The following is a 72,089-nucleotide window of genomic DNA, read 5'->3' on the forward strand; positions in this document are numbered from 1 at the left end:
GAGCAACTGAACTGAACTGAGAGCATTTAATCTAAATTTCCATGACAAATGGTATACTGTGTCCGTATATATGTGAAACAGAAATAATGATCAATGATGGATTTATACATTTCATGACAGTGAATTTCATGAAAGTGAAATTCCATGAAAATGAAAGTGAAAGGCAGTCAGTTATGTCCAACTTTTTGTCACCCCATGGGCTATACAGTCCATGGAATTCTCCAGGCCAGATTACTGGAGTGGATAGCTTTTCCCTTTCCCAGAGGATCTTCCCAATCCAGGGATCGAACTCAGGTCTCCCACACTGCAGGGGAGTTCTTTACCAGCTGAGCCACAAGGAGAGCCTGTTGAATTCCATGGATCACAGTAAAGTCATGATGCTGTCCTGTTGTACTACAAGATGTCCATGATTGGTGTGTTCATGGGTTTATACTCACATTTATAATTGCCACTGGTCATCATTTAGTGTCGTCTACAATGTGATCACTGAAGCAAGATTTAACTTTGTCCTAAATACCTCTTTCTCTTTCCTTCTTTGTCTCTCTAAAACAGATTAACACCCACACACCAACATCCAAACATGCACACGTGGGGTTCACAAAGCAAGTTTTGAGGAGAAAAGTAAGACAAAAATTTTTATAACTTACCTGCACTGCACAATATAAATAACTAAGATCCATACTGGTAGGAAACAACTGGTAAGTCATTTCTTAGTATCATCATAGCAATTTTGAAAACATTCTTTTGCTTTGCCTTTATTAAAAATATTTACTCATGAAATTTTTGTCCAGTAAAATAGGGAGCTTTGTACACTTCTTCCCATCTATATAAAATACATTTTTTTTGTTCTGCTGATGAGAAATCAATTGAAAAACAGCTCTTTAACAAAAGACATTAAAAAAAAATCAAACTAGTAATGGGTCTCATCAGCTTCAGTATATTCAATTAACATAAGTCATGTTCTATGAGGCAAATACCTTTTCTAAGCAACAGGAATATGAAACTTCTGTAAGGGTTGAGGAGAAGGATCTTCACATTAGAATAATAAGGGTTTCATATGTAGAGCAAGAGGTTCTGAAGAGACAGTGATCAATGAAGAGACAGAGATAAAAAAGTCTTTGTGTGGCCACAGTGATCAGCTCAGACAGGGAAAGAAAGGGTTCAGAAAGGATTGTGCATTTAAGCAAATATTTAGAGAAGAGGTAATTTCTAGGTAGAAAAAAGAAACAAATGATGAGACAACAACAAAGCATTAAGAAACTAAAATCATAATATCTCCTTTCTTGTACCGAGATCACAGAATAACAGTCAAATAGCCAAAAAGGAGGTGGAGAGGGAAAAATATGTATATGTATATGTATATGTATATTTTTGACATGCCAAAATAGATGACATGTCATAGAACAGATAATGAAACATGAATATACATTAAATCAGCTATGCATTTTTCAGGAGAAAAAAAATATACCATAGAACTATTTATCCTTCTATTATGTAAATAGCAAAGCAACTTGATTAAGATAGACACTTAAACTGGAATCATCTCTGAATATCTCTTATTTGACCTATTGCCACTGCTTGTGCTGGTGGCTGCGAGGTGAGGGCACAGATTGCCCAGGTGCTGTGTGGGGCCCCCACGCCCCACTCTGATGCTGCTTTATGGAAGAGCACTCAGGTAGAGGGAAATAGCAGTGTGGTCAAAGCAGGCAAGTAGGATGCTGTGGGTGTAGCTTCAAGTGTCCCCATAATACAATAATACAAGTGACAATAAGTGTTAGTTGCTCAGTCATGTCTGACTCTTTGCAACTCCATAGACTGTGGAACACCAGACTCCTCTGTCCATGGAATTCTCCAGGCAAGAATACTGGAGTGGGTAGCCAGTCTGTCTTCCAAGGGATCTTCTCAACCCAGGGATCTAACCTAGGCCTCCTGCATTTCAGCAGGTTCTTTACCATCTGAGCCACCATGGAAGCCCATAAGCACAACATTATTTCTGACAAAGGTGATTTCACTGGAGTAGGTTTCTTCTTTCAGGATGGGGACAGGCAGGGAAACAAGGGATTCAACTTTTTCTTTTGGCTTTCTTTTTCTAAGGAATCACCCTTAAGAAATTAGGATTTCAGGATTGTGTTTTCCTGAGTAGATTATTTATGCTAAGGTGAGACTCTGGAAAGTGGGAGGGATTTGGAGAATCCTTTTAAGGCATTCTTTAATTTTTAATTACTTTAAAGTGAACATCTCTCCCTGAAATCTTTCATAAAATCCACATTATCTGACATAAGCACTGTGGTTGGATTGTTGGTTTTCTAACAAAGTTTGTGTGGCCACAGTGTGGAACAGGAGCTGAGAGTGCTCATGAACGGGAAAGCAACTGTGGATTCTAACTGTATTTTGTAAATTATAAAGTATTATATAATTTATTGAAAGGAATGTTAGCTGCCAATTAAATAAGAGCATTTGAATGTGAAGCTTTTGCTAGACATAGTAAAACATAGTATGAGAAATTGGGCTTCCCAGGTGGCACAGTTTGTAAAGAATCTGCTGCTAATGCAGGAGATACAAAAGACTCTGGTTCTATCTCTGGGTCGGGAAGATCCTCTGGAGAAGAAAATGGCAACTCACTCCAGTATTCTTGTCTGGAAAAATCACCTGGTCGAAGGAGCCTGGAAGACTACAGTTCATGAGGTCACAAAGAATCATACAGGACTGAATACACAACTCAATTCTTCATGGTCTAGAATAGCTCAGTCACGTCCTACTCTTTGCAACCCCATGAACTGTAGCCTACCAGGCTCCTCCATCCATGGGATTTTCAAGGCAAGAATACTGGAGTGGGTTGCCACTTCCTTCTCCAAGAATATGATGATTAAAGTAAAAATAAAGAATTCTAATGATAAGAAAAATATGTAAAATATATATGTAAAAATGTTTTTAAAAATCTGTTTAGCTATTTTTTGGTGGAATGGAGATATTTCTTACTTTTTTTTTTTTTTTGGTAGAGGTACTCCGACAATGCTACATGTAGCCAGAAAATCTTATTTAAAACATGTCCATATTTGTTTTGTATGGATTTGTATTAATTTCTTTTTGAGTACTTACGATATGCTTGTCACTCAATCCTGCAACTTTCCGGGTATATGGCCTTCAGGCTCCACTCAAGAGCTTAACATGTATTATCTCATTTTATCCTCACTCTCTTCCTGTGAGACAGGTTTTATTATCTGCATTTTAGAGGTGTGGAGTCCAAGTACAGAGTAAAGAAGCAGGCCTGAGGTCCCACCCAGATGAACCCACTGATCAGGACCCAAACTTAAGCAGTTGCCCTCTAGTCCTGGAGCTCCTTTCAACAGTGCTGCATCAGGACAGGAAGGGAACTATGGTGGGGGTTGGGGGGAGTGTGCACACAACAACACAACCAGCCTGGAAGATGAGAGGTGAGGCTGGCTGGCTATGAGGCCTTAGGAAAGCTGCTCAATATTTCTGTGATGCAGATGCAGCATTACTCTTCTACCAAGGTTTTGTTTAAATTGCAAATGTAAAATAAAATTTCTCCCCTAAGAATGCGACCCAAACTAATTTTGGCCTACTAGCCCATGTGCAGTAAAGGCCATCTACTGACAGTCGGTTGTGGTGAAGGAAAGTTGTGCCGGAAACCAAGGAAACCAAGTTGGAGCAGGCAGCTCATGCTCAGAAGACCCGAACTCCCTGATGGTTTTCAGAGAAGCGGTTTTATAGTGTGATGGAGGGGGCTCCCAGATGCACAATCAGCCAGTGGACAGTTCTCAGACTGGTTGGCATCAAGGTGCAGTTTCAAGCATCATCAACCTTCTGTGTTCAACCAGTCTCTGGCCTGTGTTCTTGTGGTCAGCAGTTTTCATCTGGAGGGGGTCTGCTTCCTATAGAAACAATTTAAGAATGTGTGGCAGGCCTTTATCTATATCTTTCAGGGAACTGGGAGTTCGGTGATTCTGCTGTGTGGTGGATTTACGGTCTTAAGTGACACCAGTTTCCCAGCCTGACAGCTGTTCTTTGTTTCTATATCTTCACATTTCCCAATCATTAACTCTCGAGTCAGCCTTTTGAGACTCAAGGGAGGCCTGGGAGACTAACGCAAATGCCTTTCACTTCAGAGGATACAGACACAGGGGCTTATATATGGTTTCAGTAGATCCTATTTATTCCCACACTACATAACTGGTACAGTTTCAGCCAAGATATCTACAAATAGAAAATTTTTCATTTTAAATTATATTTTCATAGTTTACAATAGTAAGCTTGAGTGACTTATTTTTCTGTTGTTTCTTACATACGTGTTTGTTTTATATTTGACCCTCTTTGTCAATTCCATGCTTGTTATGGCTAAACTGACCATCTTTTCTGAGAGAAATAGCTCTAGAAAGGTAATTCCTGAGTTTTTGTGTTTTTTTTTTTTAATAGATTTTTAAAATATGTGTCCTTTCTCTAATCTTCAAGAAACTTTGCTGCTATTATTTCTGTTCTACTGCTCTTTTTTTGGTCTTTATCACTTTGGTTTACATATTCATTTACTATATTGTAAAACAAAGTTATGGATGCCAGTCAGTAGCTCAGACAATAAAGCATCTGCCTGCAATGCAGGAGACCTGGTTCGATCTCAAGATGGGGAAGATCCCCTGGAGAAGGAAATGGCAACCCACTCCAGTATCCTTGCCTGGAAAATCCCATGGACTGAGGAGCCTGGCAGGCTACAGTCCGTGGGGTGGGAAAGAATTGGACGCGACTAAGCAACTAACACACACAAAACAAAGTTGTAGACTTTCCTCTCTGCTTATACAGAAACGCCATAATTCTCTCTTTATTCTGCCAGGTTCCCAGTGTAGCACTAAATTCTGGTTTTTGGCTGCCTCCATTCCTTTCTACAGGGTTTACTTTGGTTACCACCCCCCAGGACAGTACTATCCTCAGAGCTATCCCAGACTGATTCTCAGCTCTCAGTCCTCTCTCTCATTCCCTAAGTAGGCTGGGAAAAGGAACTTCTTTTGCCTGATTGTTTGGGTAGAGAAGATATATACCATGGGAAATGGCATCTTCATTTTTTGTGGCTTTTAGCAAACTTCTTTTCTGAAGATTCTTTGGGATCTAATGTTTTCTGAGCCACGCTGCTCAAGACCACAAGAACAGCTTCTCTCATATATCAAATTACCAGTGGCACTAGTGAGATATCATCTCTTGAACACTCTGACCCATATACCGAATTGTGTTTCTTTCTTCACGTTAGCTCTTTAGATGGGTTTTAGATAAATTTGTTCTACTTCCAGAACATGAACAGAATTTCATGACCTGTCCTTTGTGCATCTCATCCCACTTCATGTTATTTTCTGTCCCATCATAACCCCGTATTACATTTTCTCACCTATTTTACCTTTATTTTGTCCTGGAGATAATTTTGTCAGCTTCCAAAAAACTTTATAGAATACAATAATGTATATAAATAAAGAAACTCAACAAAGGATCTTCTGAGGAAAGCTTCTAGTTCAGTTCAGATCAGTCACTCTGACATCTCCAACTCTTTGCAACCCCATGAACCACAGCACACCAGGCCTCGCTGTCCATCACCAACTCCCAGAGTTCACTCAAACTCATGTCCATTGAGTCGGTGATGCCATCCAACCATCTCATCCTCTGTTCTCACCTTCTCCTCCTGCCCTCAATCTTTCCCAGCATCAGGGTCTTTTCAAATGAGTCAGCTCTTTGTATCAGGTGGCCAAAGTATTAGAGTTTCAGCTTCAGCATCAGTCCTTCCAATGAACACCCAGAACTGATCTCCTTTAGGATGGACTGGTTGGATCTCCTTGCAGACCAAGGGACTCTCAAGAGTCTTCTCCAACACCACAGTTCAAAAGCATCAATTCTTTGGCACTCAGCTTTCTTTATAGTCCAACTCTCACATCCTTACATGCATACTGGAAAAACCATAGCCTTGACTAGACTGACCTTTGTTGACAAAGTAATGTCTCTGCTTTTGAATATGCTCTCTAGGTTGGTCATAACTTTCCTTCCAAGGAGTAAGCATCTTTTAATTTCATGGCTGCATTCACCATCTGCAGTAATTTTGGAGCCCAAAAAAATAAAGTCATCCACTGTTTCCCCATCTATTTCCCATGAAGTGATGGAACCAGATGCCATGATCTTAGTTTTCTGAATGTTGAGCTTAAGCCAACATTTTCACTGTCCTCTTTCACTTTCATCAAAAAGCTCCTAGGTTCTTCCTCACTTTCTGCCATAAGGGTGGTGTCATCTGCATATCTGAGGTTATTGATATTTCTCCCGGCAATCTTATTCCAGCTTGTGCTTCTTCCAGCCCAACATTTCTCATGATGTACTCTGCATATAAGTTGAATAAGCAGGGTGACGATATATAGCCTTGACATACTCCTTTTCCTATTTGGAACGGGTCTACTCTTCCATGTCTAGTTCTAACTTGTTGCTTCCTGACCTGCATACATGTTGCTCAAGAGGCAGGTCAGGTGGTTTGGTATTCCCATCTCTTTCAGAGTTTTCCACAGTTTATTGTGATCCACACAGTCAAAGGCTTTCGCATAGTCAATAAAGCAGAAATAGATGTTTTTCTAGATATCTCTTGCTTTTTTGATGATCCAGCTGATGTTGGCAATTTGATCTCTGGTTCCTCTGCCTTTTCTAAAACCAGCTTGAACATCTGGAATTTCATGGTTCATGTATTGCTGAAGCCTGGCTTGGAGAATTTTGAGCATTACTTTAGCAGTGTGTGAGATGAGTGCAATTGTATGGTAGTTTGAGCATTCTTTGGCATTGCCTTTCTTAGGGATTGGAATGAAAACTGACCTTTTCCAGTCTTGTGGCCACTGGTGAGATTCCAAATTTGCTGGCATATTGAGTTCAGCACTTTCACAGCATCATCTTTCAGGATTTGAAATAGCTCAACTGGAATTCCATCACCTCCACTAGCTTTGTTTGTAGTGATGCTTTCTAAGGCCCACTTGACTTCACATTCCAGGATATCTGACTCTAGGTCAGTGATCACACCATTGTGATTATCTTGGTCGTGAAGATCTTTTTTGTACAGTTCTTCTGTGTATTCTTGCCATCTCTTCTTAATATATTCTGCTTCTGTTAGGTCCATACCATTTCTGTCCTTTATCGAGCCCATCTTTGCATGAAATGTTCCCTTGGTATCTCTAATTTTCTTGAAGAGATCTCTTGTCTTTCCCATTCTATTGTTTTCCTCTATTTCTTTGCATTGATCACTGAGGAAGGCTTTTTTATATCTCCTTGCTATTCTTTGGAACCGTGCATTCAAATGGGTATATCTTTCCTTTTTCCCTTTGCTTTTTGCTTCTCTTTTTTTTTGCAGCTATTTGTAAGGCTTCCTCAGAGAGCCATTTTTTTTTTTTTTTTTGCATCTCTTTTTCTTGGGGATGGTCTTGGTCCCTGTCTCCTGTACAACGTCATGAACCTGCATCATGATTGACAGGCACTCTGTCAATCAGCTGTAGTCCCTTAAGCTATTTCTCATTTCCGCTGTATAATCATAAGGGATTCAATTTAGGTCATACCTGAATGGTTCATTGGTTTTCCCCACTGTCTTCAATTTAAGTCTGAATTTGGCAGTAAGGAGTTCATGATCTGAGCCACAGTCAGCTCCCAGTCTTATCTTTGCTGACTATATAGAGCTTCTCCATCTTTGACGGCAAAGAATATAATCAATCTGATATTGGTGTTGGCCATCTGGTGATGTCGATGTTTAGAGTCTTCCCTTGTGTTGTTGGAAGAGAGTGTTTGCTATGACCAGTGTGTTCTCTTGGCAGAACTCTACTAGCCTTTTCCCTGCTTCATTCTGTACTGCAAGGCCAAGTTTGCCTGTTATTCCAGGTGTTTCTTGACTTCCTACTTTTGCATTCCAGTCCCATATAACGAAAAGGACATCTTTTTTGGATGTTAGTTCTAAAAGGTCTTATAGGTCTTCATAGAACTATTCAACTTCTGACAGAATGTGGTCCACTGGAGAAGGGAGTGGCAAACCACTTCAGTATTGTTGCCTGAGAACCCCATGAACAGTATAAAAAGGCAAAAAGATAAGACACTGAAAGATGAACTCCCCAGGTCGGTAGGTACCCAATATCAGTGGAGATCAGTGGAGATCAGTGGAGAAATAACTCCAGAAAGAATGAAGGGATGGAGCCAAAGCAAAAACAACACCCAGTTTTGGATGGGGCTTTTGACAGAAGCAAGATCCAAAGCTGTAAAGAGCAATATTGCATAGGAACCTGTAATATTAGGTCCATGAATCATGGCAAATTGGAAGTGGTCAAACAGGCGATGACAAGAGTGAACGTCAACATTCTAGGAATCAGCGAACCAAAATGGACTGGAATGGGTAAATTTAACTCAGATGACCATTATGTCTACTACTGTGGGCAGGAATCCCTTAGAAGAAATGGAGTAACCATCGTAGTCAACAGAAGATTCCAAAATGCAGTACTTGGATGCTATCTCCAAAATGACAGAATGATCTCTGCTCGTTTCCAAGGCAAACCATTCAATATCACAGTAATCCAAGTCTATGCCCCAACCAGTAATGCTTAAGCTGAAGGTTCTAGTTCAAGGAATACAAATAATATTTAAATGTCGTTACATCAACAGTTTAGATGTTTTTAAAAGATAACTAGAAAAATGTAAACCCAAAATCACACTCAGATTTGCGAACAATTTCATATGAAACTCCTTAATGTATTTTAGAAAACTTTGTGATGTCTAGATCAGGGATTGACAGACTGAATCTAAATAAAGTTTTATCCAAACTCAGCTGCTTCCATTCACTTACATATAGTCTGTGGATGCTTTCAGCCTATAATAGCAGAGAAAAGGAGTTGGAGCAGAGAGTATATGACTTATAAGTCCTAAAATTTTCTTTCTGGCCCATTAAAGGACACAATTTACTGACCCCTGCTCTAGAGGATTGTGTTAAACTTGCTCAGTTCTTTTCAGACAGGGAGTGTTGCACCTGTGTCGTGCCACCGATGGTGAGCCCGGAGGCCCAAGCTGGAAATGCATTATGGTGTATCTGCTAAGGAAATTCCTGTTTCTGGTTTCTCCATCAGTATTAATTACAACACAGGCCTCTGGGGTCAAACATCCCTACTCATCAGGGAGAGTTATTTATTTTAGAGAATGTGTGCAAACATAATTTACATATCTGTTTTTGTCTGGTGAATATCCAGACAATCTATAATAGATTTGTTCCATAAAACAATTCCCATGTACACTGAGAAAATATTCAATTTTCCTAATGGACCCACAAAGTATAGTTCCTATACTTAAGATATTCTTCTGTTTTTAAAAAGTGAATTAAATTTGTCAAGGGACCAAGAATTCCCTAGTAGAAACAAAATAGACAACCTCTGTTTTGATCAGCCTAATCCAACGACATATCTCAAAAAAGCAAAGCCATCTTTTTCCACCCGTATCACATGTGTCTGTCTGCCTGTTTGGGAAGGGGCTATGAAATCTAAGGGGAGTTATTATGTTACTGATGAAAAGCTCCAATCTGTAACACATATGTGCATTTCAGTATATAGTATCTGCTTATTTTCATTAAATTGCATTAAATGCTTCAATATGTAGCAGAGTCATCTTCCTTAGGAAGCATATACTTGTGGAATTCTTTGTAGTATCCTTGGGAATCCCTTTACCATATATCCATGGCATTTTGCCTCTACTAGACTCATTCCTTCCTGTACCCTGCTATATTTATTAAGACAGGGTAATGTTTCCTTTCTTACTCTAAGATTTTGTTCTTGTCCCTAAGCTACTGTTTTTGAATTAAAACAAGGAGGGGGACAAGGGGTAATATATTTGAGGAAAAAGATATAACACTAACAGAAATTACTTCATGATAACTGTTTTCTTACTTAAAGATAGAGACAGAATTTTTCTCTAATTTCCCCCCAAAATTACTATGCATTAGACCTAAGCTAAGGCTTGAACTAGTAGAACAAAGAAATCTGATATTTTCCAAGCTGAAGTAATTTCACCAGTTACACTTATTCACCATATTAGGCAAATGGAAGTGGATAATAACTTGTTTCTTTTACAAGCTTTTATTCTCTGTTACAAGGCACACAAGTCTATATATAAACTTTAAAAAAGTAGTTGATTTTAAAATTTCCTCTTTTAACATGCATTGTTTCTGTTATTAGTGGAAAAAATAAATGCAAATGTACCTTTACACTTAAATATTATTTTATTTTATAACTTTGCTTTTGTAAGCATCTGATAACATAGAGGTGTTTTCCTTTTAAGTTATTTTATGTTAATCATTCATTTTTATAATCAGACAGCCATGTCCCAACACATTGTAGATGCTAAATAAAGTTTTTGTTTAATCAAATTGAACTTTAAGTCCCTCAATCTATTTTATTTCCAAGTTTCCCACTTTGCTAGCTAAAGATCATCATCCTGTTAATTTTGAGGACAAGCAATTCATTTTTTTTTAAATATGAAAATCAAAGATAAAAGCTGTTATTTTTTTTGTACACCGAAAGCCAAGTGAGATGTCAGAAAAATTATTCTAGATGAAATTCGATTATTGCTTGTCAGTTTCAAATATAAACATCTGGAGGATATTTGCTACCTATACAGAACAACAACAGCCAAAACACTCCAGTAGGGTGGTGGGCACATGGCATACTGTGATACCTAGGTGTAATGAGTAAAGAATCTGAAACTCCGCAAATAAATAAGTGTAGAACTTGATGAGACTGTTTTTTTCTAATTTGGATGAGTCATTATGACAAGCAAACTCACACTTGGAGTTTAAAAACTTGTGTTTACACTCAGTCAAGGGTTGCAGCAGCTTTGTCACTCCCTACACCTAGTGGCGAATCTGAGGAAGGGGACAGTGATGACAGTCACAGAACTAACCTGGAGACACCCGTTAGTCACTACACACAGACCTGACCTTGTGTTTTCTTCCACCCTGCTTTTGGTATAGGAGGACCTGCAGGAGAGGGCAGGATTTCTTTCCAACTCTAGGTGCTTGTAGCTATTTTGAACCATATCAGCAATTCCTATCAAGTTACACAGAAGAAGTAAAATATGTATTAAAATAGCATTTGTTTTTATTTATAGGCAATGCATCTTAAAATAACTGACTTATGTAAAAAGATAATTCAGAATTTGTTGCCATCAGTAGTGCTAACAATAAAATTAGTAGCATAATAATAGTGTATATATCATAAACTATTCTAAGCAATTTATACATAATTAACTGGTTTAATCTTCAATTCTTCACCAGTCTGGCCTGTTGTTGTTCAGTCGCTAAGTCATATCCGACTCTTTGTGACCCCATAGACTGCAGCACGCCAGACTTCCCTGTCCTTCATGATCTTCTGGAGTTAGCTCAAACTCATATCCAGTCTGAGGCTAAGTAAGGTTAAATAATTTACCCAGGGTCATACAAAACGGATAAATAATCTTGTCTCCAGATCCAAGCCATCTCCCCAAACTCATGTTAAAATAAGCATATATGTAATTTGAGGTCTCAGATTTTTGTCAACATCCCACTAGCATTAGCAGGAAGCACTCCCTCTATTACAGGAGAGGAATTCAAAATGCATTTGCTTCATTGTATCAGTCTCATCATGTTTGAGAGGCTGTGGGCAATAGTGGTTCAAAGCACCAACTCTTCAGCTAGGATTTTGAACCTTGGATTAGAGGCCCTGAGAGTTACATACTCTCTCTCTCTCTCTGGTTTACATTCCTATTTTACTTTTTTTTTTTAATGGCAATAGTGATAGTACCTACCTTATAGAATCATCCCGATGACTAAATGAACTAATGTGCATAAAGTGTATAGATTATGAAGCACTGTAGATGCACTCTATAGATGTTACTGATTATTATGATTATGGCTTTTGTGAGTTGAATTGTTTTGCCCAAAAATATATTGAAGTTCTAATCCCCAGTGAATGTGACTGTATTTGGAAATGGCGTCTTTGCAGATATAAATTGATATAAGGTCACACTGGATATAGGTGACACCAGGATGGGTATCCTAAGGACGGATATCCTAATAAGAGAGAGAGATTTGAAGACACAGAGAGACACAGGGAACAAACCAGATGATAATAAAGACAGTGATTAGAGTTGTGTTGCCACAAGCCAAGAAATGTCAGGGACTGCAAACCAGAAAGCAGCAAGAAAGGAAGGATTTTTTCCCTTCAGAAGGAGCAGGGCCCTGCCAGCATTTTGGTTGTGAATTTCACTCTAGAACTGTGAAGATGATGATAAAGATAATTTCGTAGTCTTAGGTTGAAGTTTATTAATTCTATCAGAAATCTCTATTATCTTTTCTACATTAGACATCAAAGTAGTATATGATTCAAGTGGATTTATTAAATATGGCTTCCCAGGTGGCTTGGTGGCATCCACCTGCCAATGCAGTAGATGCAGGAGATGTGAGTTTGATCCCTGGGTTGGGAAGATCCTCTGGAGAAGGAAACAGCAACCCACTCCAGTAATCCCAGTATGCCTGGGAAATCCCATGGACAGAGGGGCCTGGTGGGCTACAGTCCATGGGATCACAAAAGACTCAGACACGGTTAGTGACTGCACACACACACACAAACTCATTACAAACCTTAAATATTTTAGAATCAGAATGTATTATCTGGAAGTGAAAGTGACGTATTAAAATTTGAAGTTGTTCACACAAGGTCACTAGAGATGTAGAGGTGAACAAGGGCATTATAGAAGTAGAGATGATGCAAGTATTTTGAACTGGTTCCCACATCATATGTCATAGATGGCAATTATCAGTCTATCACTCTGAGAAACCACCCGAAGAATTAAACTAATAGGAATTCAGCACCTATTTCTGGAGGTTAATGTCATTTTGAGATCTGGAAATTCATTTCATTACTTGATTTATTCTGGTTAAATTATTATAGAGATTTATTTTCTCATCCATGTATCAGGAATGTGTTTTCTGATGCTCATTCCCAGAGAAGAGGCAGTGAAAAGTCCTGGCAAAGCTTATGACTTGTGCAGAATTGTAATATTATAAATTAAATGTTGTGATTTAAATTTGACTATCTGATGATATGACTTCATGCATTCCAGACCTGAGAATGAGTTCATGTTCTCTTCTGGGCCATGAAAAAAGAGAAGTATTTTGTCTATGTGGAAGAATAGGGAGAAATAAACTATTTTTATGTTATGGAGCAGAGTCACTACTATATACTTCTATGATATCTAAGCCAGTGTATGCTGTGAGGTGTATTTGTATGTCATTTGGTCTGTCCTCAGAAAAACACATTGCAATTCTCAGTTGGTTATTTCATTAAGCAAAATGTATGGTATGAAAACAGCTAGAATGAAAAAAATAAAGATTACTACATTGATAGGAGTATTTTTTATCCCTGTTATGAGCTATATTTCTTTGAATTCAGCCTTCAAGGTCAAATGTTATTACATCAAAATTTTAAATTTTAAAAAGATGGAAATGACAAATACACATAGTATAGTGTGTACGTGTTTGTGTGAACATTATCAAATTATTCTAAAATCAATATTGTAAGTTGATCTGTGCTATTAGAGAAGAGCTATAATTCAATCTGGTAACAAAGCAATGTTTTCTTTTTAAATAAAAAGTAGAATATTACTCTCATTTTTTTTTCTCAGTGTCAATTCAGATTTTATAATAATGATAAGCCATTTGAAATTAAATCAGGCAGACTAAACTCTTCAGAAATTAATGTTGCAAGAAAATATCTAAAAATAAAAATATATGAAATCATGTAAATCTATGGACAAACATGCTCACTATTTTCTGATTTTTTAAAGAGACACAGTAAGGACTATAATAGCTACACTGTTAATTTGGATTTGCCAAGTACTACATTCCTTACATACTTGCCCTCTTCTTACTCTTTACAAATCTACTCTTCCACATGAATAGAGAAATGACAGCCATGGTTTATCCATTCCTTCATACTAAACCATTTGCCAAGTCCTGATACACACAAAACATTAGGGAAAATAAGTAAGACAACCGAGAGAACTGGTATTCATTCAAGAGGTTTTTATGGGGACATAAAGCAGGTCAGGAAGCAACAGTTAGAACTGGACATGGAACAACAGACTGGTTCCAAATAGGAAAAGGAGTACGTCAAGGCTGTATATTGTCACCCTGCTTATTTAACTTCTATGCAGAGTACATCATGAGAAATGCTGGGCTGGAAGAAGCACAGTTGGAATCAAGATTGCCGGGAGAAATATCAATAACCTCAGATGTGCAGGTGACACCACCCTTATGGCAGAAAGTGAAGAGGAACTCAAAAGCCTCTTGATGAAAGTGAAAGTGGAGAGTGAAAAAGTTGGCTTACAGCTCAACATTCAGAAAACGAAGATCATGGTATTCGATCCCATCACTTCATGGGAAATAGATGGGGAAACAGTGGAAACAGTGTCAGACTTTATTTTTTTGGGCTCCAAAATCACTGCAGATGGTGACTGCAGCCATGAAATTAAAAGACGCTTACTCCTTGGAAGGAAAGTTATGACTAACCTAGATAGCATATTCAAAAGCAGAGACATCACTTTGCCAACAAAGGTTCGTCTAGTCAAGGCTATGGTTTTTCCTGTGGTCATGTATGGATATGAGAGTTGGACTGTGAAGAAGGATGAGTGCCAAAGAATTGATGCTTTTGAACTGTGGTGTTGGAGAAGACTCTTGAGAGTCCCTTGGACTGCAAGGAGATCCAACCAGTCCATTCTGAAGGAGATCAGCCCTGGGATATCTTTGGAAGGAATGATGCTAAAGCTGAAACTCCAGTACTTTGGCCACCTTGTGCAAAGAGTTGACTCATTGGAAAAGACTCTGATGCTGGGAGGGATTGGGGGCAGGAGGAGAAGGGGACGACAGAGGATGAGATGGTTGGATGGCATCACTGACTCGATGGACGTGAGTCTGGGTGAACTCTGGGAGTTGGTGATGGACAGGGAGGCCTGGCGTGCTGCAGTTCATCGGGTCGCAAAGAGTCGGACACGACTGAGTGACTGAACTGAACTGATCAAGCAATCCTTCTAGATGTGTACAGATGATTCTGTTTCTTGGGTTGGTTTAGACAATGCAGGTGATCTTTTCCTGGCTACACGTGAATGCATGCTTAGTCGCCCAGTTGTGTCCAATTCTTTGTGACACCATGGACTGTAGCCCACCAGGCTCCTCTGTCCATGGAATTTTCCAGGCAAGAATACTGGAGTGGGTTGCCATTTCCTACTCCAGGGAATCTTTCCAAACCAAAGATCAAAACCCTTGTCTCCTATGTTGGCAGGCAGATTCTTTACCACTGAGTCACAAGGGAAGTCTTTCCCTGGCTATCTCTCCTTTCAAAGCTCTTATCTCTTTGGAGTTCATCAATCTGGGAAACAAGGGCAGAGACACATCCTCTCACTTCATGGAGAAGATATATGGACTACTGTGAGTTTTAAATCCCACACCAGTACTCTTGCCTGGAAAATCCCATGGACGGAGGAGCCTGGTAGGCTGCAGTCCATGGGGCCGCTAAGAGTCGGACACAACTGAGCGACTTCACTTTCACTTTTTACTTTCATGCATTGGAGAAGGAAATGGCAGCCCACTCCAGTGTTCTTGCCTGGAGAATCCCAGGGACGGGGGAGCCTGGTGGGCATCCGTCTATGGGGTCACACAGAGTTGGACACGACTGAAGCGACTTAGCAGCAGCAGCAGCAGTGAGCTTTAAGTACAATACATGCTACCCAGCATGCATGTTTAGTGGCTTGTTAGGAAAACCATAGTTAAGAGATTGGAGTAGTGTCAAGTTCCCTGGCCATCCAGTGGTTAGAACTCGTTGTTTTTACTACTTTGGTGGCCCGGGTTTAATCCCTGGTCAAAGAACTAAGATCCTACAACCTGTGGCCAAAAATTTAAAAGAAGGAATTGTATTGATCTCAAACCATCTCAAAATGGTCTCTAGAATTTGGGTCTTTGATCAAACTTATAATTTTGTCTTTTACTTTTTATATTTTATATGGTTTGATTCTTAGTGGATTTTTTAAAATCTGAAGCTGATATTATTAACCAATCTGAAAACTAGATCTCCAAGAATTAAATAGAGTGCTCTGTACTTTCATATGAAGATAAAAGTCAGAGTATACATTTTAAATTACTTTTAAACTAACCATTCTATTAGTTTTATGGTACTGCCTTAACAGAGTAATATAGGCTGGGTGGCTTAAACAAAATAAATTTGTGTGCTCCCAAGTTTGGAGACTTAATGTCTGAGATCAAGCTGTTGGCAAGTTTGGTATCTTCTGAGGCCTCTCTCCTTGACTTGCATATGACTGCCTTCTCACTGAGTCCTCACAGAGTCATCCTTCTGTCCTTGTGAACTGTGTCCTAAATACTTCTCAGAAGGACACTAGTCATATTGATTAAATAAAGGCCCATTAAAAAGACTTTTTTGACTTAGTTGCCTTCTTAAAGACCCAATCTCAAATACAGTTACATTCTGAGTTACTCGTGGGTCAGGGCTTCAGTAAAATAATTTTGAGGAGACACAAGTCATCCCATAACAAAGGTATGGGGAAAACGACTGTTTTCTTGAATGACTGCTAAAGTTAAAGAAAATTAACTTTAGCAGCTACGGTGCAAAACTAAATACACTTGTCTACTATGAAAGATGAAATCAAACTTTCTAAAACGTTAAATTTAATCAGATATAAAATCTGTAGCTAATTAGTTTAACTAGATTGAAATTTTTCCTGAAAACCTTCCAAAACTGTAAAGACAGAGGGGTAAAGACTCAGAGTTCAAGTCTCCTCCCAGTGCAGGTACCTACTAGGTGCTGGTGGTGAGAACCCCCACAAGATGAGCAGAAAATAACACAACACTGTAAAGTAACTATTTGTTGTCTAGTTGCTCAGTCGTGTCTGAATCTTTGTGACCCCATGGACTGTAGCCCACCTAGCGCCTCTGTCCATGGGATTTTGCAGTCAAGAATGCCGGAGTGGTTGTCATTTCTTTCTCCAGGGGATCTTCCCAAAGTAGGGATTTGAACCCATATCTCTTTCATTGGAAGGTAGGTTCTTTACTACTGAGCAACCTGGATAGTCACTATGCCCCAATAAAAAGAAATTAAACAAACAAAAAACTATAAAGGACCCACTTGAGAAAAAAATTAATTTCTCATCATATCTTATCTTTTCAAATTTCCAAAACCTACCACCTGAATAGCCCTTGTTTGCCTATAGAGAGAACCTTTAAAATGACATGTAATATTATTTAAGTAATTTACTCTTGCCTCATATTTTGAGAGCTACTCACTCTTCATGTAATCTGTAACCAGTCACAGTGATTACTTGAGCTGCTTTGTATCAATAATTATCCTTTTCAATATAAGATGCAAATAAAGCACTTGTTCTTTAAAGTTGAACTTTCTTCCTAAGAATGAGGGTCATTCTTAAGGACAGAAAAAGGAACAAAAGAATAATAGTATGTGGTAGGATACTCTTCTGTCTCCCAAATGCCTCTACTACCCACTGGGAGCAGTTTTAGGGCAGTACAATTATAGAATTTAATAATTATTGCTTTGATCTATATTAAATTGGGAAAAAAAACTCCTGGGTAGAAGAATTTAGGCTAATTTCTGTTATCTGATTTTTTTTTTTTTTTTAAATGATGCATTGTGTAAGAAAGAAGAGTCAGGCATTAACACCAAGTGCCTATGTTCATGTGTGTTTGGTGGTGGAGGTGGTTGTTGCAGTGGGTTTTGAGATGTCTGAGAGATTCCTGGGGAGTATTGGTGGTTGAATGAGAAGGAGGAAGATAGGACGAAGGAGTAAAATTGAGAAAAATTGAGAATGGGACACTGGATAAAATATCTACTCAAGTGCATTATTTCAGACCAGCTCTTTAGTCATGTTGACATAGGAGTGCCAGATACTTTACTGAACCCCCTTTTGTGTGTTTGAGAGTTTCAAAAATCTATTCTCCAATTCCTGAGAAGAGTAATAATCAGACACTGCTCTTCTCTTTATTTGAAATAAAGATATTAAACAAACCCAACACTATCATTTTGCTCTCAAAATTCTTAATAGCCTTTCATAAGCCTACTTTCTCGATCATATTTTGAAATGTTGTCATACTTTGTTGTGCTCTCATTTTGGCATTTTAGATCACATTACTGTTTTCTTACTGGAGAGAGTTTATTCTACATACATTATTTTAAATTATATTTTAATAATACATAAAGTCAGCCAAAGATGGAGAAGCTCTATACAGTCAGCAAAAACAAGACCAGGAGCTGATTGTGGCTCAGACCATGAACTCCTTATTGCCAAATTCAGACTGAAATTGAAGAAAGTAGGGAAAACCACTAGACCATTCAGGCATGACCTAAATCAAATCCCTTATGATTATACAGTGGAAGTGAGAAATAGATTTAAGGGCCTAGATCTGATAGATAGAGTGCCTAATGAACTATGGAATGAGGTTGGTGACATTGTACAGGAGACAGGGATCAAGAACATTCCCATAGAAAAGAAATGCAAAAAAGCAAAATGGCTGTCTGGGGAGGCCTTACAAATAGCTGTGAAAAGAAGAGAAGCGAAAAGCAAAGGAGAAAGGAAAGATATAAACATCTGAATGCAGAGTTCCAAAGAATAGCAAGAAGAGATAAGGAAGCCTTCTTCAGTGATCAATGCAAAGAAATAGAAGAAAACAACAGAATGGGAAAGACGAGGGATCTCTTCAAGAAAATTAGAGATACCAAAGGAACATTTCATGAAAAGATGAGCTCGATACAGGATAGAAATGGTATGGACCTAACAGAAGCAGAAGATATTAAGAAGAGATGGCAAGAATACACAGAAGAACTGTACAAAAAAGATCTTCACGACCCAGATAATCACGATGGTGTGATCACTCACCTAGAGCCAGACATCCTGGAATGTGAAGTCAAGTGGGCCTTAGAAAGCATCACTATGAACAAAGCTAGTGGAGGTGATGGAATTCCAGTTGAACTATTCCAAATCCTGAAAGATGATGCTGTGAAAGTGCTGAACTCAATATGCCAGCAAATTTGGAAAACTCAGCAGTGGCCACAGGACTGGAAAAGGTCAGTTTTCATTCCAATCCCAAAGAAAGGCAATGCCAAAGAATGCTCAAACTACCGCACAATTGCACTCATCTCACACGCTAGTAAAGTAATGCTCAAAATTCTCCAAGCCAGGCTTCAGCAATATGTGAACCATGAACTTCCTAATGTTCAAGCTGGTTTTAGAAAAGGCAGAGGAACCAGAGACCAAATTGCCAACATCTGCTGGATCATAGAAAAAGCAAGAGAGTTCCAGAAAAACATCTATTTCTGCTTTATTGACTATGCCAAAGCCTTTGACTATGTGGATCACAATAAACTGTGGAAAATTCTGAAAGAGATGGGAATACCAGACCACCTGACCTGCCTCTTGAGAAATCTGTATGCAGGTCAGGAAGCAACAGTTAGAACTGGACATGGAACAACAGACTGGTTCCAAATAGGAAAAGGAGTTCGTCAAGGCTGTGTATTGTCACCCTGTTTATTTAACTTCTATGCAGAATACATCATGAGAAATGCTGGACTGGAAGAAACACAAGCTGGAATCAAGATTGCTGGGAGAAATATTAATAACCTCAGACATGCAGATGACACCACCCTTATGGCAGAAAGTGAAGAGGAACTAAAAAGCCTCTTGATGAAAGTGAAAGTGGAGAGTGAAAAAGTTGGCTTAAAGCTCAACATTCAGAAAACGAAGATCATGGCATCCAGTCCCACCACTTCATGGGAAATAGATGGGGAAAGAGTGGAAACAGTGTCAGACTTTATTTTTTTGGGCTCCAAAATCACTGCAGATGGTGACTACAGCCATGAAATTAAAAGACACTTATTCCTTGGAAGGAAAATTATGACCAACCTAGATAGCATGTTCCAAAGCAGAGACATTACTTTGCCAACAAAGGTTCGTCTAGTCAAGGCTATGGTTTTTCCTGTGGTCATGTATGGATGTGAGAGTTGGACTGTGAAGAAGGCTGAGCACCGAAGAATTGATGGTTTTGAACTGTGATGTTGGAGAAGACTCTTGAGAGTCCCTTGGACTGCAAGGAGATCCAACCAGTCCATCCTGAAGGAGATCAGCCCTGGGATATCTTTGGAAGGAATGATGCTAAAGCTGAAACTCCAGTACTTTGGCCACCTCATGCGAAGAGTTGATTCATTGGAAAAGGCTCTGATGCTGGGAGGGATTGGGGGCAGGAGGAGAAGGGGACGACAGAGGATGAGATGGTTGGATGGCATCACTGACTCGATGGACGTGAGTCTCAGTGAATTCCGGGAGTTGGTGATGGACAGGGAGGCCTGGCGTGCTGTGATTCATGGGGTCGCAAAGAGTCGGACACGACTGAGTGACTGATCTGATCTGATCTGAAGGTAACAGGACTTTTTCCTCTATTAGTTTTGTTATCAGAGGGGCCATTCAGCTATCAAAGACTGCAATCAAATGTGCACTCGATATTGATCTAACTTGCTCTGTAATGATGAGATGCTCTGGTAACGACTTGGAGATTAGAAAGTGAACTCTGGGAAGGAGGGTCCTGATGGACTTTAAAAGCATGAAGGCTGTTATCTTTCTGTAACTAGTTAATGGAAGCCACTGTCGAAAATAAGCAGCAGTATGAAGAAGGATGGCTGTCCTCTGAAGCCTGAGCTCTTAGTGCCTAAGGGGTGAAGGTTGTGAGAATCAAGGTAATACACCTCCCTGATGGGGTCAGAGGTAAAGCAGTAGTAGGAGGTGTATGCAACCATGCCTAGGTTTGGGGAAGCAAACACTGCACAGTTCAGTCGCTGGGGTTACAGCAACTAATATAGAGTTTCTGGTTTCCAAGCCTTCAGTTTGGTCGGAAAGAAAACAGTAACATTCTAAAAGCAATGCAAGGGCACCAGAAGTTAGTATTAAAAAGAAAACAACTTTCTAAAACAGAGAATTAGTAATTTTAAAGTTGAATGTCTGCCAATGTTTGTTTTTAAAATTTCACCTTAAATATTATATGTTCCAAAACTGTATTCAGGAATAGAATTAGTATTCATACCAATTGTTTAATTAAAAAGAATTTTTTTTGTTGTTATGTTTTAAAAAGTCTATAATGGCATTCTTTGTTTCTCAGTTTTCAGTGCCAGGACAGAGAACTAATTTGCTTGGTGGGAAGACAAGCCATCTTACTCTCCAGTGAATGTTAATTATTTGAATGCAAAAAGCAGGAGTTTTTAATTTGGGCCTAGAACTTTCCTCTCCTGGGCCCTGTTGGCTCAGACGGTAAAGCGTCTGTCTACAATGTGGGAGACCTGGGTTTGATCCCTGGGTCGGGACAATTCCCTGGAGAAGGAAATGGCAACCCACTCCAGTACTCTTGCCTAGAAATCCCATGGATGGAGGAGCCTGATGCAGGCTACTGTCCATGGGGTCACAAAGAGTTGGACACTACTGAGCAACTTCACTAGAACTTTCCAGAAGTTATTAGCTGAATGATGTGTTGATGCAAGTATTTTAGGGAAGAGATTGTAACTCTTACTAGATTTTCAAAATAATGACCCCTAATTAATAAGTAACATTCACTTTGGAGGATAATTTAAAATAAGCTTTTAAATTCTATTTTAGTGATAAAAACATCACAGTGACTCATATTAGTTTTGCTAACCTTTTGTCCCTAAAATCAGTTTTACACTATCTTCAAATAAGTCCAACTTTCCCTCTCCTTTATTTCTGGAATTCCCTTTTCTTAACTAAAAAGGTTGCGTTTTCCATTATGTCTGCCTACTTCCCAGAATACCAAAGTTATTTTTCATTTCAACAGTCTTCTCTAAATTTAATTTCCACAACATTCTACTTTATAATACTCTGGCCATACTCACTAAATCTTTTAACAATACTATGTATTTCAAGATCAAACTACAACTGCTATTCATTACTTCAAAAAGAAGAGCTAAGAAGTAAAATTTTAGATGTTTTTATCTATTATAAATTTAATAATTAAATCCTGTAGAGTAATGCATTGAGTTATTAATGGCATTTTTCCTATTCTTCAGTTCAGTTCAGTTCAGTCGCTCAGTCATGTCCTACGCTTTGCGACCCCATGAATTGCAGCATGCCAGGTCTCCCTGTCCATCACCAACTCCCAGAGTTCACCCAAACTCATGTCCATCGAGTTGGCGATGCCATCCAGCCATCTTATCCTCTTTTGTCCCCTTGTCCTCCTGCCCCCAATCCCTTCCAGCATCAGGGTCTTTTCCAATGAGCCAGCTCTTCACATGAGGTGGCCAAAGTACTGGAGTTTCAGCTTCAGCATCAGTCCTTCCAATGAACACTCAGGACTGATCTCTTTTAGGATGAACTGGTTGGATCTTCTTGCAGTCCAAGGGACTCTCAAGAGTCTTCTCCAACACCCTGGAGCCTATTATACAGAGTGAAGTAAGCCAGAAGGAAAAACATAAATACAGTATACTAACGCATATATATGGAATTTAGAAAGAGGGTAACAATAACCCGGTGTACGAGACAGCAAAAGAGACACTGATGTATAGAACAGTCTTATGGACTCTGTGGGAGAGGGAGAGGGTGGGAAGATTTGGGAGAATGGCAATGAAACATGTAAAATATCATGTAGGAAACGAGTTGCCAGTCCAGGTTCGATGCACGATGCTGGATGCTTGGGGCTGGTGCACTAGGACGGCCCAGAGGGATGGTATGGGGAGGGAGGAGGGAGGAGGGTTCGGGATGGGGAACACATGTATACCTGTGGTGGATTCATTTTGATATTTGGCAAAACTAATACAAATATGTAAAGTTTAAAAATAAAAAAAAATAAAAAAAAAACAAAAGCATCAATTCTTCAGCACTCAGCTTTCTTCACAGTCCAACTCTCACATCCGTACATGACCACAGGAAAAACCATAGCCTTGACTAGATGAACCTTTGTTGACAAAGTAATGTCTCTGCTTTTCAATATGCTATCTAGGTTGGTCATAACTTTCCTTCCAAGAAGTAAGCGTCTTTTAACTTCATGGCTGCAATCAACATCTGCAGTGATTTTGGAGCCTAAAAAATAAAGTCTGACACTGTTTTCACTGTTTTCCCATCTATTTCCCATGAAGTGATGGGACCAGATGCCATGATCTTTGTTTTCTGAATGTTGAGCTTTAAGCCAATTTTTTCACTCTCCTCTTTCACTTTCATCAAGAGGCTTTTGAGTTCCTCTTCACTTTCTGCCATAAGGGTGGTGTCATCTGCATGTCTGAGGTTATTGATATTTCTCCTGGCAATCTTGATTCCAGCTTGTGCTTCTTCCTATTCTTAGGTTGTATTAATTAATGTATTTATGTTTTGACCTCTATCTTTGGCTTAAACCATTGTCATCTCTAGAGCCCATTTTTGAAATATAATGCATATTTTTAGTGTACCTTGTTTTAATTTTCTTCTAATATGTTTGGGATATGACAGCTTTAAAATCTAGGTGTTATAATTGTAAATTTTTTCTCAAACCATAAACAGCCATTTATATTTGTAAACTCCATCATCTTTGTGCTGCAGTGGCATTTAAAATGTTTATTAAAAGCTTCTTTACAATATTCGGTTTCAATATTCAGTTAACTATTGAAAATAATTACTACTTCTGTAGTGAATTTATTTTATTCTTTATTATGATTTCTTCAGCTGATCACTACAAATATCTAAATATGTATCAAATATGTATGTATTTAATATAGACTTACATAGATATATTCAGATACAAGACTTAGTGACTAAACAATGACAAGATATTTTAATATATTTATGTAAATAAAAGTAGGTATAAATATTTAGAAATTAACAACAGTATGAGCCATCTTAGGCTTGTGTGTCTCCCCGAATGGTACTTTATTTTTTTAAAAAAAGTAATTATAAGAACACTCAGCAACTTAAGAGATTTGTGAGGAATGAAAGAAGTAATTTCCCAAGTATAATTGTAGAAAAATGCAACTCAATTATTTTGTGATGTATTAATATGAAATATATTAAATCTGGCAATCACTTCATTTATAGTATAATACTTTACTGGTTACAGAAGAGTCTCCAATGAATGATTGTTTTTTAGTTTTCACACACACAACTGAATAATAATAGAAATCTATACATTTATAGAAACTGATGTACTCAATATCCCAGAATTGACTTGATTGATATTCAAGCACCTGTACAAATAACATTGGAGGAAAGTGAACTGTAGTGTACTTTTTAAATATTTTTAGCAGAGCTTCAGGTTTTAGTTCCCCAGCATGTCCTCCTCAGTGGAAGCTCCAAATTCTAACCCCAGACTACCAGGGAATCCCAGTGGACTTTTGAATATAACAAAATCAATCATAGTTTCTCTTTTTGTTTTTAATTTTTCCTCATGGTTTCACATAAAAATTTTTTTTCAATAAGGCTATTTAATGATGATAGACACTGGGTAAACCAGGACATATTTGATGTTAATACTAACCAATTAAATTGCATTTGCATAAGGCATGAATCAAGAAACAGATTTTCTACAAGTCCTTAACATTGCGTGTTGTTGTTCAATCGCTATGTCATTTCTGACTCTTTGTGACCCCATGGACTGCAACACACCAGGCTTCCCTGTCCTTCACTATCTCCCTGAGTAATTTCAGCCAATTCTTCCACATTTCTTAAAATTACAAAGTCGAATATGCCTTTACATAATATATCTTAATCTTTATTGCTGGTTATTCTCCGTGTTGCAGGATGGATCACATAGAAATGTATACGATCACAGTCATGGATGAGGTAATTTAGAAGCCATAATAAAACATTACATTCAGTAATGCCAATGAAGACACAGTAAGCTTTTCTTTCCATTTAAAAATGTCACCTAGTACAATTATTCTGAAATGCAGGAAACTTCCATGTTAGAATGCTTTCTAATTTTCCTTCAGGTCATGACTTCTATCATCAGAATAAGAGACCAAGAGTTGAGTCAGAGACAAGAGGAAATGAAGATAATTGTAGCCCAGTTTATATGTCAGATTTGTAATGCCAAATGCTTTACAAGCTTTTTACATGTGTTCTGGTTCTTTGCTAATGCAGCTACAATATCTCCAGGGCCTTTAACATCCTTTCTTTCATCTCTCAAGTGGCCCATAAATGATGGTTAAGAGAACACAGGGAAAAAAAAAATGACCAGAGGGGTTTTCTAGTCATTCTTTCCAGTTTGATCATTTAAAACAAATTCTTTTTCCTTTAAATTGGTTCTACGTAACTTAGAGAAACAGTTTAAATTTTTAAGGAATCCCACAAGCCAACCAAATATCTAAAAATGTTCCAATCACTCTTCAGGTACTGACAGTACCTGGACAAGGACATTCTTGTCTTGGGTATTTTATGGGCAAGTGGAATGTAAGCTTTCCTCTTTCTCCCCTATCAGCGATGATAATAAGCCTAAAAATGGACTCAGCTTCAATTAGGGATGGTTTAATTGACCTGCTGTTGAGTCACCCCTGATTTTCTTGTCACAGATTTTATCTACAACATTTAGAGTGTCTGAAAATGTTGCTTTTTACAATGTGTGTGAAAACTGGGTGAGCTCTAGCCCTCCACAGCTGCTGAAATCACACACATTGCACAGTAGGTTTACCCTCCTCAGAGAAATAACCTTTCTTTCAGTGCATGATTTACTTTTAAATATAAAATAGTTGAATTTGGTAGCTTTCTTTCTCTTATTTTGTTTGTTTGTTTGTTTCATTGTTTTGCCTTCATATGTTAAAGTTAAAATTCAGCAAAACAAATGAATGTTAAAATTCAAAGGCATTTGAAGACCTATAATTCAGTAATGAAAATCAGTATATAGATTATTTTTTTTCATATGAATGCAAGTTTCATGACCTAGAAACTGAACGCTAAACACTAGGTCTGGTTTTGTTGATGGGATTTCTTCACGCAACTATACTAGACTTCAAAAAATCCAGTCAAATATACACATACACATAGTAAAAGCTAAGTTATTTTTTCATTTTAAGAAACTAAATATATTTTTTATTATACACAGAATATGCAAATCTCATTATTGCTCACTATTATTTTTTTTAATTCTAAACATATTATCCATAAAACTACTTCAGTTGTTTGCTTATTTCCATGTAAGCCCTGCCCCTCCCCACCAAAATGCTAAGAGAAACAGATGAATAATGGAATGTTCTGTATCAGCTACCTATGACTATACAGAAATCATCTTGCAATTTTAGAGGCCTAAAAAGGAATTATGTGTTACTGCTCATGAGTATACAGATCAGCAAGGTAATCGTTCCAGTCTAGGACCAGCTCCTTTCTCCTCTGTGGTTTGCTGTCAGTCACCTTGGTAACTGCTTCTAAAAGTCTGCTGGATATTGGTTGGGGTGCCCTGTTTCTCTCTTCCGCTAGGTTTATTCATCTGCTAACTGGATTCAAGAAAATGAAGCTCTTTTGAAAATACAGCTGGAGAAAGTTGTAGGCTCCCTGTGAATCAGACTCAAATTCATTCTACTAGCCAAATCCACAATTATTTAGGAGACAGGTCTTGCCCTCTGGATTTACTCATGGCAGCCTTGGCCATGTCAGAAGGCTATGGGACAAGAATCTTAAGTTTCTTAGAAACCCTTTTATCTAGCTGAGAGGGATGCCTTGGCACTGAGTTAAGTCTTAATAAAGGGTTTTATAATAATACACCCGATTTGATCTTGTTCTCAGAACTTGTTTTATGTTGGAGTCCATGCTAGTTGGGAAGACAGAATATAAGAAGCAATTTTATTTTTATTTATTTTTTAGATCCTTCTAAATTTTTCTTGAAAACTGATCAGATCTTTCTCTAGTTTAAAGATTAATAAACTAAGAGCTTCAGGCCATATTTAGCCAAACTCCTATTTTTGTATGAACTCTGAGCTAAGACTTTAAATTTTCTTTTTTTTTTATGGTTAAAAACAATCAAAGGAAGGATAACACTTTGTGATACATGCATATTTTGTTATATTCACATTTCAGTGTTCATAAATAGAGTTTTTTGCAGCACAGCCACACTCATTTATTTACATATTAGCTCTGTTTTTGCACTGCAACAGCAGAATAGAATAGTTGAGACAGACTGAATAGTCGCAAAGTTACTATCTTTACAGAAGTTTGCTGACCTCTGCTCTAATTCTTATCATTCTTGTACTACCTGATGGTATGCCGCTAAAAGGAGTCAACTAACACTTTTTCAACACTTTGTCTGAAAATTATTTTTGTCAACGTCTATCAGTTTATTAGGAACATATCTATCAGTATGTGTTTTGGTATCAGATCAGATCAGTCACTCAGTCGTGTCCGACTCTTTGCGACCCCATAAACCGCAGCATGCCAGGCCTCCCTGTCCATCACCAACTCCCAGAGTTCACTGAGATTCACATCCACCGAGTCAGTGATGCCATCCAGCCATCTCATCCTCTGTCATCCCCTTCTCTTCCTGCCCCCAATCCCTCCCAGCCTCAGAGTAGTCTTGTCAAATATTTTGTTAGTTTATAACATGAGGCTCTGCTTTTCTAGCCTCCAATAGCGGTCTCCCACCAATCTTCCAACCTACATGAAATTGCTCACTGTGTTTCCATTGTCTGCTCCCTGCTTTGCTCTTAAACCAGAGTCTTACATTTTAAGTCAATAGCATCCACTTCTACATACCAATTTCTATATCAATCACTTCTTACAGTTTAAGAAATAAACACAAAATTCTGCAGCTTAAAACAAAAAGGACTTCTTATTGATACTGAGTCTATGAGTCAATTGGGCAGTTGCACTGATCTTGCCTGGGCTTGTTTGTGTATCTGAAATCAACTTGTAGGCTGGTTGGTCTAAAATGATCTTTATTACAGATCTCTTATGGCTGGCTGTTGGCTGGTCCAGCAGGAAAGAGTGGGCCATCGTCCTCTTGTCCTTAATCAGATGACCCTAGGCCTGTCCACATAATTATGGTAGGGACATAAAAGAATAAGTGGAAGCATGCAAGGTTTCTTGAGATATGGACTAGGAATTAACACCCCATAGCTTCTTTCTCAAAAGTTAACAAAAGAAACCCAGCTCAAATTTAATAAATGGGGAAATAAATAGGCATCTTGATGAAATAATTGTACTACCTACAATGCTCTTTTAAGAACCTTTTGATACACAGAGTATACAGGCGTACAGAGCATGCAAGCAAATTTGTGTTAGCTGCTGCTGCTGCTGCTGCTAAGTTGCTCCACTCATGTCCAACTCAGTGCAACCCCATAGAGAGTCTTCAATTCTGAATATATTATGCATAAAAGAAGAATCACTCATTCTATCTTTTCCAGTCCTAACATTGTAATGATGACAAATGAATAATGAAATACTCTCCACAGGTTATTTGCAATGATGAAGATCATATTCAGCTAAAGAATTGGGGAAAGTGCATGTAAAATAACCAAAGAAATGTAAATCCAGGTAACTCAGAGTACTTTTTCATCCTTCTTAAGTGGTCAGCCTAGAAGCTTTTCCTCTCTATTTTAGGATTCCCCACTCTACTCTTAGTTCCGCTACGCAGGTGTGCTAAGTCACTTCAGTCATGTCCAACTCTTTGTGACCCCATGGACGGTAGCCCACCAAGCTCCTCTCTCCATGGGATTTTCCAGGCAAGAATACTAGAATGGGTTGCCTTGCCCTCCTCTAGGGAATCTTCCCAACCCAGGGATCGAACCCATGTTTTTTACGTCTCCTGCATCAGCAGGTGGATTCTTTACCACTAGCACCACCTGGGAAGATGCTCCTTATTCTGTTGCTAGTTATGCCTTGAATGCATTTGTTATATTCCTTTTCCTCAGGATTGTTTTCTTTTGGTAGGTATCATTGGCATACAAAATAATAGGTAAGATAGCTTTACCAACTATATTTATTTTCCACAATTTTGTGTCCAAGTACTAATCCAAGGGGCTTTATCTTTACTAATTGATGTAACTCATTGCTCAGAGTAGGGTCTGACGGTTTGAACATTGACTGCCGGCTTCCTGGCTCAGAAACTAGTGCTCTGTAAGACTCTTCCTTATGCATTTCTACTGTTTTCATACTATTAAAATAGAAGAGGAAGAGGGATGTGTCTTGACTTGAATCATTTGGGGTTACCAGATAAAGACACACACACACACACACACACACACACATGCATTTTATGTCTGCCTTGTAAAACTCAGGACAAATTTCCTACTGTGAATGTTAGGATACTCCTTGTCTAAAAAAATAGAGAATCAGAGACCTAGGATCAAACACTAAGTGAATCCAATGGGCTTTTACAGGTGGTTTTCTTGAAAGGTCACAGTGTTTATTTTATTAGCTTCTGATGGTATTGTTTCCTTGAAGCATAGAATTGTCACCAAGCTGGAAGAATTATTTTCCTTTCCTAGAGACTCTTATGGGGAGCTTTGTCTGGGGTTTGTATGGTGGCTGCAAAGCCACCTGAGACTAAGAGAGAATTTTTCCTCCAAACATAAGATGAGAGAGAGGCAAAAGTTTTTACAATTTGCTTTGTAGCACTGCCAACACAAGGGAAAGTATCCAAAGAGTTAGACTTTTTAAAAGAGGTTGTTTTTATAGGTTGCCTTATTAAAAACTTATTTTTTTGTAGTCAGAGATTTACCCTCTTTAGAAGAGGAGTGTGCTCTGGGGTCATCTTCACCTCCTACTTATAAGAGTGAAATGTGGTTCCCTTTTTATTCAAGTGCTGAGTCCTATTCATTTCCATTGATATCCAAAATGTCACTTCCTCAGACAGTCCTGCTCTCTGATTTTTTTTTTTAATTATGTATTTACTTAAATTTAAGACTACTTTTTCAAGTATATTTAGTGAGACTTTGCGTGTCAGTGTGGACCAGCCTCCAACTTCTGGACGGAGCCATACTTTCTCCAGAGTCTGGTATTCATTGGTTACTTTAAAAAGACCCAGCAGATATGTTTATAGTTTCCAATATCTGAGGCCAGATCACCTCTCTGTGTTGGGTGTTTCCAGACTAGTCTTTACAAATGAAGTGGAAACAGTGAGAGGATTTATAATTCTCCTCTGTGAGTTACCTCAGACATAGGAAGTGGGCATATGAATTGACCTTTCTATCCTATTCCATATGCACTTTCCCTCTAGTCTAATTCAGTAGCATATGCATTCAGTTAGCTGCTTCATCTCAATTCCCTCATTTCCCTACCCATCCCTGCACAAACCTTAATCTGCAAGGTCATCAGAGTCTTGGAAAAACAACTGTGAATAATTAATTTATCAATTCTAGGTGCAATTTGTGAAGTTCAATGGATTCTGAAGAACTTTAATGTGATTTATGAGCCTATTTATTCATAAGTTTTATCAGTTTCTTCGAATACGTACTAGTAGGTATAGAGCCACATTCATTTCTCCTACTCTTCATTCAGTTCAGGTCAGTTCAGTCACTCAGTTGTGTCCAACTCTTTGTGACTCTGTGGACCACAGCATGCCAGGCTTCCCTGTCCTTCACCAACTCCCAGAGCTTGCTCAAACTCATGCCCATCAAGTAAGTGATGCCATCCAACCGTCTCATCCACTGTCATCCACTTCTCCTGCTTTCAGTCTTTCCCAGCATCAGGATCTTTTCAAATGAATCAGCACCTCACATCAGGTGGCCATAGTATTGGAGCTTCAGCGTCAGCGTCAGTCCTTCCAATGAATACTCAGAGCTGATTTCCTTTAGGATTGACTGGTTGGATCTCCTTGCTGTCCAAGGGACTCTCAAGAGTCTTCTCCAAAACCACAGTTCAAAAGCATCAATTCTTCAGTGCTGAGCTTCCTTTATGGTCCAACTCTCACATCCATACATGACTACTGGAAAAAAAATAATTTTGACTAGAAGGACCTTTGTTGGCAAAGTAATGTCTCTGCTTATTAATATGCTGTCTAGGTTGGTCATTGCTTTTCTTCCAAGGAGCAAGTGTCTTAATTTCATGGCTGCAGTCACCATCTGCAGTGATTTTGGAGCCCAAGAAAATAAAGTCTCTGACTGTGTCCATTGTTTCCCCATCTATTTGCCATGAAGTGATGGGCCCAGATGCCATGATCTTCAATTTTTGAATCTTCAGTTTTAAGCCAACTTTTTCACTCTCCTCTTTCATGTTCATCAAGAGGCTCTTTAGTTCTTCTTTACTTTCTGCCATAAGGGCAGTGTCATCTGCATATCTGAGGTTATTGATATTTCTCCCAACAATATTGATTCCAGTCTGTGCTTCATCCAGCCCAGCATTTCGCATGATGTACTCTACATATAAGTTAAATAAGCACAGTGACGATATACAGCCTTGACGTACTTCTTTCCCAATTTGGAACCAGTTCCTTGTTCCATGTCTGGTTCTGTTTCTTCTTGACCTACAGATTTCTCAGGAAGCAGGTAAGGTGTTCTGGTATTTCCATCTCTTTAAAAAATTTCCACGGATTGTTGTGATTCACACAGTCAAAGGTTTTAGCATGGTCAGTAAAGCAGAAGTAGATTTTTTTCTGGAACTCTCTTGCTTTTTCTATGATCCAATGGATGTTGGCAATTTGAATTCTGGTTCCTCTGCCTTTTCTAAAACCAGCTTAAACATCTGGAAGTTCACGGTTCACATATTGCTGGAGCCTGGCTTGGAGAATTTTGAGCATTACTTTACTAGCGTGTGAGATGAGTGCAATTGTGTGGTAGTTTGAGCATTCTTTGGCATTGCCTTTCTCTGGGATTGGAATGAAAACTGACCTTTTCCAGTCCTGTGGCCACTGCTGAGTTTTCCAAATTTGCTGGCATATTGAGTGCAGCACTTTCAAAGGATCATCTCTTAGGACTTGAAATAGCTCAACTGGAATTCCATCATCTCCAGTAGTTTTGTTTGCAGTGATGCTTTCTAAGGCCCACTTGACTTTGGACTCCAGAATCTGGCTCTAGGTGAGTGATCACACCATCGTGGTTATCTGAGTCATGCAGATCTTTTTCTGTATAGTTTTTCTGTGTTTCATTGCCACCTTTTCTTAATATCTTCTGCTTCTGTTAGGTCCATACTGTTTCTGTCCTTTATTGTGCCCATCTTTGCCTAAAATTTTCCCTTGGTATCTCTAATTATCTTGAAGAGATCTCTCAGTTCATTTCAGTCACTCAGTCATGTCTGACTCTTTGCAACCCCATGAATTGCAGCATGCCAGGCCTCCCTGTCCATCACCAACTCCCGGAGTTCACTCAAACTTACGTCCATCGAGTCAGTGATGCCATCCAGCCATCTCATCCTCTGTCGTCCCCTTCTCCTGCCTCCGAGTCCCTCCCAGCATCAGAATCTTTTCCAATGAGTCAACTCTTCACATGAGGTGGCCAAAGTATTGGAATTTCAGCTTTAGCATCAGTCCTTCCAAAGAACACCCAGGACTGATCTCCTTCAGAATGGACTGGTTGGATCTCCTTGCAGTCCAAGGGACTCTCAAGAGTCTTCTCCAACACCACAGTTCAAAAGCATCAATTCTTCGGCGCTCAGCCTTCTTCACAGTCCAGCTCTCACGTTCATACATGACCACTGGGAAAACCATAGCATTGACTAGACAGACCATTGTTGGCAAAGTAATGTCTCTGCTTTTCAATATGCTGTCTAGATTGGTCATAACTTTCCTTCCAAGGAGTATGCGTCTTTTAATTTCATGGCTGCAGTCACCATCTGCAGTGAATTTGGAGCCCCCAAAAATAAAGTCTGACACTGTTTCCACTGTTTCCCCATCTATTTGCCATGAAGTGATGGGACCAGATGCCATGATCTTCGTTTTCTGAATGTTGAGCTTTAAGCCAACTTTTTCACCCTCCTCTTTCACTTTCGTCAACAGGCTTTTTAGTTCCTCTTCACTTTCTGCCACAAAGGTGGTTCCATCTGCATATCTGAGGTTATGGATATTTCTCCCTGCAGTCTTGATTCCAGCTTGTGCTTCTTCCAGCCCAGCGTTTCTCATGATGTACTCTGCTTATAAGTTAAATAAGCAGGGTGACAATATACAGCCTTAACATACTCCTTTCCCTATTTGGAACCAATCTGTTGTTCCATGTCCAGTTCTAACTGTTGCTTCCTGACCTGCATACAGGTTTCTCAGGCGGCAGATCAGGTGGTCTGGTATCTCTGCTGCTGCTGCTAAGTCGCTTCAGTCATGTCTGACTCTGTGCGACCCCATAGATGGCAGCCTGCCAGGCTCCGCCATCCCTGGGATTCTCCAGGCAAGAACACTGGAGTGGGCTGCCATTTCCTTCTCCAATGCATGAAAGTGAAAGGTGAAAGTGAAGTCGCTCAGTTGTGTCCGACTCCTAGGGACCCCATGGACTGCAGCCTACCAGGCTCCTCCATCCATGGGATTTTCCAGGCAAGAGTACTGGAGTGGGGTGCCATCGTATCTCTAGTCATTCCCATATTATTGTTTTCCTCTATTTATTTACATTGATCACTGAGGAAGCCTTTCTTATCTCTTCTTGCTATTCTTTGGAACTCTGCATTCGGATGGGTATGGGTATAGCTTTCCGTTTCTCCTTTGCCTTTTGTTTCTCTTCTTTTCTTAGCTATTTGTAAGACCTCCTCAGACAACCATTTTGCCTTTTTGCATTTCTTTTTCTTGGGGATGGACTTGATCACTTCCTCTGTACAATGTCACAAACCACTGTCTATAGTTCTTCAGGCACTCTGTCTATGAGATCTAATCCCTGAATCTATTTGTCACTTCCACTGTATAATTGTAAGCAATTTGATTTAGGTCATACCTGAAAAGTCTAGTGGTTTTAAATAGCCAAGAGTTTGTAATTTTGTGGCACCACTGTATATAAAAATTTAAAGTTACTTAGAAGAAAGGGATTAATTACTATATCAGATTAAATTTTGCTAAAAGTTTGCTGGCAAGCTTATTGACAATCCTAAGCTCAAGAACTTTTTTTAAAAGTTAGATAAAACAACAATAGAAGCATTAGTGGTTTTCTCTTGTAGCCATTTTATTTAAACATTAGCTTTTTTGAAGTATAATTGTCTAATAAGAATGTACATTTCACAAGTATATATATTGATGAATTTTCACCTATTGAACACACCTATGTAATCAGCATCCCTGTCAATAAACAGAACAGTCCTAACATCAGGAACACCTTCTTCTCACACTTCCTTCCAAAGGGTAGTATTTTTGGAGGAAAAAATTCTAACATGGGAGGAAATGTAAGGGCATTGATACCCATCCGAGTTTTATTTTCTTCGTCTGTAAAATGAGTGGAACAATAAATATGCTGAAAAACTTGCTTCATTGAATGTGAGCATCTGTATGAAAACACCTTTTAAACCACAGCAAGCTGCACAAATGAATGGTATTATTTTAATTTTCTGTTACTACAAAGTGCCCAATGCAGAGTTCACCTTGGAAAAATGATCAGACTTGGCCCAAACCGAGGGAGTGTTGCTGGGGCATGCCCGCGGGCTGCCTTCCAACAGACCTCTTAGAGTCTCATTACCTTGGTAGATTTGCCTGGCTCCAAGTCTGGCCCTCAGCCCTTCCAAGTTTTGAAACCTAGTTGTCTATTTCTAAAGGGCCTAGTGATATTAAATAACCTCGAGAGACTGATTTTAAAAGTCAAAGCCCTGATTTATTAATTTACAATGAGGGGACCAGGCACTTGAATCCTCAGACCAGAACATTCTCTCCCTGCTGCTCTTCCTTTGGGGGAGCTATGCTGTATCCACTAACTTGCTCAGTGAGTGTGGTTTCCAAATAAGAATGAGGTGACCGGAAGCTTCTCCTCTGCTTTGTGATCTTGGTTCACTCCTCTTTTGTACTGAGGCAACTCTGAACTTTTACTATTCTCTTCACACCAACTCAGCTGCCAACCCAATGAGAAAGCAGTCTGAAGCCTCCAGCTTCCGAAATAAATCCTATAAACGTTTTCCTCTTGGGAAAATCCTGTGTACTTAGTGTTATTATCACAGAGGTTGATGAGAATGAGACAAAGGATTTAGGGCTCTCAATTTAAAAAAAAATTAATCATAAGTCCTATGGCTCACCTACCTTGGAAGCTCTTGGACCTAGTTCCCCTCCCTCTCTTCTGGCAGAGATATGCGTGCCCGGCTGGAGCATCCAGAGATGGTTGAATTTCCCCTGCCTTCTTGTTTTCTATGTGGTAATTCTGAATGTTTGCTTCTGAAGTTCACCTTCTTTCTTTTGTATAAGTAGCAGAGGAAGGTAGAAGTTCCCCCACCAGAGACGTGGGTAACTGAGATGGAAGTTTACACTCCTGAAGGTCAATCTGACCATCAGTACTAGTAGAAGTTATGACCACTTCTCCTGCTGCTGCTGCTGTTTATCCGCTTAGTCATTTCTGACTCATTGTGATGCCACGGACTGTAACCCACCAGGCTCCTCTGTCCATGGGATTTCCCAGGCAAGAATACTGGAGTGGGTTGCCATTTCCTTCTCTCCAGAGGATCTTCCCAGCTCAGGGATCCAACCAAGAGTCTCCTGCTTGGCAGGCAGATTCTTTACCACTGAGCCACCTGGGAAGCCCAATTACTTCTCATATCCAGCATTTATTTTTTTTTTCTTTTTTTATGTCTGGATTGATCGATTCTAAGCTCTTGAGCTCATAACTGACAATATTGACAATAATTTTAATTGTTTCAGGTGAACCTCATACTTCTAACGTCTTCATTTCTTATTAATTTAGTTGACACATTTTAAATATTTAAGTCTGAGAGAATCATAAAACGGACTTAATATTTAATCGTCCAAGCATTTTCCTCCACTCTTGATTTTTTAAATTTGGAAACAGAATGTTACTCAGGATAATTTAATATATGTTATGTCAGCAATTTTTAAAAAGAGACTTCTGTTGCTGTAAAAACTGGCAGACAGCAAACAAAGTCTCAGAATAATTGATAAGGACAACAGAAGTAAGAATTTTGACTCCCAGTAGGCAAACCACCTGTATAAACAACACTTCTAACTTCAATTTGAGTTGCTGGCTTCTGAACACTCAATTATTTAGGGCATTCAAAGGATTTCACTAATGAAAGAAATAGCTTACAGGCCTGAATTACAAAGGTGTTTTTTTAATCATTAAAGATTAGGTTTTAATAACAAGTATTGTCATTGGTATGCTTTTCTATCAGAACTAGAACCCTTCCATTTTAATGTATTAATTATGTTTTTGTATTCAGAATGTTTTAACACTATTTTGCTTTGAAATCTTCAGGCATTCATTTTTAGAGATCGAATCTAAAAAGACAGAAAATGATCATCCAGATGTTTCCACATTCCTCTGCATTACCATCCAGACAGTATTTTCTGGTTTTAATCCCTTTGGGATTTAAGAATTAGTTTGAATTAGAGAGGTGAACTACGTGTACACTGTTCTCTTTTTGCATTAATATGCATTGCATAGTTTGTTATTACAATGAATTGAATTACAGAATTCCTGACCCATATTGAAAGGGACAATAATATTTTGTTTGGTATTGTTTTACTGAAGAGTTGAAAATTAAATTATTTTTAAATATGTGGTTTACCTTAGCACAGCTTTCAATTTATAGAAAATTGTAAGGATCAAAGAGAGAGTTCCCATATTTCTGTAACCATGTCCCCTTATTAGTAATATCTTACATTAATATAGTACTTCTGTTACAATTAAGAAGCCAATATTCATGTTGTTGTGAACTAAAATCCATAATTTATTCAGATTAGTTTTTGCCTAGTATTCTTTTTGTGTTCCAGGATTCCATCTAGGACACCACCCTACGTTTACTCATCGTGTACCCTGAGGCTCCTCATGACTGTGGTAGTTTCTCAGATGTTCATTTCTTGTCTTTGATGACCTTGACAGCTTGAGGAGCACTGGTTAGTTATTTTGAAGAATGTCTCTGAATAAGAATTGGTCTGATGTTTTTTCCTCATGGTTATACTAGGGTTATGGAGTTTGAAGAGGAGGATCAGAGAAGTAAAGTACCATTTTCATCAGACCTTATCAAAGATACATGAATTATCTCTGTTAATATTGGTCTTAAGCACCTGGTGAAGGCAATGTTTCTCGTGTTTCTTCATTGAAAGGTTGCTGTCCCTCTCTTCACCATCCCACAGTCTTTTTTGGAAGGAAGCCCCTATGTGCAGCCCTCATGGAAGGAGTGGAGAGTTATGCCTCACCTCCTTGAGGGCACAATATCTACACATATTATTTGGAATTCTTCCTCACAGGAGATTTGTCTATTCTCCCAATTTATTTATTTATTCATTTGTCCACTTATTTATATCAATATGAACTCATGAATATTCATTTTTTACACTGAGTTATAATCTAATACTACTTTATTTTGTTGTTTAAATTGTTCTAGTTTTAGCCATTAGGAGCTTAACAGTTGCCTCCTGGTTCCTTTTGATAGACCTCATCTGTGTGCATATGTGTGTGTGTGTGTGTGTGTGTGTGTGTGTGTGTTTCAAACATTTTCCGTTTCTGGCATTACAAGATGCTCCAGGTTCATCATGTATATTTTCTACCCCAGTCCTAGAATCACTCATTCTCCAAGGAGTCTGATTCCCTTTATTGACAATGTTAGAAACCAATAAGTGAGTGCTAGCACGTAGCTATTGGTATGTCATTGATTCTAGGTTCAACAGTGTAAAGAAATGTATTTGTGTGCTCCAGGTTCATCATTCTCCAAGGAGTCTGGTTCCTTTATTGACAATGTTAGAAACCAATAAGTGAGTGCTAGCACATAGCTATTGGTATGTCATTGATTCTAGGTCTGCAACAGTGTAAAGAAATGTATTTGTGTACCATTTTATAGAGAGGAAAAGGGAGTTGGGAGGGCTCTAGTAGATGAAGAGATTATGACTTTTTATTGGCTGAGTCCTCACAAGGAAAAAATGACTTCTCCTGTTGGACTCTGCCATCATCACAAGGCATCAGAACTCCCCCTTCTGGTTTCCCAACTCTATTTAATTGAAGTTTCTGTTATTTATTTATTTATTTATTTTTACAAATCCAACTCTAATTACCAAATGGATCATTCTATCCTCCTTCCTTTGCTTATTTGCAAACTACCACTCCAACAGCAAGAAACCTGGATTCAACCAAGTATACTCCACTGACCTAATCACTGTCAATATGCATATACAGCAGTTACAAAATTGTTAATCAATACACTTGTAGGAGATAAATTTATTAACTAGAGGACAGCAATACTTTAGTCTCATAAACTCCACTTGTTTTCAAAAATTTCCTAGGTCAGCAGTATTTTTAAGTTGTTTCATGTATTTCTAATATTCTTTTATCATATTCTACATTCCATCTTGGGATTCCTCCAATCTCTTAAAGATTTTTTGGGGGTGGAAATTCATTTATATTAAGGTTTTGGCTTCCCTGGTGGCTCAGATGGTAAAGCATCTGCCTGCAATGAGGGAGACCTGGGTTCGATCCCTGGGTCGGGAATATCCCCTGGAGAAGGAAATGGCAACCCACTCCAGTATTCTTACCTGGAAAAGTCCATGGACAGAGGAGCCTGGTAGGCTACAGTCCATGGGGTTGCAAAGAGTCAGACACGACTGAGCAACTTCACTTTCTTGGCTTCCCTGGTGGCTCAGATGGTAAAGCGTCTGCCTGCAATGTGGGAGACCTGGGTTTGATCCCTGGGTCAGGAAGATCCTCTGGAGAAGGAAATGGCAACCCACTCCAGTATTCTTGCCTGGAAAATTCCATGGACAGAAGAACCTGGTAGGCTACAGTCCTTGGGGTTGCAAAGAGTCAGACACGACTGAGCAACTTCACTTCACTTCACTTTATGTATTAAGGTTCACCTTTTGTGGCTTAAAGTTATATGGATTTTAACAAATACACAATTTCATGTATCTACCATTACTGTTTCATTCACAATACTTTTCCTGTCCTAAGATATCCTCTGTGCTTCATCTATGCAACTCTTTTCCTCCCACTAAACTCCTGCAAACCATTGATTTTACCATTGTTATAATTTTACCTTTTTCATAGGTCATATCATTGAAATTATAAACTATGTAACATTTTCAGATGAAATTTTTATTTTTATTTTTTTACTTAATATGGATTTAAGATTCATTAACAGCCTTCTGTGGCTTAATGGCTCATTGTTTTTAAATTGCTGACTATTTTATTGTAAGGATGTAGCACACTTTATTTGTTCGCCTATTGAAGGACACCTTGGTTGCTTCCAGCTTTTGACAATTATGAATAAAGCATACAAGTTTTTGGCTAGACAAATGTTTTCAAATCAGTAAGGTAAATAATCTAGAAGAGGGGTTGCTGTATCGTATGGTAATATTATGTTTAAATTTGCAAGAAACTGCCAAATTCACTCCCAAAGTGGCTGTAACATTTTGAATTCCTACCAGAAAGTTTTATTGCTCTGCATTCTTGCCAGTGATTGATATTATCAGTATTTTGGATTTTAGTCATTCTAGAACTTTTGTAATGATATCTTATTATTTTAATCTGCAATTCTCTGATAACAAAAATATACATGTTTTCAGATGCTTACTTGCCACCTATATATCTTCACTGGTGAGACATCTGTTCAGATATTTTGCACACTCAAAGAAAATTGTTATTTATTTTCTTCTTGTTGAATTTTAACAATTCCTTGTGTATTTTGGATACCAATTCTTTACTTTTATTTTTTATTTTATTTTTTTATGTGGCCCATAGAATTTATGTTTATTTGGCTCATATATTTTTTTTTTTACATTTTATTTTTTAACTTTACAATATTGTATTGGTTTTGCCATATATCAACATGAATCCGCCACAGGTATACACATGTTCCCCATCCTGAACCCTTTTCCCTCATCCCTCCCCATACCATCCCTCTGGGTAGTCCCAGTGCACCAGCTCCAAGCATCCAGTATCGTGCATCGAACCTGGACTGGCGACTCGTTTCATATATGATATTATACATGTTTCAATGCCATTCTCCCAAATCATCTCACCCTCTCCTTCTCCCACAGAGTCCATAAGACTGATCTATACATCAGTGTCTCTTTTGCTGTCTCGTACACAGGGTTATTGTTATCATCTTTCTAAATTCCATATGTATGCGTTAGTATACTGCATTGGTGTTTTTCCTTCTGGCTTACTTCACTCTGTATAATAGGCTCCAGTTTCATCCACCTCATTAGAACTGATTCAAATGTATTCTTTTTGATGGCTGAGTAATACTCCATTGTGTATATGTACCACTGCTTTCTTATCCATTCATCTGCTGATGGGCATCTAGGTTGCTTCCATGTCCTGGCTATTATAAACAGTGCTGTGATGAGCATTGGGGTACACGTGTCTCTTTTAATTCTGGTTTCCTCAGTGTGTATGCCCAGCAGTGGGATTGCTGGGTCATAAGGCAGTTCTATTTCCAGTTTTTTAAGAAATCTCCACACTGTTCTCCATAGTGGCTGTACTAGTTTGCATTCCCACCAACAGTGTAAGGGAGTTCCCTTTTCTCCACACCCTCTCCAGCATTTATTGCTTGTAGACTTTTGGATCGCAGCCATTCTGACTGGAGTGAAATGGTACCTCATAGTGGTTTTGATTTGCATTTCTCTGATAATGAGTGATGTTGAGCATCTTTTCATGTGTTTGTTAGCCATCTGTATGTCTTCTTTGGTGAAATGTCTATTTAGTTCTTTGACCCATTTTTTGATTGGGTCATTTATTTTTCTGGAATTGAGCTGTAGGAGTTGCTTGTATATTTTTGATATTAGTTGTTTCTTTAACAGATAAGGGTTTTATTACTATTTTTTCCCAGTCTGTGGCTTGTCTTTTCATTCTCTTAACAATGTCTTTTGCAAAGCAAAAATTCTAATTTTCATAAAGTTCAATCTATATTTTTTCTTGAGTTGTACTTTTGGATCTTGCTTTTTGGAGATGCTTTATCAAAAAACTCATCACCAGGAAAATATTTTTAATAGCAGTATATCTGGTTTTGAACACTGAATACTTTGAAATAGTGGCTTCCCATCTCTATCTTTTTTCTTTCTTTCTCTGCTCTCTTTCTCATTCTTTGTTTTGCTTTCTCTTTCTTCTGTTCCTTCTTTTCCTTGTGGCAATATGCAAGCTAGAATACAAAGAGTGTAATTAAGATAAGCTAGTAAATTGATGATGATGACTTTAATGTATTTTCTTCTATGGATTCTTTACCAAAATGTTGGAAATAGTTTTGTGATCCTCTGATCATTTGTATGTTAGCTTGTTCATAGTAAATTGTCTGTAGTAGTAATCAGAGGATACTTTGGTAATGCATCAATTCATTAAAATCAATGTTGAAATATACATTAATTATCAATACAATAAATGTATACTGTTATCAATTATAAATACTTATTCAAAGACAGATATGTTCTCAGAAAGGATTCCCTATGATTGAACACAAAGTTTTGTCATGTTGTCATGTCATTCGTCATGTCCCCTCCTTGAAAATCTAAGCAAGGAAGACATTCACAATGCAATTGGTGAACATAAGAAACTATACTACATAGAATATACAAATGTAAGAAGTCCACACTGATATATACAGTGATTGATGAATGTAGAGTGACGAGCGCTGAGAATTCATGGAAGGTTTTATGAAGGAGGAAGAACTTGTGCTTTCCATAGAGGATAATTATTATTTAGATAGTCCAAGTTAAAGAGGAAAGGAGGCTCCAAATGAAGGAAAACATAAGCAAGGGCATTGGTCTGAGAATGAATATATCCTACTCATTGGGGAGCTATAACAAATCTCTGGCCAAATGGCTTTTAAAATCAAGATGGTAAGTAGATTAGTAGATTAGATGTGGTTATCTAAGGGCTATGGTTTTTAAATAGATAGTGGATGCTACAAAAAGGATTGTTTAAGACCTTGTGAGTATTGAGGCTTCTGTTATGCCATAGTCAGGGCACTCTAAACCCTCTCAGCATATGGCATACTCCAGTCCCTTGTGTTCAGCTCAGATGTAGAAATAGAGTTTAATTGGGTCTAACAGAGGAAAATTTATGATTTTAATTTGATAGTATTTGGAAAAAAGTTCTCTCTCCTGAATAGCATGACATACAGATGGGTCATTTGAATTTCTGCCGTCATTTCAGCTCCATGAAGGATCAGACCTGCCAATAGAGGATGATGACTCCGAGAGGATCACAGAACAGAGCCAGAACGCTGATCAAAGGGTCCTTGGAGCCTGGCCTGCTTCTCGATTGTTATGTTAATTGAGCCAGTAAATTTCCATTACGTGCCTTTTTCCTGGTCCTCAGAATTTTTCTTTTTTTCCTCTCTTTCTCTCACATCCCACATATAACCTCACACTAGGGGCTTATTTTTGTTCTCCCTTCAAAATACATTTAGATCCTAGTATTTATTTCTCACATCTCTACCCTGTCTCCCTAATGCAGAGCAGCATCAGCTAGCACCTGAATTAATACAACAGGCTTCTAAATAGTCTCCCTTTTCCCACCCTTGTTCCTTCACAGTCAATTAACCACACAGGCGGCAGTGATCTTTTAAACATAAAAATAAGATCTAACTATGCCTCTGCTCAGCTTTCTCTAGAAGCTCCCTGTATTACATGGAATAAAATCCAAAGCCTAGGTGATGGCCTACCAGCCCCTATAGATTTGGAACTCTGATGATTCCACAATATTATCTCTTACTATTCAATTCTTGTTTCCCCCTGCCATAAAACTCTTGTTTCTTGCTTCTCAAATATAAAACACATTCTCACCTTAGGGCCTTTATGTTTGCTGCTGTTTCTACCTGAAATATAGTTTTATAGGATATTGCTTTGTCTTTTCTCCTTACTTTGTATTTTTTTTTTTTAATCACAGAGAAGTTGGCTTCCATTTGGTACCCTGTCCTCACTGGTATCGGATAATATTTTTATCATCCAGCTTTATTTTCCTTCAAAGTTCTTGTCACCAATAGAGACATTACTCAGTTGTTGATTTTTTATCCCCTCCACTAACAATAGAATGTAAGTTTCACAGTATATGATAACTCTTTTTTTTTTTAAACGATGTCTTAGCACCTGGAACAAGGCAGGCAATACATAGTATATGGTCTTGGATTGAATCAAACTATTCTTAAAACTAATTAGAGTCATTCTTGTTTCTATTAATGTTGTTTTGCTACTAAAAACACTTTCATTAGTTAATCAGTCTTCAGTAAAATTTAGTAGAGAATATAACATGTCCAAATAGAAAGACTATATTGTAAATTATATAACAGTGCTTTAAAGTGAACTCTTTGTATTTAATAAATTATCCATTTATAGGAGATTATTGCACAATTAAGAAAAATGAAACGATTCATAGAAATCTTTTGTATTGGTAAAAGGAAAACAACCAAGAATAAAGCAGTTCCCACTGCAAAAATGTGAATGTTTTATTAAAAAAAAAAAAAAATTGCCCAGCTCATTGTGCCTGTTTGGAGTGGGTTGCTATTTCCTCCTCCAAGGGATCTTCCCAACTCAGGGATCAAACCTGTGTTGATCCTGTGTCTACATTGCAGGTGGATTCTTTACCCACTGAGCCATTAGGAAAGGCCTCTACAAATATGTATCATAGTCTTATGTTGCCTGACAAAAAACAAACAATGTGATTTAAGAGGGATTCAGTTATATAAAGGGCTGCCCAGGTGGTGCAGTGGTAAGGAATCTGCCTGCTAATGCAGGAGAATTAAGAGACCCAGGTTTGATCCCTGAGTCAGGAAGGTCCCCTGGAGAAGGGAATAGCTATCCACGCCAGTATTCTTGCCTGGGAAATCCCATGGACAGAGGAGCCTGACAGGCTATAGTCCATGGGGTCACAAAGAGTCAGATACAACTGAGCCACTAACATACAGAGAGCTACATAAAAGGTAGAAACTGAGGAATTATTCATTTATAAAATTCATCTTAAATGTCAAAGAGCTTGACACTTTGCTGAATTTCAGCTCTTTGCTGAATGCTTTACAAAGATTATCTTATTTAAAATTTCTAACTCATATCTAGTGAATATTAGTTATTATAGAATGCAGTTCAGAAAGAGAAAAAAAAAAAATTCCCAAGAGCTTGCAACTCATACTTGACATCCAAATCCAAACCTTCAAGCACCAAAATTCGTTAAGAGAAATGCTTTTTCCAAAAACTACATGTAAGGCTACTGGTATATATACAAAAATATTTTTTAATTTATTTTTTAATACTTACTGAAGTATAATAGACTTACAATATTATATTAGTTTCAGGAGTACCACATACTGATTTGATATTTTTATGTAGTACAAAATGATCACCACATATCTAGTTATCACCTGTCACCATACAAGGTTATTTCAGTATTACAGACTTTATTTTTCTGGGCTCCAAAATCACTGCAGATGGTGACTGCAGCCATGAAATTAAAAGACGCTTACTCCTTGGAAGGAAAGTTATGACCAACCTAGATAGCATATTCAAAAGCAGAGACGTTATTTTGCCAACAAAGGTTCGTCTAGTCAAGGCTATGGTTTTTCCTGTGGTCATGTATGGATGTGAGAGTTGGACTGTGAAGAAGGCTGAGCACCGAAGAAGTGATGCTTTTGAACTGTGGTGTTGGAGAAGACTCTTGAGAGTCCCTTGGACTGCAAGGAGATCCAACCAGTCCATCCTGAAGGAGATCAGCCCTGGGATTACTTTGGAAGGAATGATACTAAAGCTGAAACTCCAGTACTTTGGCCACCTCATGCGAAGAGTTGATTCATTGGAAAAGACTCTGATGCTGGGAGGGATTGGGGGCAGGAGGAGAAGGGGACGACAGAGGATGAGATGGCTGGATGGCATCACTGACTCAATGGACGTGAGTCTGAGTGAACTCTGGGAGTTGGTGATGGAGAGGGAGGCCTGGCGTGCTGCGATTCATGGGGTCACAAAGAGTCAGACGTGACTGAGCGACTGATCTGATCTGATCTGATTGACTATATTCCCCATGGTGTACATTGCATCCCTATGACTTAGTTACTTTATATCTTCTTAGTTTCCTTTTCCAATTTCAACCATCCCTACACCCTTCCCTGCCTGGCAACTACCAGATTCTTCTTTGTATCTTTGAACCTGTGTCTCTTTTGTTACATTTGTTCATTTGTTGCTTGTTTGTTGTTGTGTCTGTACATGAGTCGGGGGTGGGGTTCCCATCACTGTGGTATCTCCATATCCCTACCCTTGACCTGTGATCCTTCTGTGCTTTGTCATGCTGAAGCTGTTCAGTCAGCCCTCGGCTATTCCTCAGTAGGAATTCCTCTACATGCAGGTGTAGATTCGGTGTCTATGGGTGGAGATGAGTTCAAGTCCTTCCTATGCCATCATAATGGACCCCTTCATCACACAAACATCGTTAGAGTTTTGTCTGCCACGTCCTTGATTGGGAAAATACTAGAATTATTTCATGTTTTATCAGCCCATTAGGTGGAATTTTAGTTTTTTATTGAAAAAATCTAGTTCATTGTTGTTTTATAGATAAATAATATTAACTTTTATCTAAAGACTTAAACATTTATGTAATTATATGAACAAGGAGCCTGACCATAGAGAATAATACTTGCATATAAAACTATACTAGCAAGTGTTAGAGCCACTCAATAAAATAAGTCACATCAAATAGTAGAGGCAGAAATAAAAAGACAGTCAATAAACAATGGTGATATTTATAATTAACAGTGACTGAGAGGGGAACTTTAAGTCTATTTACATATTGCTGGTAACATTAAAGCATCAAAGAAAATATCTTTGTACTTCAAACCATTCCATGAGTCTATTTTTCTAAAGTTGATCCACTAATTAAATTGAACCTCAAGAGATTTATGACATTTTGGTATTTCCCCTTACTCTGAAATTTGAACTGTCTTCAATACTTGCCATGCTAATAACTTTTTTCATACAAATATAAAACTTGGTTGTATATATTTCTTTTTTGGTAAACCATGTACTGATTACATCTCTGACCAGCAAGGTGTTGTATTTAGTCAAGTGTTAATAGCTGTGGCTTTGTTGATAAGGTTGACACTACATAAATATATGCATATTTTTTTCTCATACAGATGAAATGACCTGTAGTGATTATAGCAAAATCAATTTGTTCTTTGATAAAAGCCTCTCAAACTATACTGAGGGACATCTTTTATGCAGAACAATATATACATTTGTGCACATGTATAAACTATGAAATCATAGAAAGAAACTCTTGCTTCAGTTGTTTCTCTTTTTTGGGGACATTTCATTTTTCAAAGTTTAAGCTTCAAATCTTGAATGCGTGTAGAAGGATGAGTTAGACGTAACATGTCATTGAAATTCATCACTTTAAAACTTGTTAAAATAGTTACTGGCCTAAATGTTTAGTGGCTGCTGCTATTGCTAAGTCGCTTTAGTCCTGTCTGACTCTGTGCAACCCCATGGACAGCAGCCCACCAGGCTCCTCTGTCCATGGGATTTTCCAGGCAAGAATACTGGTGGGGGTTGCCATTTCCTTCTCCAATGTTTGGTGGACTCAACATAATTGCCTTGGCTCTTCTTCATTTTTATTTCTACTTTGACCTTTGGCAGTCTGTCCAAAGATGAATGCTGGGAGTCTTGTCAAGGAATCTTTTATTATCCTATACTGATCATCTTGAGAATATTTGTACAAAGTAGTTTGTTCCCCAACATCTCAGATGAACCATCAAGAGCATATTTTCACTCCAGTCAGATTGATTGAATGCAGATGAAGGATGTATTATTACTTTGAAAGTGAAAGTGTTAGTCACTCAGTAATGTCCAACTGTTTACAACCCCATGGACTGTAGCCTGGCAGGCTTGGAATTCTCCAGGCAAAAATACTGGAGTGGGTAGCCATTTCCCTTCTCCAGGGGATCTTCCCGACCCAGGAATTGAACCCAGGTCTCCTGCATTGCAGGCAGATTCTTTACCATCTGAGCCACCAGGAAAAGCCATTATTACTTTAGTGGAAACTTTATGAGCTCTTCCAACGCAGAGTTAGTTTTTACTGCTATTAATATCGATCCCAAATGGAATGGTTTATTTACCTCTTAGTATCTTAATGGTTTACTATAGAGACAACACATTAAAAAATAGTCTTTATACTAACTACAATTTTTCCCAGTCATACTAGTGACCAGAGAAGTATATAATAATGTCCAAGCAGATCAGAACATTATTATCTGTGTAATGTGCTTGTACTAGTATTAATAAGAGTAGAATGGGTAGAAAGGAAAGCCGTCTGATAGAGAAAAGCCCTTGATTTAAGAGAAAAGCAATTGGATTGACCTATTTACCTTCAAGTGTAGTTTCCTGATATAATCTGAATATGGGATATCATTGAAAATGTCTTTTTTTACATATGTTTAATAATTGTATCAATTGAATGCTTTCAGAATCATTTCACCAATGCACTATTTTTATAAACTATATAGTATATTGGGAGAAGGCAATGGCACCCCACTCCAGTACTGTTGCCTGGAAAATCCCATGGATGGAGGAGCCTGGTAGGCTGCAGTCCATGAGGTTGCTAAGAGTTAGACACGACTGAGTGACTTCACTTTCACTTTCCACTTTCATGCATTGGAGAAGGAAATGGCAACCCACTCCAGTGTTCTTGCCTGGAGAATCCCATGGACGGAGAAGCCTGGTAGGCTGCAGTCCATGGGGTCGCACAGAGTGGAACATGACTGAAGCGACTTGGCAGCATATAGTATATTTAAGTATATGTTTTTAGTAAACATTAGCTGATTTTTATTATAAAAGTATTTTAAAACTCTGTTACATTTACTGGCTTATAGCAATGATTGGCTTTTCTGAATGAAATTTTTGCACCCTTTAATATATTAAAAATTACAAAAGATATTTTTTTCTGAGCACTAGACTTTATTTTTTATTCTTCTCTCTTACTGATATTCCCAAGCCCAGACTGTAGAAAAGAGTACAAAAAGTGTGATTTTGTGTTTTGTGAATTACTGTCAGAATTAAGTGCAAGAGCACATCACCAGTTTTTAAAAGAATGTTGTGTTGGTCTGCAAAAGGTCCAAACATATTTCTTACTTTTTAAATGTAATTTGCATTTTAATATATAAAACTACTAGAAGTTTCATAATGTAGTGATTTTTGATAGAAATTCTAATGGATTTCCCTTATTCTCATTGTCTCCACTTTGTCCAGAATCTACCATTATGAAAATAATACAATTTAGTATGTAAGTTGTTAAAAAAACAAAATCAGTATATAAAATCACCGGCTTCCCTGGTGGCTCAGATGGTAAAGAATCTGCCTGCAATGCAGGAAACTCAGGTTTGATCCCTGGATCAGGAAGATCCCCTAGGGAAGAAATGGCAACCCATTCCAGTATTCTTGCCTGGATAATTCCATGGACAGAGGAGCCTGGCAGGCTATACTGTCTATGGGGTTGCAAAGAGTCGGACATGATTGAATATATTTAAAGCAAACATGTTAAAAACTTTTGAAAGTGATTGAAATAAATTATGCTACTTCAATCTGGCTTTAGAGTCTTTACTTTCATGAAACTCACGGTGGTGATCACAGTCGCTGGACAGAGGACCTCCAAGGCTGACGTGCCTGACCACTTTGATTGATCTCCCTATCCCACTAACAGTACCAAAAATTCCTCATTTATTATCATGAGTTTTTAGCGTAGGTGTACCAGAATTATACAGTTCAGAAAACTCTGCTTATCTCCAAGTGGTACATTATTTAACAGAAAAATACTTCATTTTCATTATAAATTCCACAACCCTCAAGGGCTTTTGGCATTTATGACATTCACTATGACATCTGCCCCAGAGGGTATTGCTCCATTTTCCCTTGTGTCAAAAATTATATAATTTCTACACATAAGCTGAAAAATTTGAAATCATCTGTGACAAAATGAGCAAGGCTTATCAAGGCTTGCCCAGCCCCCATCCCTGTTTAGTAGCTAACAACTCGCAAGGTGACAGAACGCTGTAATGTGGATTGGTCCTGCATAATCCTGGGGAAGAAATTACCCAGAGCGGTTTGGTCTCCAGATCCCTGCTGTCTAGATAGTTCTCCAATTTCCATCTGAAGTCACTCTCAATAAATGCAAAGTTTCACTTTCAATTAGGATGATCAAGGGACAAATAAGAAAGCAGTGGCCAGCACAGCTTCCTCTCTTAAGTCCTAATACGGAAAGCTAAAATGGGGCTTTCTGTTGCCAAAGCATCAGGAGTCAGATGCACAGATAGGTCTTGATTAGAGAAAGGAGAGAGACTTTGTAATTTATGTTATAGGAGAAATGGAGCAGAGAGTCTGACCATGGAGACAGGCTGGACAAATGGAAAAGTCATTTCTCCCCACTTTTATTTTCTCTGCTGTTTACCTGTTACCAACCTGCATTTTGTTCTTCATTTGTTTATTCCACAAATATTTATCTTTTTTTTTTTTTACAAAAATTATGCCTACTCCTAGACATTAAGATCGTTAATCCTGTCACTGAATAATTTATAATAAATGTTTTGCCATTGCCAAAATTTTTGAAATTTGCTACCATCCACTTTACCTTCTCTTATATTAATCATACATCAGTGCTTCTTAAATTTCAATGTATGCATGAATCACATGAAGATTTTATTTATAAAATCTTTTTCATTAGACTTGGAACATGAGGAAGGGCCGAGTTTCATTTTTAATGAGCTCTCATATCTGCTGTTGCTAATTGTCTGTAGACTACACTTTTATGTGGCAAATATCTAAGTATATTTTTACCCTCTTCTACAATTTTTTGAGTCTAGTACCATTATAACCCAAGACTTAGTGCTTCATTGTGATCATTGAAAAAAATGTATATTTTATATCCTATTAGTCTCCAAACTTGCTGTGCTCTTGCTTTGCAATGCTTCATATGCTTGCCATTTCCTTAACCCTATACTCTGCTAACTCTAATTCACATCACTTCATGTAACAAATGTTTCTTAATTATCTACTCTGTCTCAACCACTAAGCCATATCAGAAAATGTCCCCATTATCCCACATTTCAGTCTTGCTGCTCATTTTAATGTTTACCTTCAATTTCTTCATTTCACTTACTTTGCTCTACCATTATTTTCAAGCAGCTTATAATTTCCTCCCCATGTATGTGCCCCCACCACACCATTACAAGCTTAGAGATCTAACAAGTAGAAATCAAGGCTACTTTTCATAATCGAATATGTATATAGCATATGGTCAATATTAGCAAGAGACAGGATGTTTGGTTTTCTCTGCTCTGAAGAATCTGAAAGACCTCACACCTCCTCCAAAGATATAAACAAGATGGTGTTTGGAGCATATTGAACCTTGAGGAACCTAGCTGTGCAGAGTAGAAATAGGACTGGGGGCAGGAAAGAGAGGACTTTGTTAAACCACACAAAGACTATGATGGGAATAGTTAATAAGGAAGGAGCAGGAGAGAAGAAACAGAAGCCATTTCTGAATTTCCACCAAAAGCAAACTCCACCAAAATAGAACTTAATGGTAACTTGATGAGATAAATCAAGGAATATTATGCATAACCACCTGGATTACATGTGTTTTTGTGATAAGCAGTTTTGAACGGGCCTGGAGTTGGTGCTGGACAGGGAGGCCTGGTGTGCTGCAGTCCATAGGGTTGCAAAGAGTCGGACATGACTTGAGTGACTGAACTAAACTGAACTTCTAGAAAGTAATGAACAATGTCACTTATAATAATAATTAAAATATGAAAATGTTTTGGATAAATATAGAGTCATAGATTTAAAGAGGTGATATATTCTCTAAAAGAGCTGTAATTGTTGATAAAATGTGCCTTTTAAATGATTCTTCATGAAGAAAAACATATCTAAGGTTGTCTCAAAACAGAATGGTCAAGATTCAAAAATTAATTTTATGATAACTATGAATTATTGACAAATGCCAACAAACCTTCTTTATCCCTCTGTAAATAAATACTGTAATAGCAAACTATCTGAAATTCTGCTATTATTTTCCTATTTCCCAAAATAAGACTTTGCTTCTTTTATGAACTATTACCTTCTATTTGTGGATTTTCCCCTAAATTTAAACAAATAATGCCACCTGTGCCCCACCCCCTACTGATTTCTCAGTACATCATATGATTTTCATTTTTCAGAGCCTCATCCTTGCTGTAAATTTAAGTTTTGGAGATCACATAGATACATTTTTATTGTTGACAAAGGATTCTGAGCCATTTCTGCTCCTGCTGTATCACTGGAGATATACATAAAAGCCAGAGTTCAGATGAAATTATTAAATTTCCCCACTACATAGTAAGAAAATGAATAAAACTCAGATTAAATAACACAAAAGTGGCCAATTTGAGTTTGTAAAAATTACTTTAGCAGCATCAGGATCTTTCATCAACTGGAGAAGGACAAATACTGGTTCGGATGCTATTCCCTAGATTTTTGCAAAGTCTCCTAATTCATCTTTTCCCTTCTGTACTTTCCATGTTCCTACAAATCTGTTAGAAAAGGAAAGAAACATCATATGATTCTTCTTTTTAAAACATTTTAATGACTTCCAGTTACATTTAGGATGAGATTCATCCTCTACACTAGGGTGAACAAGACCCTACCTGACCTAAACCTGCTATCTCTCTGGTCCCCCCCTCTCACCCATCCCCCTCTCTTCTATTACATATTATCCAAATTGACATTTGCATTATGATTCAAGCCCTGCAAGTTTGTTCCCATCTCAGATGTTTTACTTTCTCTTCCCTCTATGTTCATGTAATTTCTTTCTTTCTTCTTAATATCTGTCTGTTCAAATAGTCTCTCCTGAGAAAGATTAATTTTATGATAAGCATTCATATGATACTTAAAATATTAACCCCATTCTTGTCACTTCCTTCTTTCCCATTTTGCTTATTTTTTCTCAGAAGACTTATAAATATCTCAAATTATACTATTGACTCTTTAACCTATTGTCTTATTGTTGGTCTCCATCCAAGAGTCTAAAATCTCAGAAGAATATAGGCCTTGTTTAAGGTCTCATCACTTTATCTCAGAATCTAGAGTGATGCCCACTACATGTTAAGTGTTCACTAACAGAAATCAATCCTGAATATACTTTGAAAGGACTGATGCTGAAGCTAAAGCCCCAGTACTTTAGCCACCTAATGCAAAGAGCCAACACATTGGAAAAGACCCTGATGCTGGGAAAGATTGAAGGCAAAAGGAGAAGGGAGTGGCAGAGAATGAGAAGGTTATACAGCATCACCAAATCAATGGACACTAATTTGAGCAAACCCTAGGAGATAATGGAGGACAGAGGAGCCTGGCATGTTACAGTCCATGAGGTCACAAAGAGTTGGACATGACTTAACAACTGAACAACAACAACAACAAAATGTTTCTAAATAAATGAATGTATCCTACTAAGAATGATGAGAAGAGATCAACAGTGCTTCTCATCTGAAGTGATTGTTAAGTTATTCAGCTTAAGAGAAGAGATGAGATTGGCACAGTGACTGAATTTAAAGTAGGTTTGATATTTATTAGCCTGACAACCTCAGGTAATAAGTTAACCTGTTCAAATTTATAAAAGGCAAAATAATTAAGAAGTTTGCATGTACAAGATATTTAAAAGTTGCTTCTTCTAAAAATATTATTATTAAGCCATCTAGCCAAGTGAGCCTGACTTGTTTCATCTGTGAAAACCCCAATCTTAATCCAACCTCTTACATAAGGGCTTCTCTTGTGGCTCAAATGGTAAAGAATCCACCTGCAATGTGGGAGACCTGGGTTTGATCCCTGGATTGGGAAGATCCCCTGGAGGAAGGCATGGCAACCCACTCCTGTATCCTTACCTGGAGAATCCCCGTGGACAGAGGAGCCTGGTGGGCTACAGTCCATAGGGTCGCAAAGAGTTGGACACTAATGAGCGACTAAGCACAGCACAACACAGTCCAAATTTCAGTTTCTTCAGCAATAAAAATGAAGTGTTATATCAATCTTGCAAAGTCATAGTGTTGTAGAAAATCACATGAAATATTAGTTACTCAGTAGATATCAGTTGTGAGTTAATGTTGTTATAGTTCTGGAATGTAGAAGTGAGGATCCAGGAAGATTTCAGTGTGCTGCTGACAGGATGAGACACAGTGGATTTAAAATATTCAGAATAATAATGATAATATTAATAGAAAAAATTAATAGATCAAGCCAGTATCCAGGCACTTATATAACAGATCTTATGCAAAAAATGTCCTCAACTCCTTGGTGGCAAATGGTTGAAGTTAAAAACAAACCTATACATTCATCCATCACACTGTTTGCAGGTGAGTGTGTCATTTAGTAAATTACATGTGTTGATTAGGAATTACCAAACAATCATTTTTGCATGTATAGATTTTTATTCAAGGATTTTTAAAGTTCCTGAGCTCAAATTGTAGTTAATTGAACAAACAACCTATTTTTCACCAAATCACCCCTGAAGTCCATTTGTATCTGACTAGATGTTTCTTGTGTCAAACATTTCTTATGTTCATCTGGGGTATATCATTTCTGTACTAGTTTATTCTACCTTCTTTCCTTAAAATGTTTTATCCATATGAAGGAGAAAGGTGGGAAATTGCTAAAGTTCCAGCCCAGTGCTCTTTTCCCTTTAAGCTATGTTAAAATCTTAAGTAAAATGATATTCAAAGCAAGGAAATTATTTTAACTGCTGGCTAAAACCTCAGATATGGTAGAAAGTGAAGAAGAACTAAAGAGCCTCTTGATGAAAGTGAAAGAGGAGAGTGAGACAGCTGGCTTAAAACTCAACATTCAAAAAACTAAGATCATGGTATCTGGTCCCATCACTTCATGGCAAATAGATGGGGAAACAATGGAAACAGTAAGAGACCTTATTTTGGGGGCTCCAGAATCACTGCAGGTGGTGACTGCAGCCATGAAATTAAAAGACACTTGCTCTTTGGAAGGAAAGCTATGACCAACCTAGACAGCATATTAAAAAGCAGAGACATTACTTTGCTGACAGAGGTCCGTCTAGAGAAAGCTATGGTTTTTCCAGTAGTCATGTATGGATGTAAGAGAGAGTTGGACTATAAAGAAAACTGAGCTCCGAAGAACAGATGCTTTTGAACTGTGGTGTTGAGGAAGACTCTTGAGAGTCCCTTGTACTGCAAGGAGATCCAACCAGTCCATCCTAAAGGAAATCAATCCCGAATATTCATTGGAAGGACTGATGCTGAAGCTGAAACTGCAGTACTTTGGCCACCTGATGCAAAGAACTGACTTGTTGGAAAAGACCCTGATGCTGGGAAAGATTGGTGGGAGGAGAAGGGGACGACAGAGGATGAGATAGTTGGATGGCATCACTGACTCTATGGATTTGAGTAGGCTCTGGGAGTTGGTGATGGACAAGGAAGCCTGGTGTGGTGCAGTCCATGGAAAACAAGGACTGAGCAACTAAACTGAACTGGAACCAAAGCAGTAGAATAAGATACTTTACTTCATAATAATATTAATATGGAAAATTTATTGAGTTTTTTTATATACCAGGTGCTATGCTGATATATGAATCATTTAATTCTCACAAAATCCCAATGCACTGAATAATATTATTATGCCCAGTTTTACTGATGAAAAAACTGAGACTTATAAAGTTCAAGTAACTTGCTCACACTTACCCAATACAGTGTCTACAGCCAGGGACTGAGCTGGTTTCACAAACTTTACAACTTGACCTTATTTAAATCTATGACTAATACAGCTATTGCCAAGTTACTGTTAGAGCTTCTGAGTTTATGGGGCACAGTCTCTGATACTTAGCCTGTTCTGACTAATTCAAGCACCATATCTAAGTGAGAGGAAAGAAAAAAAAAACAAGGTTAATAAAATTCAAGCACTGGCTTGTCTGAAAAAGTAAATACTAACAATGTTCTCACTCACCTAAATTCAACCAGCTGCTGCTGCTACTGCTGCTGCTAAGTCACTTCAGTTGTGTCTGACTCTGTGTGACCCCACAGATGACAACCCACCAGGCTCCCCCATCCCTGGGATTCTCCAGGCAAGAACGCTGGAGTGGGTTGCCATTTCCTTCTCTAATGCATGAAAGTGAAAAGTGAAAGTGAAGTCGTTCAGTCGTGTCCAACTCTTAGCGACCCCGTGGGGTACAGCCTACCAGGCTCCTCCGCCCATGGGATTTTCCAGGCAAGAGTACTGGAGTGGATTGCCATTGCCTTCTCGGAAATTCAACCAGCACTAGGTCATTAACTCAGTTTATTTTCAATTCTGAAACATACTTTAACTTCATTTAATTTTTTTTTTTTCATGTTTGACATCTGCAGTAATTTACTTTACTTTTTCCAAAAGTAAGGTGGTTGTTGGGGCTTCTCTGGAGGCTGAGACAGTAAAGGATCCACCTACAATGCGGGAGACCTGGATTTGATCACTGAATCAAGAAGATTCCTTGGAGAAGGAAATGGCTACCCACTCCAGTAATCCTGCCTGGAGAACTCCAGGGAGGAGGCTGGAGTCCATGGGGTCGCAAAGAGTCGGACACAACCGAGCAAGTAACACACACAAGGTGGTTGTAGTAGTCTCTCTGAGACTTTAGTTGCAAAGAGGTGAAAGAATGTTCTATCATCATGGTTGAAAGTGAGACTCACAATTCAGAGGCAGATGTTTCTACGGAACAAGTAGTAACATTGATAGAGGTTTTCTTTTAGAAAAATAAAATCAGAATCTTGGGGTTTCTTTTAAAGTTTGAGATCAGAATGAAACTTCTGCTAGACTATTTCTAGATACTGGAAGCGCCACTGTTCAGTAGGTCTAATTACTTAAAATCCATGTCTCATTCTGAATTTACTTTACCAGTCCATAAGTTTTGCTTGTAGGGACTGCATTTATATTCCAGAAATGAACCCATTGAGCCCATTGCCTCTTTAAAATGATAGACTTCCAAGAAATTGAGAATTGTGGTCTCCTTTTATTCTTCTATAACAAGTCTTTTCTTTAGGACGGCTTTTCCAAATTTAAGGAAAATAAAATCAGTTGGTATAATATTCAATCCTTATTAATAGAGCCTTGTTTAAAAGCAGATGAAAAAACAGCACAGATGAGTCAAAGTATGTTAAGTATCTAATAAGAAAGGATAGCCATTTTCCTTTACTTACTTGGTTTTTATCACTCTATATTTTTTATTTATAGTTGACGATGTAGATTAAAGTTGTTACAGGGTATTCCCTGTAACAGAGTAACTGTTCTGAGTAACCAAGTAACTGTTCTGTAAATAGACATTGGCATAGTATTTTTAAATAGATCCTCAGTTATTTAATTCTACAACTCAAATCATAAACTCAGTAACTATAAAGCAGCAATAAGTTACCTATTGACTTAAAATGGGAAAATTCACAGGAGAAGAAATATCTATCCTTTAAGAACCTTGTTATTTATTCCAATTACTTCTCTAAAAGGTAGCTTTTCAAAGTTAACTCTAAATCTCAATCAGGAGTCATATGGGTTCTTCTTCCCCACCCTCTTCTCTCAACCCTGCTTAAAATCTGCTGGTGAGTTTAGAATAAGGTCAAAATCCTTAATGTGGATTTCAGATAGACTTTAAGATTCTACACAGTCAGACCTCTACAATCTTCCCAGCTTGATTTCATTCAATACTCTCCCCAGCTCTCTGCAACAGCATTGAGCTAGCCTTCTTTCAGGCCAATGGTTATTTGTCCTCTCACCATAGCACATTCTATGTGTGGAAACCTCATCCCAGGACCCTCAGCCTTTTAACTTAGTAGATGCCTCCTTATCCTTTGTCAAGTGACATTTTCTACTGAAAGCCATCCAGGATCATCCTTCTTTTCACATCTCTATCATTATTTCCTTGCATGATGATTTGATTTATATTTTCCTCTCCCAATAGACCAAAACTCTGTCAAGACAGAGCCATTGTCTGGTTTGGCTTATCAGGATATTATATTATCCCCAGTATATAACACCCCACTTGATCCATATTTCTGCTGTTGCTTAGTCACTAACTCATGTCTGATTCTTTGCAACCCCATGGACTATAGCCTGCATGGCTCCTCTTTCCCTTCTTTCCCAGGCAAGAATAGTGGAGTGAGTTGCCATTTCCTTCTGCAGATCTTCCAGACTCGTGATTGAATCCAAGTCTCCTGGATTGGCAGGCAGATTCTTTACCACTGAGCCACCAGGAAGGCCCCATATTAGGTTTTTTATATTTACTCCCTAAATATTTACTCCATATTTACTCCATAAATGTTTCTTAGAAGAATAATGCCATAAACAACCTAGATATTATGGACTCTGCTTTCTGGCTCTACTTGATCCTCTGTTATTCTGATAACCATAATGGCATTTTATTGCTATATTTTTTTTTACATTAAAGTAGGAAAAGTGTAAGCAACCATAAGAGGAGTTTTAGTCTACAATATCATCCAATGTTATAATTTTTAATGTGTGTTAAAAACTTAGGTGCTTTAAAATACTTTATTTTCAGCAATGTTTGTGTGACATTCTACTTTAAATTTGTTAAACGAGCCTTGAAGAATGTCTTCACTGATATGGGCATGCACACACACATAAGCACTCAATGAGATGATTATTTGAATGTACTATACCTCCAAATAAAATTATCTTTTTTTTTCACCCCTTAGTTCTTGCCTAAAAGAGGCATATACTTGGAAAATAGTGAATATTGTGCAAATGGATGGTAAAGTCTGAGGGAAACAGTAAAAACCTACTGATTTACTTACTGTGTGTCAGCTGCAGTTCAAATTGTCTTCATAATATTGTCCGTTTAATCCTCGTGACAAACATATGTAAGCACAGAAAAGGAAAATGTTGTACAGTAAAATTTAGGAACTCATCCAAAGTCCCACTGCTAGTCACTGAGAAGCTGAAATCCAGTGCTGACATTTTAACACCAGCAAGTCATCTCTTGACTATGAGAAAGAAATTATCTTCCCCTAAACACATTCTGTCTACATTAACATGACTTTATTTTCAGAAGACTATTGCTGAGGCAAACAACTTGATTGTTCATTTTTGGAGCTTTCTCCAGATCCTTTCCCAACAGACCTAAACTCTGCAAGATAAGGACGTTGTCTGGTTTGGCTTATCAGGTTATCCCCAGTATACAACACCCTGAGAAAATAGTGAAAGTGTTAGTCTCTCAGTGATGTCCGACACTTTGTGACAGCATGGACTGTAGCCCGCCAGGCTCCTCTGTCGGTGGAATTCTCCAGGCAGGAATACTGACTGGAGTGGGTTGCCTTTCCCTTCTCTAGGGGATCTTCCCAACCCAGGGATCGAATGTGTCTCTTGCATTGCAGGCAGATTCTTTACCATCTAAGCCACTAGGGAAGCCCATATAATATCCTACTTGACCCCTGTTAGATAGCATTCACTGATGGTTTAAACTCAGACTATTTGAACCCATTGTCTCAAAATTCTCAGATTTCTATGTTCACCAATCTTAAATTACTGATATATCATACATAGCCAGTCTTAACTGAGTCCCCGCCTTTCAAAGACACACCTGAAACCACACTTTAAATTCTAAAAGATACCCACTTTGCCTCTCTCCCTCCACATACTGCCAAAGTTCTGGTGAGATCATATTCTCTCTTACTACAGTAAGCAAAAATATCATCTTTCTATTACAAACAGGTTTTACTGGTGATATTTTAGAAGCTGGCATTCAACAGCTATCATTACAGACAAAGATAAAGATGTTCAGATGATTTGCAAGGCTCAGAGGTTAAAGCATCTGCCTGCAATGTGGGAGACCTGGGTTCGATCCCTGGATCAGGAAGATCCCCTGGAGAAGGAAATGGCAACCCACTCCAGTATTCTTGCCTGGAGAATCCCATGGACGGAGGAGGCTGGTGGGCTACAGTCCATGGGGTCGTGAAGAGTCAGACACAACTGAGCGACTTCACTCACCTGAATGTATTCCAGTGAACCATTAACACAATGAGAAGTATGAAGACATACTTTCTACTAGGCAAATAACTTTGTGTAATATAATTTTGTTTAGTCATTTGACTTCATAGTTTCATATTGCTGGAATAATTTATTTTATTCTACTAATTCTCTGGATTTAGAACAATCCTAAGGACTACATATTTTATAAGCAAGCAAAGCCAATTTTATTTTCACATAGATATGGAGGATTTACAGCACAAAGCATGGCTTCATATATACACTTAGAAAATTAATTGCTATCTCTCTTAAACCCTTTCTGTTGCTCTTCTTTACTCCAGGCTTGAGAATAATTGTATAGTGCATGATTTAATCATTTTCTCAAAGCCAGAGAAAGACAGTATAACTATATAATAGGTGATCCCTAGACGAGGTCCACATTCTCTTTTTTATAAACTTCAGACCTCCTGTTGACCCTAGAGATGCTTCAAGCCAAAATATCAGTCTTCAATTTTCATATTTCCTTATTCTTTTTATATGTACCTTTAATTAAATAGATGCATATCCAGTATTTATTTTTATATTTCAACATGTTCACCAGTTCAGAAAATAAGCATTATGAAAATGTCTTGCTATTATTACTTTATCTTTATAATGTGAACAAACTTCTTTGTTTATAGTTGAATGCTGTTTTAAAATTCAGTTTTAATGAAAGATGAATGAAGTCATGTAAATTGGTACAAAATGATAGAACACCTTACAAAATCATATAGTTACATGTAAGGCAGGAGTGATGTGAAGTTATGTGTTAGTTGCTCAGTCATGTCCAGCTCTTTGCAATCCCGTAAACTATAGTCCACCAGGCTCCTCTGTCCAGGGGATTCTCCAGGCAAGAATAGTTGACATTCCCTTCTAGAGGGGGATCTTCCCAACCCAGGGATCAAACATGGGTCTCCTGTATTGCAGGCAGATTCTTTACCATCTGAGCCAATAGGGCAGGAGTAGAATTTCTAATTTTAGAATCCAGTTGCATTTTGGTTTGCATACTTTTTACCTGTGTAATTCCTGATCCATCTGGTGGATCCTATGTTGTGGCACCAAGATAACCCTTCAAGAATAAAAGACGGTTTCCCTAGTTTCTGGGCATGGTAGCACACAACTGTTCTCTGCCATCATCCCCTTCAGAAATTAAGGTCAGTGCTGTTGCAGATCTGACCTCTGAAGGGTCATGCCAGATCCTAGGACCTTCCATGATGTTTACTGAAGGCTGTGTTAGAACTGCATTGCAACCCGTCCTCTTCCTCTGCCTATCTTGTTTCTTTCTGCTGTCTCCCACACATAATGATCTCAAGCACACTTACACATAAATGCCTTGCGCACACATCTTCATGTCAGAATCCTGGGACATTTGTTTGCCCTCTGATAACCTTAATTTTCCCACCTGTGAAATTAGGCTCATAATACTATCACCTGTTTTACAGGCTTTTGTTTTAAGTGAAAATATTTGGAATGGGAAAGTAGTATTCAAAATCAAGTTATGGCCATTTTGATCATTAGTTTTATCCAGGTGTTTCCCTTAACCAACAAATCTCATCAAGCCCTTAGTCAACTGAGTAGAAATTCAATAGTTATGTCAATAAATAAATATACAGCTAGCCTCATCTATGAATGACACTTCACATCAACATTTATGTGCCTATGTGAATGCTCAAATATCCTTAGGGTGTGTATAGTATAGTATTTCCCCTACTAATGAGCTAGTTCTCAAAACACAGTAAGTATTTATTTTGCATCATTTTGCAGCGCTTAGTACATTTGCAGTACATAGCTTGCTATAGGCTATTTGACACAGTTTCAGCACCCCAGAATTAAAATTGCAGTTTTAAGGCAGAGGTAGTGTGTGATCTTTGGGGAACTTTTACCTTTTTTGCTTTCTTAATGAATTCTCTGGAATGAAGTCCAAAACTCCTTAGCTGGATGGAGTCGTCTGCCCCTTAGGGCAGTTCAGTCCTTTGAGCTCCTTTGAGCTGTGTTAATGGGAGTCCTTTCCCTGACTTCTGCTGGGCTCTGAAGGATGCATGGAGAAACATATCAAGGAGAAAACATGCTTTTGTGTGTGTATGTACTCCTGGCAAAATATTCAACTTTCAAATACACATTTCAGCTCTCCAAGTAAACCATTTACAAGGTTATTCTAAGAACTTTTTCTTTTGTAAATACGTTCAAGTTATGAGTTTGTTCAAATCAGGTTTTTTTTTTTTTTTTTAATATGTGTTTCAATCAATCTCTCTTTGTTGTCATGGTAATTAAAAAATTCATATCCAAATTAATATCCATTTATATCTGCTTAATAACAAGGAAATATAAATGAACAAATAGATTAGAAATATTCTTGAGTCTTTAATTAATTTAAAATTGATCTTTAAAAGTACAGATATTTTTTAACTGAAATGAAAATCTTGTACTTAAAAGCATCTCTAAGGGGCAGGGCGGGGTCCGCCAGCCTTGCAGCCATTAAAAGGAATACATTTGAATCAGTTCTAATGAGGTGGATGAAACTGGAGCCTATTATACAGAGTGAAGTAAGCCAGAAAGAAAAACACCAATACAGTATACTAACACATATATATGGAATTTAGAAAGATGGTAACAATAACCCTATATATGAGACAGCAAAAGAGACACTGATGTATAGAACAGTCTTTTGGACTCTGTGGGAGAGGGAGAGGGTGGGATGATTTGGAAGAATGGCATTGAAACATGTATAATATCATATATGAAATGAGTCGCCAGTCCAGGTTCAATGCACGATACTGGATGCTTGGAGCTGGTGCACTGGGATGACCCAGAGGGATGGTAGGGGAGGGAGGAGGGAGGAGGGTTCAGGATGGGGAACATGTGTATACCTGTGGCAGATTCATGTTGATATATGGCAAAACCAATAAAATATTGAAAAGTTAAAAAATAAAAAATAAAAAATAAAACAGCCTTGTACTGTACAGAAACTAAGCCCCAAATTCCTAACAACATTCCTGTTACTGAACTATTTTCAGGCCCCCCAAAACTACACAAATATAAAAGTACAATTTGAGCAGAGAGAAAATAGAAAAAGTTCCCTCAAATGTTGTATTTGAATGAACATAAAGGTCGTATGACTGTACTGATTTTCAGATACCAGGGTGATGTTTCTGAGCCACTGTAGAAAGATCATGTGCTCTGAAGTCCCTTCTTCACAGTGACAGGAACTTGTTCCAAGTCACCTGTATATCTTTGTCATCATGCCACTGGGAGTGTCAACCAACACACCCCTAGTAGTCTGATTCACCTGTACCTGTTTATAGGGAAAATTTTATCCAAAAGTGTTAAAAATGAAGTTCTGTATTATGTTAAAATTATTATAGTGTCAAAGTTAAACAATTATGAATTGAAAACAATATTAACAACCCATGTGTACATGCGTGCTAAGTCACCTCAGTCATGTCTGACTCTTTGCCACCCTATGGACTGTAGCCCACCAGACTTCTCTGTTCATGGGATTCTCCTGGCAAGAATACTGGAGTAGGTTGCTATGCCCTCCTCCAGGGGATCTTCCTGATCCAGGGATTGAACCCACAGTTCTTACGTCTCCTACGTAGATTGGTAGGCAGCTTCTTTATCACTAGTGCAAGCTGGGAAACCCTATATAACCCAGCTATGGTTAATTCCTGGTTATGGATTATGTGATCCTACTTGAAGAAACAGGATAATGATAATATTGGTTTTTAATATAACTACATACAAGAGTATTATACTATATGATGATGTTTAATGCAGATTAATATATATTGTGTATTATGTATATGGGCTTCCCTGGTGGCTCAGTGGTAAAAAATCCACCTGTGATGCAGAAGATGCAGGAGGCCCCAGGTTCGAACCCGGGGTTGGGAAGGTCCCCTGGAGGGCATGCTGATGCACTCCAGTATTCTTGCTTGGAGAATCCCATGGACAGAGGAGACTGGCAAGCTACAGTCCATAGGGTCACAAAAAGTCGGATACGACTGAAGGTACTGAGGAGGAGCACAGTTATGTACGTATTATAATGAACATACTGTTATTTGTATATAAAATTTACAAGTTTGCAAAGAGCTTTGAACTGCTTCGTTTTGGTTTCAATGCCTCTAAAATTTAGTGGACAGGTGAAAAGAGTTCATGAGAATAGTAATTAGAATTGGGAAATATTTTTTACATCTTATCAAATCTCTTGGTAAACTAGGAATATTTAAATGGCCTAGAGATGAGGGTCACCAGCGTGTAGAGAATGATCTGACTGGCCAAGTCTCAGCCTAAGACTCAGCAGAATTGAAGGGATAGCTGACCTGATTGGGTGCTTCCTAGACTTAGTTAGTCAGGGATCCCACAGAAAGTTCTGCTTCTGCAGCTGAAGATGACAAGTTGCTTCTCGTGTGACTTTCAGAGTGAAAAAGAACAAGTTAGCTTGATAAAGTGACAGGCTTTGGGAGAAGTGACATCAGGAGGAGATTGTGAGAATTTTAGATTGGAAACAAGTGCCTTGGATAATGAATGACTACATATGTAAGAACTTATAGAATTGTATACAATGCATTCCATAAAATATTACAGAAATTCATTTAAATCACATTGATCAAATAATCAATTTAGACAGATTTTATGTGAGAATTCACATAAAATTCTGTGAGAGTAATCTTTTGAGGTTATGGAGAAGTCACCTTGGTAGCTGTGTAGAAATGACTAGGGAATTAAAGATAATAAGATTGACTTCTTCCTCTGGTCTTGTCTGCAGGTCATGTGACATTGGTAAACTCATATAATATAACTAAGCATTTGCTTCATGTTAATATACAAAGTGGAGATAATATTATAGCACCTAGGTGGAATTATAACTCATAAATATGAAACATCAGCTGAATTACAGTGAAGTTTGCCTTTCAATTTATGATATTTGTGGTCACACGGGGATTGCAGTCTTTCTTCCCCACTATGCTCTCACCCTCAGGAGCAGATTCCTCATGTTCTTTCTGATACAGAAACGTTCAGAGCTATGTTTCAATGACTTACTTAAAGACTATTTTGAGTTGGATTACAGGGCTTCCCTGGTGGCTCATATGGTAATGAATCTGCCTGCAATGCAGGATACCTGGATTTGATCCCTAGGAGGAGAAGATCCCCTGGAGAAGAGAATGGCTACCCACTCCAGTATTCTTGCCTGGAGAATCCCATGGACAGGGGAACCTGATGGACTGCAATCCGTGGGGTCATAAAGAGGCAGACTGAACAGCTGTCACTTTCACATGCCCTATGGCTATTTTCCAAACCTCCAGGGAGTTGTTTCCTACTTACTTTATATACATTTCCTAGAATCAAAGGATGTTAATAACAGTAAAAAATTAAAGAATGTGCTAAACTGTTCAAGTTGATTTCTCTTGTCAAATAAGTAAGACGGTCCATAAAAAAGGAATTTTCTTAACTCGAAGATAGGTAAGATAGCCATAACAAACACTGCACTTAAGGTGAATTGTTGAAATCTATTCTTTTTAAAATCAGTAACAATTTAAAGATGCCAATTATTATCATTTTTACAAAGCATCATACTGGAAATTCAAAATGAAGCAACACATTAGGCAAAAGATGTAAGAGCTGAATGGAAAAAACAAATTGTTATTATTTACAAATAATACATCTTTATTTTAAAATTATACACAAACTGTACAGTTCATTGTTAACTGAAAAAGCATTAATATTTACAAAACAAGACCATTTTGTACACAGTTGAATGTCAGTTCAAATATATTTGTAACTTGAAATGCCATTTAAGTCATACATAAAGTATGTGAAATTATGTCTAACAAATAGTATCTCCTTTATAAAGAAAATTATAAAATTTTATTCAATCATTAAAAATACCTATTTTGGAGTTAGGGTTAGGGGATTAGGAAGTACAAACTATCATACATAAAATAAATAAGATACAATGATAAATAGTAAAACACAGGAAATATAAACAATACGTTATAATGACTATTGAAGGAATATAACCTTTAAAAATTGTAAATCACTATGTTGTACACCTGAAACTTATATTGTACATCAACTATATCTCAATAAATAGATAAATAGATATATGATAGACAGATACATATACCTAACTAAATCAAAAGCTATCCCATGTTCTCTTGCATATTTTGCTAAATATTGTACAGATGTCAATTTTACCCCAATCAATCAATATAATCAATGTAATTCAAACAGAATCAAAGGCAGATCTTTTGGAGTGCATGCATGAACTTGATACGTTTATGTAAAATGAGTATGAAAGGGAAAAAGGCCCAAATATAATCTTGTAAAAGAATGAAACTAGAACACTTTCTAACACCATACACAAAAATAAACTCAAAATGGATTAAAGATCTCAACCTAAGACCAGAAACTATAAAACTCCTACAGGAGAACATAGGCAAAACACTCTCCAACATACATCACAGTAGGATCCTCTATGACCCACCTCCCAGAATATTGGAAATAAAAGCAAAAATAAACAAATGGGACCTAATTAACCTTAAAAGCTTCTGCACATAAAAGGAAACTATTAGCAAGGTGAAAAGACAGCCTTCAGAATGGGAGAAAATAATAGCAAATGAAGCAACTGACAAACAACTAATCTCAAAAATATACAAGCAACTCCTACAGCTCAGAAAAATAAACGACCCAATCAAAAAATGGGCCAAAGAACTAAATAGACATTTCTCCAAAGAAGACATACAGAGGGCTAACAAACACATGAAAAGATGCTCAACATCACTCATTATCAGAGAAATGCAAATCAAAACCACTATGAGGTACCATTTCACACCAGTCAGAATGGCTGCAATCCAAAAGTCTACAAGCAATAAATGCTGGAGAGGGTGTGGAGAAAAGGGAACCCTCTTACACTGTTGGTGGGAATGCAAACTAGTACAGCCACTATGGAGAACAGTGTGGAGATTCCTTAAAAAACTGGAAATAGAAGTGCCTTATGACCCAGCAATCCCACTGCTGGGCATACACACTGAGGAAACCAGAAGGGAAAGAGACATGTGTACCCCAGTGTTCATCGCAGCACTGTTTATAATAGCCAGGACATGGAAGCAACCTAGATGCCCATCAGCAGATGAATGGATAAGAAAGCTGTGGTACATATATACAATGGAGTATTACTCAGCCATTAAAAAGAATACATTTGAATCAGTCCTAATGAGGTGGATGAAACTGGAGCCTATTATAGAGTGAAGTAAGCCAGAAAGAAAAACACCAATACAGTATACTAACGCATATATATGGAATTTAGAAAGATGGTAACAATAACCCTGTGTACGAGACAGCAAAAGAGACACTGATGTATAGAACAGTCTTATGGACTCTGTGGGAGAGGGAGAGGGAGGGAAGATTCGGGAGAATGGCATTGAAACATGTAAAATACAATGTATGAAACGAGATGCCAGTCCAGATTCGATGCATGATACTGGATGCCTGGGGCTAATGCACTGGGATGACCCAGAGGGATGTTACGGGGAGGGAGGAGGGAGGAGGGTTCAGGATGGGGAACACATGTATACCTGTGGCGGATTCATTATGATATTTGGCAAAACTAATACAATTATGTAAAGTTTAAAAATAAAATAAAATAAAAAAATAAAGGTCTTAAAATCTTTAAAAAAAAACACTCTGAAGAAGAAAATGGAATAACTTGCCCTGTTAGATATGAAGACTTACACCAGAGCCATAGTATATATGGGGACATATGAAAGCATAGAAATACTCTTTCTTATAGAGTTTATGATAGAAGAAACAACACAACTTAGTGGAGAGTAGATGGACTATTTAATATACAGAGTGCTAAAACTGCATATACAAATGGGAAAAAAATGGATGCCTAATTCCCACTGTGGATATATACATTAAAATGGAGGTAAAATAAAGAGTGTCTAAGGTAAAACTTCTAAAAAATTTAGTTGGGAACATAGGAAAATATCTTCAAGATCCTTGAGATAGAAAATAAATTCTTAAATAGAGATTTGACAATACAAATCATAGAACAATGATTAATATGACTACAATAAAATGAAGGATGTCTATGCATTATTGGACACAATAAAAAGAATATGAAGAAAAACCACATAAAGTTCTGGAGAAGATATCTGTGTTATGGGAGTGGCGAGCCATAGGACTGGAAAAGGTCAGTTTTCATTCCAATCCCAAAAAAAGGCAGTGCCAAAGAATGCTCAAACTACCACACAATTGCACTCATCTCACACGCTAGTAAAGTAATGCTCAAAAATCTCCAAGCCAGGCTTCAGCAATGCATGAACCGTGAACTTCCAGATGTTCAAGCTGGGTTTAGAAAAGGCAGAGGAACCAGAGATCAAAATGCCAACATCACCTGGATCATCGAAAAAGCAAGCAACTTCCAGAAAAATATCTATTTCTGCTTTATTGACTATGCCAAAGCCTTTGACTATGTGGATCACAATAAACTGTGGAAATTTCTGAAAGAGATGGGAATACCAGACCACCTGACCTGCCTCTTGAGAAACCTGTGTGCAGGTCAGGAAGCAACAGTTAGAACCTGGAACAACAGACTGGTTCCAAATAGGAAAAGGAGTACATCAAGGCTGTATACTGTCACCCTGCTTATTTAACTTGTATGCAGTGTACATCATGAGAAACGCTGAGCTGGAAGAAGCACAAGCTGGAATCAAGGTTGCCGGGAGAAATATCAATAAACTCAGATATGCAGATGGAACCACCTTTGTGGCAGAAAGTGAAGTGGAACTAAAGAGCCTCTTGATGAAAGTGAAAGAGGAGAGTGGGAAAAGTTGGCTTAAAGCTCAACATTCAGAAAAGATCAGGGCATCCAGTCCCATCACTTCATGGCAAATAGATGGGGAAACAGTGGAAACAGTGGCTGACTTTCTTTTTTTGGGCTCCAAAATCACTGCAGATGGTGACTGCAGCCATGAAATTAAAAGATGCTTACTCCTTGGAAGGAAAGTTATGACCAACCTTGACAGCATATTCAAAAGCAGAGACATTACTTTGCCAACAAAGGTCCACCTAGTCAAGGCTATGGCTTTTCCAGTAGTCATGTATGGATAAGAGAGTTAGACTATAAATAAAGCTGAGCACCTAAGTATTGGTGATTTTGAACTATGGTGTTGGAGAAGACTTTTGAGAGTCCCTTGGACTGCAAGGAGATCCAACCAGTCCCTCCTAAAGGAGATCAGTCCTGGGTGTTCATTGGAGGGACTGATGTTGAAGCTGAAACCCCAGTACTTTGGCCACCTGATATGAAGAACTGACTCCTTGGAAAAGACCCTGATGCTGGGAAAGATTGAAGGCGGGAGGAGAAGGGGATGACAGGGGATGAGATTGTTGGATGGCATCACCGACTCAATGGACATGAGTTTGGGTAAACTCTGGGTGTTGGTGATGGACAGGGAGGCTTGGTGTGCTGCAGTCCATGGGATAGCAAAGAGTCACAAACAACTGAGCAACTGAACTGAACTGAATCTGCCTTATATATACCAATTAAGAATTAGTATTCATAAATTTAATTTACCAATGTATATCAGAGAATTAACCTAATTAAAAATGAATTAAGCCAGAATCAGTCATATTATAAGAAGAAACAAGGATCACCAAGTTACTGGTAGGAGTATAAATCAGTACAGCCACATTGCAAAATAGTTTGGCTTAACTTAACAAAGTTTGCTGTTTGTTTACATTATGTTCCAGAAATTCTACTCCAAAATAGAATTTTCTACTCAGAAAATTCTTGCACATATGTTTCCAGAAGATGTTTATAATAATATATAAAACATCATCTTTTTATTAGCAAAAACTGTTACCACCCCAAATGTATGTCAACAGTATAATGAGTAAATAAGTTATTATAGTGTTGCAACAAAGTTCTACAAAGCCCAACCACAGATATCCTGTTATTCATATTCAAAAAATAATAAAATATGAAACAGCAAAATCACAGAACAAACTATTTGTCTTTATATATAACACAAAATAGGGAAAGTAAACCACAAAATTTTCAGGGATATATATTTACATAACAAAATTAAAGAAAACTAGAGAAGGATTATTAAGTATCCAAGCTGATATTAACTATTAGGTGAAGTAGTGAGGGAACTTGTTCAAAGGATGATATACTGTGCTTTCAAATACAAACTAAGTCAGTTAGTATTTCTATAATACTTTTTTTTCAGTTGTACATATATTAGCATTTGGAATAAGGTATATTTCATCAAAAATATATTTGATGCAACATATAGATGCATTTGTAATCTAAAGTGATGAGATTTGGTCTAATTTTCTCCCAGACAAGTATCAGTTGAAGTCGTGAATTGTTTTTGACCACTCAATAAGGAATTGTTGGAAAATGTATTCTTTTGCAGATAGAAGTCACTCTTGGGAATTGAGTCATGAGCTACTGTCTCAGAGTTCTGATCTAGAAAGAACATGTTTCCACAGTGACTGCACTCATATGTTCCTTGCCTTCATTCCATAACATGGTAAATGCAGGGAAGAATTACATTAACCCCCAGCCTCACCTAGATGTCGTGGTATACTTCTTTGTCTTTAGATCCATCCCCTCTTTTTAACCTCTCCTCTTTCTTCTCCAGACACTGATTTTGAAAATAAATCAATTCTGCTGCAGGCAGAGATCACCACAGTGTCTGAAGAATCATTTTACCTTTATGATCAGAGAATATGTGGGGATTTTCTCCCATTTAAGCTCAAGGAATTTCTTCTCTGATATCACAGAAAGAAGGTAGATGCTCAAGTAGCAAATAATTCTCTAGAAAATTTACTTTAAAAGGCAATACAGCCATTGTAAATTATCTGAAATACCGATAACAGTTCAGTTCAGTCACTAAGTCATGTCTGACTCTTTGCAACCCCATGGACTGCAGCACGCCAGGCCTCCCTGTCCATCACCAATTCCCGGAGTTCAACCAAAACCATGCCAATCAAGTCAGTGATGCCATACAACCATCTCACCCTCTGTCATCCCCTTCTCCTCCTGCCCTCAATCTTTCCCTGCATCAGAGTCTTTCTCAGTGAGTCAACTCTTCGCATGTGGTAGCCAAAGTATTGGGGTTTCAGCTTCAAATCAGTCCTTCCAATAAACACCCAGGGCTGATCTCCTTTAGGATGGACTGGTTGGATCTCCTTGCAGTCCAAGGGACTCTCAAGAGTCTTCTCCAACACCACACTTCAAAAGCATTAATTATTCTGCACTAACCATTCTTTATAGTCTAACTCTCATATACATACATGACTACTGAAAAAACCATAGCCTTGACTATATGGACCTTTGTTGGCAAAGTAATGTCTCTGCATTTGAATATGCTGTCTAGGTTGGTCATAACTTTCCTTCCAAGGAGTAAGCACCTTTTAATTTCATGGCTGCAATCACCATCTGCAGTGATTTTGAAGCCCCAAAAAAGAAAGTCAGCCACTGTTTCCCCATCTATTTGCCATGAAGTGATTTGACCGGATGCTCTGATCTTAGTTTTCTGAATGTTGAGCTTTAAGCCAAATTTTTCCACTCTCCTCTTTAACTTTCATCAAGAGGCTCTTAATTTATTCTTCACTTTCTGCCACAAAGGTGGTTCCATCTGCATATCTGAGTTTATTGATATTTCTCCTGGCAATCTTGTTTCCAGGTTGTGCTTCATCCATCCCAGGGTTTCTTATTATGTACTCTACATATAAGTTAATTAAGCACGCTGACAATATACAGCCTTGAGATACTCCTTTTCCTATTTGGAACCAGTCAGTTGTTCCATGTCCAGTTCTAACTGTTGCTTTCTGACCTAAATACAGGTTTCTCAAGAGGCAGGTCAGGTGGTCTGGTATCCCCATCTCTTTCAGAATTTTCCACAGTTTATTGTGATCCACATAGCCAAAGGCTTTGACAGTCAATACAGCAGAAATAGATGTTTTTCTGGAACTCTCTTGCTTTTTTGATGATCCAGCAGATGTTGGCAATTTGATCTCTGGTTCCTCTGACTTTTCTAAAACCAGCTTGAACATCTGGAAGTTCATGGTTCATGTATTGCTGAAGGCTGGCTTGGAGAATTTTGAGCATTACTTTAGTAGTGTGCGAGACGAGTGCAATTGTGCAGTAGTTTGAGCAATCTTTGGCATTGCCTTTCTTTGGGATTGGAATGAAAACTGACCTTTTCCAGTCCTGTGGCCACTGCTGAGCTTTCCAAATTTGCTGACATATTGAGTGCAGTACTTTCAGAACTAGCTTTGTTCATAGTGATGCTTTGACTTCCCATTCCAGGATGTCTGGCTCTAGGTGAGTGATCACGCCATTGTGATTATCTGGGTCATGAAGATCTTTTTTGTACAGTTCGTCTGTGTATTCTTGCCACCTCTTCTTAATATCACCTGCTTCTGTTAGGTCCACACCATTTCTGTCCTTTATTGAGCCTATCTTTGCATGAAATATTCCCTTGGTATCTCTAATTTTCTTGAAGAGATCTCCAGTCTTTCCCATTCTATTGTTTTCCTCTATTTCTTTGCATTGATCGCTGAGGAAGGCTTTCTTATCTTTACTTGGTATTCTTTGGAACTCTGCAATCAAGTGGATATATCTTTCCTTTCTCCTTTGCTTTTCACTTCTTTTCTTTTCACAGCTATTTGTAAGGCCTTCTCAGACATCCAGTTTGCTTTTTTGTGTCTCTTTTTCTTGGGGATAGTCTTGATCCCTGTCGCCTGTACAATGTCATGAACCTCTGTCCATAGTTCATTAGGCACTCTGTCTATCAGCTCTAGGCCCTTAAATCTATTTCTCACTTCCACTGTATAATCATAAGGGATTTGATTTAGGTCATACCTGAATGGTCTATTTGTTTTCCCCACTTTCTTCAATTTAAGTCTGAATTTGACAATAAAGAGTTCATGATCTGAGCCACAGTCAGCTCCCTGTCTTGTTTTTGCTGACTGAATA

Source organism: Bos taurus, chromosome 17 (assembly GCF_002263795.3).
Source record: "Bos taurus isolate L1 Dominette 01449 registration number 42190680 breed Hereford chromosome 17, ARS-UCD2.0, whole genome shotgun sequence".
Classification (NCBI taxonomy): Eukaryota; Metazoa; Chordata; class Mammalia; order Artiodactyla; family Bovidae; genus Bos; species Bos taurus.